At 39.3% G+C, this 72,089-nt stretch overlaps 1 protein-coding gene across 5 annotated transcripts; it reads right to left on the bottom strand.

The window, feature by feature from the left end:
• Positions 1 to 16,953: 16,953 nt before the first annotated feature.
• gabrg2 (gamma-aminobutyric acid type A receptor subunit gamma2) lies at positions 16,954 to 67,334 on the bottom strand. 5 transcript variants are annotated; one of them, XM_069717863.1, is made up of 10 exons: positions 66,806 to 67,332; positions 57,278 to 57,417; positions 52,504 to 52,571; positions 49,279 to 49,499; positions 47,753 to 47,835; positions 45,439 to 45,576; positions 27,848 to 28,000; positions 25,250 to 25,455; positions 23,609 to 23,632; positions 16,954 to 20,989 (listed from the first exon to the last, which is right to left on the bottom strand). In XM_069717863.1, exons 1-10 carry the CDS (start codon positions 66,919 to 66,921, stop codon positions 20,711 to 20,713), a joined length of 1,428 nt encoding a protein of 475 aa, XP_069573964.1. In that variant the 5' UTR covers positions 66,922 to 67,332; the 3' UTR covers positions 16,954 to 20,710. The 5 variants fall into 5 exon arrangements, with proteins under 5 accessions (XP_069573964.1, XP_069573957.1, XP_069573982.1 ...); XM_069717856.1 differs by having other exon boundaries at positions 16,954 to 20,992; positions 66,806 to 67,330; XM_069717881.1 differs by lacking the exon at positions 66,806 to 67,332 and adding an exon at positions 66,056 to 66,285 and having other exon boundaries at positions 16,954 to 20,992.
• Positions 67,335 to 72,089: the final 4,755 nt, after the last annotated feature.

Below are 72,089 nucleotides of genomic sequence, written 5' to 3'. Positions count from 1 at the left end.
TTACCCAGATGTCATTGGATCAGGACAACGTGAGGACAACTTCAAGACAACTGCTGATTTGGGCTAATTATCATGTCTCCAAATGCCTTTGCCTCTAGCAATAACACGGGCAGCAATATGATTCACTTAGCTACCTACCAGCAGCTGTAGAAAAGGTGTCTGAAGAGCCAGGGTAGCAACAGGGATCTAAGATGTGTGTTGGTGTTCATCCACAAGCCATTGCCTGCCTTCTGGATGTGCTGAACGTTGCTCCCAGAGGGGCAGCTGTGAATGCTGGAGGCAAATGCACCTTCACATCTCCAACCTTTGCTGTCGCCAAAGGCATGAAACCATGATAACGTAGGGTTGGTGCCTTTCTAGGGGATTCAATGAAAAACTATAAATCGAGGGGGTAGGGACAACAATATTGCTGTTTGTGATTGCTTGTATTTCAAGGGAACCCGCACAGTTAAATTAAATTATAACCAACTCGAAAAATAGCACGTGACAAGAAAATGAGTGAGATTTAAGAGGTTCGTAGCCAGGATTCAGTTGAATCCAAGTTGTGAGTTTGAAGGTTTTTGAATTATTAACTGCATCAGAATAGTAGAAAATACCTTGGATGAAATAACTTGTTTGTGGTGTTCATTATGAGTGAAGTTGAGAAAGCTCTTTGACAGCTTTTTATAAGTGGATTTTTCTCTTAAAATATTGACGATAGCAAGTACCTGTTTACATAGGAGTTTATTTTCCAGACTCAGAGACTGCTGGCAAGAGGATAAACGGCTATTTCTATAGTTCATAGCAGCAACAAAGCACTGTCCAATCTATTACAACCAGCTATATTAATATTCAGTGTAGGGAGAGACATGTTTCAGGTATAAACAGAGAAATGGAGCCACCCGTAATCATTATTTTTCCCACAAAGGAGAGAAACATTTTCAGCAATCTCCTTCCATTACAGTTTTATTAAATGCTCATTCACTATGGAGAGAGTTTGAAAAAGAAAAACAAACAGCCATGGGATAAATGGATGCACTAGTATTTAATCGCTGGCTGCTTCTTAGAAAGCATCCATCACACTCCCTCCATCTGGAGAGCTAGAATATTTGTGCGAGAAATAAATGTCCATCACCTTCATCCCTCTGCTTGACTGTCCTCCTCCCTCAACATCAGAGATGAATCAGGTAGATAGAGATAGAGGAGTAAAGTGGAACTTGACAACCATCTGGACACCAAACTGCAACGTAATGCACACCAGGATGGAAAGGTGTTTAATCTAATTCAATAGCTGCATGTCAAACCTAATCGGTCAAAAGCGTGTTTTGTATGTCAGCTGCAATGTAGCTTCTTTACATCTGTATACAGACGGTACACAGTTAGTGTCTAATTTTTCTTATGTTTTCATCCCCATAGGTTATTGGCTAACAATTCATCAAATTATTTACCTACAGAACCAGTAAAGGGGCTTTCTTTTGTTTAATTTCATGTGACTGAAACATTTTACTGAAATCAATTCATGATCAGTCTTCATTTTATCAGCTCCATTTAGAAGGCGGTGAAGGTTTTTCATAAAGGTTTGTAAACAGATCTTCTATACTGAAACATTCCATATTTGATATTTGAGCTCAATAAGATGAAGATGCTTGTAATGTGCTGTGATCCAATTGTATTCAGCGTGGATGGAACAGAGGTTGAAAAGGGGTTTACATGTTAAAGATCTCTAAAAAAAGTGACGAGTTAAACAGAGGCAGTTTGCAGTATTTACTTAACAGAAGCAGTTTTGTAGGCCAAAGGGTCACGTTGCAGAGGGAATGACGCACGCTTGGTTGAAATATGAGCATAATGAAAAAAAGAGAAGTGGAAATCTTAAGACTTCCAAAGTGAGGTTAGATGTGACAAAAGAAGAATGCAACTCATGGAATATTAAAATGCGGTGTCTGTCAGGCTGCACCTGAGGGGCCACAGCCCGTCATTACCACAAGGTTTTACTGGGAAGAGAGGGAGAGACCAAGTGATAAAAGGGAGACTAGTGTAACATTTCATTGAGTTTTATATAATTTCCCTCGCTCTGGGTAAGGCAGTAGTTTTAATAAAGAACCAATGCAACTTCACAGATTCTTGTCATCAAGTGTAATTTGCAATCTTCTCAGTAAAATTGTCACACACACCGTGTGTATGAAATAGTAAACACAAGATAATCATATACAGTAATGTATTACGTAACAATTTTTGGTACTTTTAAGCACTAACCATCAAGCAACATGACCAGGCAGGTATATGACTATACCTATGATCGTTCATGTTATTACTTCCTTACTTTACTTTTAGTGCCTAAATCTTTTGCACCAAACAAATGTTTCTGAGTAAAGGATTTAACGGGAAGCTGTACAGCTGCAACAGTAAAGACTTGTGGTTTCTCTTGGCAGGAATAAATGAAAAATTCAAATATGAATGTGAAGCTGTATTACAATATTGCTCGGTGTTCAAAATCCAGCAAACATTCAGTCCTAATATCACCCATACTACTACTACTACCACTAAATTAGTGTGTGAAGTCAAAGAAACATTAATTTTGAATTTGATATAGGACAACTATGGATTGACTGAAAAAAAATAAAATAATAATAATTACCCCCCACCCCCGACCCTCCCTCCACTGGTCTTGCATGAGTCGGGTACTACACCCCTGAATACTCCAGCCGAGGGAAGTGCTCACTTACCAGCAGTAGAAAACTGCAGCTGTTCTGGCAGCTTACAGGTGTGAATGTGGACTTAGATGAATGTAAACAGAGTTGGCAGAAGAGCAAGCATGCTCAGTCAACTGTCTATGACTTTCAACAGAATCATGTTGTCCTCTCTTATATAATGCGGGCTGTAATATTAATTTCAGTTGTTTCAAGCAGTGCAAATATGAGCTGAAATTTAACGCTTGTTGGTTGTGCATGACAAAACATGTTTTAACAGCTGGCTCGTTCAATTTTCGTCAAACTTTTTTGGGGTTTAGTTGTCGGCTCCTTTACGCTTTAATTTTCATACTTGCTTTCGGGCTATATTTTGTCATCACTCAGAAATGTTTTTGTTACGCTCGTTGAGTGCAGGAGAAGAATATGCTTGATAGATGTATATTAAATGTCGGTGCCGTCCCACGCAATGAAAGGTTCATGGTTTAAAATCCCAAACCCTTTTTGTAGTTTCAGTCTCCACTTTATCAGAAACAAACAGCAGATGGGAAAACTGTAGAGCACAAATGTTTTTCCTTTAAACAAAGTCACGTCATTGCTGATTGTTTTTCACGTTATTATTGTCATTGCCATCTTTTAGCCATGGGACTTTAAAGGGTCCACCAGCTGCAAAGCAGCTTAGGTCTACCAATAAAGTGCACCATCAATTTTGTGAAATTTGTCATTGCTGGTCTTTTTTTTTTTTTTTTTTTTTTTTTTTCCACACTTGGGTGTTCAAGACATTTAAGAGAAGGTCACACTTTTTGATACTGTGAGTGGCAGGCATACAATACAACAAGAGCGAAAACAACAACCAAGAAGCAAATTGAAGCAAATCTGATCAAACTCACATTAGCATCTTGGGGAATCTCATCAATCAATGCCGCCTTCCTGAGCATACTCCTAAAGGCCATTTAAAGCCCGAGGACTCTGTGGGTTTATTTTTAGGTTGAGAGTAAATAATGAAATATAAACCTTTTTAAACCCTTGACCTTTTGTCAGTGCCTATGATTTATCCTTTGACTTGACACAGTCATTTGAATTCAATGACTGTGCTCATCCCGACATCTGCTTTGACATTTATATTTATAAATGATTATATCAGACAGCAGACAACATTTTTCACTCATAGCTGTGACAACGGCTTCAGGATAATGCTGTTAGAATTGAGGGGGGAAATCGCAAGTGATTTGTTGACCTTGGTGGTGTTGTCGTCTCATCATTCAGATTTGACTTTGTCTAGACAGACACAAACATCATATGGATGGACAAAAGGAGGTGAAACACAAGAATGTGTGCACTTAAATATACACGTGTTCAGTCGCATCAATAGACAGATATTTGATTTGTATTTATTCCCTTGAGACTCATGCTAATCTTAAGTATAGCTGACACACACTAGCTTAACGTAATGGCAATCACAGCATTCATCTAGCCATGAAACTTTATACATTTATATTTACAGTCTTTGGACTGGAGAAAGAAAGGCTCCCTCTGAACTAATGTTTTACTGCCTCAAGAAGCTAGAAAATCTAAAATTGTTGTTGACCTTAAAACTCTAGAAACACTCAATTTGGTCCAAGGTTAGGAAAGTTGTCTCGAATCAACTAGCTTGAATCCCAAAACTTTCCCGACATGTTGTTCTGAAAAACATACGCATATGCTATTTCTTATATATAAACATTAATACTCACTCTTAAAACAAAAGCAGGCTGGGCAAGTGATAGACTCTCCAGCTGTTATATAAATCACATCCAGATGCCTACCCCCTCACTTCTCTCCCTGCCAGGCCGATTTGCAGGACAAGAAATTCCTGGAAAATGCCTATTTACATTTAAACATCATTTGGATGATACTTCAAGGCATGTATCATTGTTCTGTTTATTGTTTCTGTTTGAGTAAACATGGAGGGGTTTGTGTACTATTATATATATTCATTACCATAATACTGTATGCCCATATTATTTCTGTAGTACAGAAATCACAGAGGAGAAAACATGAAAGGTTGATCATTTTTGATGGTCATCAGCAGATCAATGAATTGACGTGTTAGTGTAAGCATGTTTGCCCAAGGTAATATGCTATTTCATCGAACGTCTGTATGACTGCCTTGAATTACAGCAGAATGTTTAGATATAAGTCGAAAATGGGAAAATTGTTAGCTGCGCTCTCCTTTTAGGCGTTTCCAAATTTGAGATGTAGTGAGAACATCATTACCATCGTCCACCTGAGCAGTGCTCGGATGGTATTTTCTCTGGAGGAGTTTGTGTGCGCGTGTGTGCTTGAACAGCAATTTTCCTGTTTTGGAGGCTCTAAATGGAGTTCTGAAGTGTCACTCTGATGGAGGACTCCTGTGAGAAGTGGTAGGAACGCCTGGAGGGGATGATTAAGGGTGAAGGATTTGTTTGACCTGAACACAGATCGTGTTTTGTTATTGGGTTCATATGCCAGCAAGGCAGTTCATAGTGTACCTGAACTAGTACATTTTCGCCCGGACCGTAAGTGTAGCAGCTGCTTGAAGTTGTGGCAAAAAGGTCATTGGTGCATGCCATGGTGGCAACTCGAGTGTGCTATTGGACATATTTAGACCCAACCTTGAGCGTAAACATTTTGGGGCAGTGGAAGAAACACTTGAGAAAAATCCACCCTAGTCAAGGAAAACAGTGGATCCAGTTTTCATTCTTGCAAGTACATTTGGTTTATATTGTGCCATTAAAGACAGTGAAAGACAGGCTAAAATTTGTTTTCTTCACAAAATAAGAAGCTAAGACATCTGTAAGGACCTTGGAATAGAGCTGCGGCTCTACTAAATTGAAAGGCGGCAGCTAGGATGGTTCACGCATCTGATCAGGCTACCTCCTGGATGGGACCCTGTGGAAGTAGCAAGGGAACATCCAACTGGGAGCATAACATGCCTGCGGGATTATCTCATATGCCCTGGGAATGCCCCAGGAAATGTCTGGGGAAGACATCTTGGCCTGCCATGTTGCCACTATGACCGTATATGGCATTCACTCCAATGGGTATACCTAACAAATGTCCCTATGATCGCTCTGATCTTCATGTACACATTTCTTTCAAAATCCTGTTAAATATTTAAATCACATTTCTGAAGCTATCTTAAATATATATATATATGTACTCCAGAAGATTAGCAGGACTATGGTGCATGTGTCTGGTCTGTGTTGCCCCTATGGGTGTGACTCAGCATGTGCTTGGGTGAGTAACTGAGACCCGGGGCGAGTAGACTGCCAGTGGAGGAGATATCTAAGGCACGCAACAATGGGCCTTCAGCCCCGTGGGGAGAGGCAGAGATCCCGTTTTCTTGACTAGACAGGTCCGACACTGGAGCGACATCACCTAAGGGAGCCCTGGTAGGGTCAGTCACGTGGTGAGAGGTAGTCTCAAGGACAGCGTGGTCGAGAAGAAGTGGGCTCCACCAGCCATCTAAAGCGTGCACGCACACATTTAGAAGTACAGCCAGCTGGACAGGATGTGCAGAAACTCGAACACCGCTCCAAATTCAGCCTCTGTCACACCAATTTCCTTCACATGTAAACAACTAATTTATCTGTTTTAGCTGCTACCCTGCTGCGACAGAGTTTGAGTCTATACCTGGCAGGTGTTCTTTTACGAAGTTTAACTGACTGCCTTTCAGAAGAAATAAAGCGGAGGCCTAATTGGTTGTAATTTTGGTGGATTAAACAACCCTAACAAGCTGTTTCTGACATAGCTTTCACAAAAAAACATTGTTTTTCCTCAGGACTTGACAAATGTGTAATGAAGTGAAACTGTAAACAAGCCAAAACTTAGAACATTGCGGCTGTGCTTCAAAAAAATAGTTAACAGCCCTTTGTGTGACCATCCCCTGAACCATTCCTAGACCTGACAGATTAGTTCATCTACTCAGTTGATAGATTAGAAATGGCAGTTGCTGCAGGTACTGTAAGAAAAGCAGTGTTGTGCGTGCGTGCGTGTTTGGTGGGGTATATATCTTTCATGCCCCTCATATCACAGCATACTTCATCTTCACAAACATGTCTGCATATATGCTCAAAGGCTTATTTTGCATTTGGCATTTTTTTGAAGGTCTCCATATGATTTTGTCACTGTATGTGCAGACGGCATGAGTATGTGCAATATTAATCTGACTCTCTAAATGAGAACCCATGCATATGCCACTGGCGCTTCGGATACCGGCGACTGGAAAAGAAAAATTGACCTGTTGTCAAGATGGCTGAAAACTCACGTGATGAAACGTGAGCCTTCAGGGCGAGCTTGTGTCATGTCAATACAAGTCTTCACTGCTCTTATACAATACTGCTTCTGCAAAGCTTTGGAATAGCCATTAAGTCTTAAGTAGAATTTCATTAGGAAGAGTAGAATTTGTGTTATACTCATCTTTTTGCAGGAATCTACTGCAGGTTCATGTTTACGATCTTAATCAGTTTGTCATCACTCAAAGGAAGAAGCCTGGAATTGCAATGTTTTTATTCAGTTATTTGCTGTCCACTCTAGATGAAACTGAGTTATAGTAAATCAACTTTATGTTAGTTACAGTTGGGTTATGATGAAGTAACTTAAACATGCCAAAATGTTTCAGGAAAGAGGGCGATTTCAGCATTGGCATTGCACAATGTCAGATATGGAATTGCACAGTGTTGATGCCATTTTTAAGTACAATGCCGTGAAAAGGAAAGTGCAAAAGAAACAACTTTCATTGGTCAATTATACTCCCTACACAGAACCCCTGCTTGCTGCGGTTTACGTACTTGTTTCTCAACTCTATTCAGGGATTTAGATTGTTAAAATGGGTGGATTTTATTTTTTTCCCCAAATTTGCAAGCTTTACAGCATCCAAGCATAAAGTTCTATAAACTGGATATAAAGTCACATATTCCAGAGGACAGGTGGATAGAGTCAGTGCATCATATTCAAGATGGTATCTATGAAAACCCCTCTTATTCCTGACCTGTATCTCATTTTTATTTATATATACCGTGTGCGTGTGTGTGTGTGTGTAGTAGTAGTAGGAAATAGAAACAGCTCTCATATGTCTAACTGTCACAGCATGTTTGACTTTCGCCAACAATTTATATCCTACTACAAACGTGATGCGTTTACATTGCGAGGAGGGCGGAGATGTGTATAACATCGAGTCACCCCTGTCTGCGTGCTCCGTCAATCCTGTCAAAGCTCACTGCCACAGTTCATCATGAATCCAAACTGTGAAACAGCGCTGGTAATGGTATTGGCCTGATTTAGCAGGCTTTGATTATTGTCTGATCGTCGCTCAATGCAAACAGTGATGTAAAGGGGACTGGGCTTCATGTTTTCCTCGGTCTTATTTCATTAATCATAAATATCAATGAGACATGCATAATAGCAACACAACATGAGGCTGCTTCACAGGGGCACAAAATGTGAGGATACCTGCAAGACCAGAGAGTGTAGATGAAATGAAACAGCAGAACAGGTGGCTGCCCCACAGGGAGACTGAGAGCTACCGTGTCGACGCTGCAAGCAAAGTGCAGTTAATTTGAAATCACAAGAACAGCCCTTGAATATTTTATCCCAGCTAAAAATCATTTTTATAGGGAATGCAAAGTAGTTTCTAAATAAGGAATGTCTGTAAACTTTTCAAGGCTGTTTTAATCAACAGCAGCCAGACTATACTCTTATCTGCAGAGTAACCCAAAGCAACAAAGTGTTCTAATTTCACAGATTTAGTCACAGTGAAGAAGTCAGTCAGTTTGAGAGATTAGAGATTTAAACATGTCCACACCTGCAGCTTTCTCCCACTCCGGGGCCAGAATGCTAATAAGGAACAGAGTAAATGCACATGGTCCACGAAGTTCTGAGGGTTCATGAGGAAAGTAGGATTATTCACTACAAAGGGAGATGAATGCTTTTTGGTTTCCTGGTACATGCCTGTTAATCTTTTAAAAGTTATGGCAAAGTAAAGCCATAAATGACTTCTGACAGTACTGATGTAGGTCACAGTACCACTTTATAACTTTTTTTTTTAATGCTTAATGCCTTTCTAATAACTCCTGTCTCTCACCATTGCAAATGGTTCTAGTTTTGATGTGCCTGTTTGAACATATATGATTCTGTTCCTCCTTTTAAATGCAAGTCAACTTGCTGGAATAATATCATTTTTTCAGTCATTTTTTTCAAAGTCTTCTACTGTCACAGGTGAGGCTCAAATTCCACGTTAGTTCAAACTCTAATTAAGTCTCACTTCCTGCCAAAGGTCAAGTAATTATTAGGCAGTTGTCTGTTTTACTGGCTATGGCCACAACAGTCGCTAACAAAGTCATTCATAATCTCTTGCCAGAGATGACTGTGTCAAAAGAAACGGTAGCCTTCTATTACCTGCTATTATTATTTTTGAAACTATTGGAGCAGCCTTTAACCAATTAGCATCACTAATAGTGATTAGTAAGAGTAATATCAGACCTTTAATGGAACATATTACTAAATACATTTTTTTGTTGTTTTTTTAATAGAATATTTTACTTTAAGTTTGAAAATAATTTCTGGGCGGTTGACAAGATAAAGTAACTGCATCATTTTGTCTAAAATTCCTTAATGTAAAATACAACAAATAGAAATTTGCTTTCTATTTATGTTCTCTTAGACCTTCTCTTAACCTGCACCTCCCACTGAGCTGACAGTATTGTTGTGATATAAATATGGATGAATACCATTAAATCTCATTTGAAGTTGGTCATAGCCAGACAACCAAAGCAACAATAATATATACCTTGTAATATGAAACAAAAAGCACATATTTCCCACCTCCTGCTCCCCATTGTTTTCTTGTATTGAGAGCAACACTTGAGGCTTGACATACCTGAGATCCCAAAAGACCCCCTCTTATTCTGCACATGGAATGGTTAAGATTTCAGCCCAAGTAACAGCTTAACAACCTCACCTCCACCTCACACTTCAGATATGATGAATCATTAATGATCCCTGAGGGGAAACTAGCTCATATGCCTCAGCAAATAGCAACAGGATACAAAAAATAAAAAGTGAAAAGGAACAGCGGGATGCTTCGTGAAGAGATACATAGATGCTATAAGGAAGACTCTTTGATCTTACTTTGGAGAAGAACACCAGTACTGCATCTACCATACTGTGTGCGAGGAGAACATGTAATGCAAAGTAGTTTGTAAGTGCAGATTGGTTACTGTCGGTCCAGATTTGTTCCCTTAACTCAAGGTGACCGGATGTACCTTTTGTGTACCTTGTTTTTTCTGGGGAATTTTCATTAGTCCTTACTTACCATGAACCTTTAAATCAAACCCAAACTTCAAAACATCCCCAAAGCTTCGGAAAGGTCAGACTAAAAGCAAAGGACAACTTGACCGAAGGACGACTGGAAGACAAGAGTGTGCAGCTCCAAGCATCAAGGATCGTTGAACTTAATCTGCCCATAAAGTCTGTGCTTTATGGTGCTTTCAATTCCTGGTAAATGTACCTTGTCTACAAAAAGACATTGTGCAAGGTTGTTATACTGTTAGATCTCAGCTCTTGCACATACAGAGAAAATCAACTACTCTAATTCTCTAGTCTCACTTGTATTACATTTGTACTTTTGACACGGCATCAAAGGCTCTACACTTCAGATAATTTAAGTGGCATTTTACAGGTACAAGTGTCTACACTACAGTTTGTTTTTCTTCAGTCTGAGCCACTAGAGGCTCAATTAACAGCTGAAAATAAAGGGCTTATCAAACCTGAAAACCCAACAGGGACTCTCTGAACTTGGAACACCTATATTGGTATGTTTTCGGGCATTGTTGCTTGACTGACAGCTTTTTCAGCGTATCGCACTCACCTGCCCCGTGTTTGCAACTCCACATAGTCTCCTCTTTCCCCCATTTTAACATATTTAGATTTCAGTTGTTCACTGATTAGTAAAATCACTGAAGTTAAACTTGCCACTTATAGTAAATGAAGGATTTCAGTTTCTCTCGATTTGTCCTCACTTGCTGCTTTTATTTCGAGGGTCGGAGAACTGAGTTTTATCTGGTGATTCTTGTCGGTCTCTGAAGAGATCCTGGCTGTTATTTGTCATCTGTTTCATTGTGCTCAGTTATGCGGTACAGTCTGCTGCTGTTCTTCCAGGGTCTGCCTGTATGTTCTCAATAATAAGTCCTACATTTTTTTTAACTTTTTTGACAATACATACTTTTGCAGTTGCTTTTATCAAAACGGTTCCAATGTGATTTATAGAAGATGTACAAAGTCGACGATTCTTAAATTCACACAGGTCCCAGTAGAATAAACCTGTCTTGATATTAACGATGAACATGTTCCACCCTTACAGAAAGAAAAAATACAAGTTTCCCTCAATTTACATGTGGAGCACATGTGATCACATGTATGACACACGTTTACCACATGTTGCTATATGATAACATGGTGAAAATATGCAGAAAAGTTTTCACATGGGAATCTACAGCCTTCATACAATACAACATGAAAATACTCCAATAGGCAAAATACATGTTTCACGTGTACAATCACATTATGTCACGTGTGAAATTCATGTGGTTTGTCCATAAGGGCATTAAGTTTGACAATTGGAGTTTGTACAAACATTTTTTTATTGCCTTTCAGAGGGGTGTGTCTACTTTCTCAAATGAAAAGCTGCTTTATTTGTTTTAGAAATACTGTTGTAGTGTTGTGCTATATTTTTCTGTGGATTAAATACCAGTCAGTCTCACATTTAATGTAATAGTTTACTATTATTTTTCATTGTATCACCATGACCTCAGCTTTTTTCTAACCTTAACCACATATCAGTTAAGACTGCAAAATTTGAAATATTTACACATTTTTATTATATTATATAACAATAATAATAAGAATACAAATATTTTAATTTATATCTTAATATACCTGGTTCACAATGCCAGTGCTGCCTAACTTAAGCAACTCACTAAATACTCCATTCACATTAACGCTATTACCTCTTTGGTACATTTTCATCACATACTACCCGCAATGAGGTGAAATAAGTTTTACAACAGTACTGCTTCACTATCCAAGTTTTGGGTTGCTGTTGTCGTATTTTAAATGCAGTATAAATCCACTGCCTGCCATTCTAAAGTAAAATCATAATGTTTGACAAAACGTTGGCAAATCAAAAAAATGATATATTCAACATCATTTTAGGAGACATCATTTGAATTATGACATACCAAAAATAAATCAACAGAGTAACAAAGCCTTTCATTATAGGAGAAGAATACCGTAAACATGCATTTATTTTGGATCTGTAATCACTGTAAAGATTCCCAGCTGATTATGTGCTGTTGTGGAGGAGACAGCAGCAGTTGGAGCTGTAAGGAGTAAAGCCGGGTGGTAATTTAAAAAGCATGAATGTCTGTAGTCTCTACAGGCATTAAAGTCTCTGCTAATTACCAAAGTTAAAAAAAAAAAAAAAAATCCAATCTCTTCTTATTTGTCTTTTACTTACCCTCAATCCCCTAGTTTGTCCTCTTTGGCCTTTTGAAGTTGGAGATATCAAACATCATTAAGAGATGTGGGACGTTACTGTAGGGCTGTGTTTTTGTAGTGTCTTTTTTTTTTATTATTATTATTCAATCATAAGACACTTTCTCATTTGGGATTTCACAAGTAAGAAAATCTGTTTTACATCTTTCATTTGTGTCAGAAATGACAATCATTGATGCTTTTGTGTGTGTGTGTGTGTGTGTGTGTGTGTGTGTGTGTGTGTGTGTGTGTGTGTGTGTGTGTGTGTGTGTGTGTGTGTGTGTGTGTGTGTGTGTGCGCCAGTAGCTCTGGTGCATTTCAGATCCTATTCATCTTCTGCCTGTGACGATTGTGGATTGGAGTATCTTGACAGTCAGGCTTGGTAATTAATCCCAGTTTATACTGAGTGTCTTGGCTAAAGGAAGAAGTTATGCAACCATCCCTCTGTTACACAGCTCACAGTGTTACTGAGCCCAAGCAGATTACATTTGAGCTGTTAATGAGGGGTGCAAAAAAACAAGAAAAACAGAGGAACACGCATGCACAGTTAATACATGCAAATAAATACATGTCATAAACACGGGCAGAGACGCAAAAAAAAAAAAAAAAAAAAAAAATCCCACGTGAAAATGCATGCATAGAAAATGGTGGTCACTGCCACCAACACTCGGTGCTAACACAGGAGGCAAAGTCTAAATTAATGGGAAAGGTCAAATTATTTTATGGCTGACATTTTACATCCCAACGTGCATCATTGATTGAATAGTTCAAAAGTCGTTAAATGTCATCTCTAATGAAGACTGTAGTATATAAATATAAAAGGGTGGTATCTTCAGTATCATGACTTTTCAAACGCTGGTTTTAAAAGAGGTCACTTTCATAGGTGTTCTGGAAATCATATTTCTTTGTGGCTACTCTTTATGTCAGGTGTGAAGGGACCAGTGGGGATAACTGATGAGGTTTTTTAGAAGTGGATTAGTAGCAGAAGTCACGCAGCTAGACCAGCTGGTCGGCTCAAGTGCATTTGTCCCTTTACTTGAACTCCCTTTTTAATTTCCCACGTCTCTAGAGTCACTGTTCCATTCACCCTTCTTTTGTCAAATGACAAATATTTCTGTGATCTCTCCACAGAGCTGACGCTACTGTATATCCACTGCAGATTAATAACATGTCACCTTTACGTATTATTTGTGTGCTTAAACCTACATGTTTTCCTTTGCTATTATCTCTTTGAAGTAGTGTGAGAGAGTGATTCTTTATAATTGAGTACTGGAAGGAAAATTAATCGAGTACAAACAATAATTAGAAATATCGCTGTGTTGCTGAGTTCAAACTGCATGCCGCTGCAAGTTGGAAATTCAAGTTGTAAATCATGAAAATACAGGTTGTCAGTTAATAATTTCTGTGATAACTATATGCCGGTTGATTACATAGTAATACATCTACTGTAGGTCCCATGGGGATTTTGAGGAGAATTTAATTGAATTAATACACGTTTTGTGCGCTCGTGATTATTTATGGAATACAGGATGATATATGTCGGACTGAGTCAAAGAAACCACAGTGGTCCTGTTCGTGGTAATGAGAGAACATGTTACTTTGTGCTACTGTGTGGCTCATTGATGTGGTTTTAACTTGTTTTTGTCAGCAACGGTGATCGATGTCACCGAAGGAAAAGCTATACCGGACTTTGGATACACAGACAATAGAGGAATTGTTTCGTTGTAGCTTTTGGTCTTTCATGGAATTTGTTGAAAATATAATTTCCCCCCCAGAGTATGTTGAACACACTTTAGGTAAAATAACAATAAAAATAAATAGCCACCGTGCACATGGGTCAGTATTTTCAGATGTAATAGTTTTGTAAGCAAACATATGGAGGTTACGGATAATTAGCAATATTACTGTTAAGTTTTATGTTATTTAAAAAAAAAAAATGTTTGTAGTGTGTCAGTATACTCGTATTCTGGATAAGTCACAGTGATGAAAGCAGTGGGGTGAAGTCCTAAAAAGTGAGCCATGTGCAGATTGCATTATTCATGCAGGACTCCCTGCACTCCGAGCTCTGCACTCACTGAGGAGCTTGTACCTCAGCTGATGAAAGGCCTAGCTGCGACGGCACGGTGCTCTGGTACATTGCAGACGGTTGTGTAATAATCAGAGGGATTCACTGGCTGTCCTTTGCAGCTGCCACCCTGCCCAGTGGAGGGAGAGGTGCCAGCACAGGGGTCCATCAGCCAACTGCTGCTCTGTTTCAAGTGCACTTTCCTGGAAGGAAGAGAGTCACTGGACTAAATCAGACAAAAACATGTTCCCTTTATACACACATATGCTTCTGGTAGGTTTATGTAATGCCTAAACTCATGCCCTTAGTGGTTTTCCTAAAAGCAGGTTTGTACTAAAACGGCCTTTATAGAGTTGTATATCTTTAAAAAGCTTCAGAAGTTGTCATGGCAATTTGACACTGTAGGTGATTATGATTTAAAGCCTTTTTTTAATGGAAATTTTTTAGATTTACAGTTGCAATCAAACTTAGTCACCCTCACTGAGTTTGTATTCATTTAAACATGTTTTGTGATGATCTTGCATTTGCATAGATTAAGTGACATCATCAAATTGAAAATTAAAATGTGTTGTAATCTTTCTGAGAGGCAGGCTTGTTTTGTTGAGGCTGTCTTATAACTATTCAACCTCTCTCTAATAATGCTGTTTTCTTAAGCACTTACCAGTATGCAAGGCCACACCATTGTTGCAAAAGAGGATTAATCTTTTGGTAACATAAAGCAACAGATAAAAGTTCTACCTATACATGTTTTAAAGCTGAGTAGCAAATCTGGCAAAGATGAAAGCGGCTGTCTAAAAAGCTAAGAGAAGACTTTTTTTTTTTTTTTTTTTTATCACAACAGTGAATTGAATAGGATTTTTCAAGACACTTCAAGTTGTAAGAGACACTGGCAGCATCACATGCAAGTTTACAGCTCATGGTACAGAAGCAAAGCTTCCTGGGTGTGGAAGAAAGAGCAACATTTCTATGAGGAGAATAAATAAGCTGTCTGTCTGAAAACAGTTGAGAAAAATGAAAGGTATTACTGCCAAAGGCTTGCAAGTGAACCTGATGAAGGCAGAAACACAAGCGTCGGTACAGAAGAACACTGAACGAGGAAGGACTTAATGCTCAGAAACCTCTTTAATCTCCATTCTTTACCAAAAAGCACATCAAAGTTAATATAAGACAAATGTAGAGTTGTGGGACACCATTAAGACTAAACCGATCAATTTTGAGTCATGTGACTCGTATATCAAATGACTGGCGAAAACCAGGCCATTTGAAAGACGAACGTGAGGACTTTAGTTTCTAAGTTGAAACTTAGTAATTGTTGGACTTCCTAGCAAGACAAACGCGCACCCAAGTCAACCAAAGTGTGGTTCACTTGGCGGGTTTTGAAATGTCTGTGCGGGGTTGTTTCAATCCTCTGATTTGAATTCCACTGAAAATCTTTGCTGGGATTTGAAGAAAGCAATGACAGCACAGAAACTAGACACAGGAACGGCAGAACATTTGGCAACAAATGTGTCAGAAACATCAATCGAACATTATAAAGTTCAGATGATAATAATATTAAATGTTGACTTTGAAGATTGAACAGTTTGACTTTCTTTATGACTTTAAATATGTTTAGAAACTTGCATTATGATCACAAAAGTCCCTATGCATTATTAAACTTTCTTTCACTTTTCATAAAATTGTATCCACATCATTAGAATGCCTCGCAGGTTAAGGGGGTTGAATAATTGTGATTGAAACTATAGCTATTAAAATGTCTCAACATCCCAGTTGTAATTTGTAAATTGCGGTTAAAGTGATCCCTTGACATTTGACAAGACAATAAAACTGAGTAGATGAGGTTGATGTTTTCTACCTTTACAGATAAAATTAGAACCACTTTTTGCCAAAGTAAGCTTAAAAACAGCAAGGGTTGCGAGTGGCCATATAATTAGTGCAGGTATAGATTTTCTCTCTGGCTATCTTTATCTTCTCTTGTCAGTATTAGTATACACAACAGGATGTACATGAGGTATATATTGTTTTAACATACTGGATCAAATTAACTGATGTATCTTCACCAACCTATTATTTACCACCTTTTGATCACATCAGAATTTATCTACACGTAGTGTTTAGTCTACCATAAATCTGCATGACCTGAATATAGATAACCAGTGATGACTGAATTTATTACTATATCATGGTGCTTATACAATGGCATCGTTCTACAATTACAGCCTCCGTTGTTTGGATTTCTAAAAGAGTCACATCTTCTGATAGCAGCAGTATCACTTTCAACAGGATGATATGATCAATTTACGGCATGAAATCTGGAAATGCCAATTTTAAGACTCTCTGCCACGTTGTTTTCATTAAATAAAGAAACAGCTGTGACACTGGGAGTTGGAGTTGCAGCAGCAGGATTTCCTTCACAGGCTCTCGTGTTTTAGGTCTAATTGTGCGGGAGATGAGACTACTGCGAGGCAAACTGAGCTATTAAAATGGACATGCTTGACCCAGGCTGCATTATAATATCACCCAAGTCCCTTCCACATTCCAGTTTTCTTTTGCTTTTTTTAAGTGCAAAATGGTGCATATAATAATGCATATATGTAATGAATATAACAATATAGAATGCTGCAATACTAATGCTGCTTATAATAAATAGTAAAAATGAACCTCAACACACTGACAAATGCAACCATTTTATTGTAAAATTCCACAGCTATGTGCAATTCCCTTATGAAAAGGACTTTTTCAATGACATGTATAATATATTATGCAGACCCTTACAGAATTGATCAGCGCCCCATTTATACAATAATCAAATATATGTAGATGTCAAACAACTAACATACTGTATGTATGAGATTCAGATGAATTTTATTTTGTTGTTGGTACCTTTAACTGGGCTCTGTATTTCCAGTGCTTATTATTTTGTTTTCTGCAGTTTGACAAAATACGCAATGATAAAAAATATCTACATGTGCTGTTCACATATATGTCTCATTTGTGGGTCCCAAAATAAGTAAAATCACATTGTCAAAAATAAATACAATATAATAAATGTCCTTGTCAATGCAGGCAAAGGATTAAGACCAGATGAGTCTGAATTCTTCAAAATAGTCCTGTTTGACTGAAAACATATTAGACATGCACGCTACTGAGTATAAACACACTCCAGTACCTCCCATACACCTTTCTATCTCTGCATTTACAGTAGAGTGCACAAAAATAGAGTAAACAAATAATTAACAAGCTTCTACCATCATGAAAAAAAAAAAACATAACGCATGTTTGTTTTCTGCATCACTGTTAAAACACAAGACATGCTGCAGTCATCATCAGTATGATGGGTTTCAAAATAAGGTGAGATATGGTCGGAAATGTCTTCCACTTCACCCTGATATAATACGTTTTTTTTTTTTTTATCAGTTTGGTGTTCATTTTAACAAACAAACAGAAATAAACCAAAAAACAAATACAGCTAAAATACAATTCCAGAGCACCTGCAAACCCACATCGGTATACCTTTAGTTCCTTTAAGCTTCACTTCTAGCAAATGCATTTTCTTCCACAAATGATATTATAGTTTTATATTCTCTATTGCATGTGTGTCAGTTTGGCACTTAATAAGCTGTAATCACTCAGTTACACTTCTTTCAACTACTGAACACTGATGATGACCAGTCTACGTTGCTACTGACACACTAACGTCCCTAAAGATGTGAGAAATAGCATATGTGTACACTGAAGACAGGTTGAGACTACTAAGTGGCAGCTTTGGAACACAACAGGACCACCATTTAATACAAAGGGGAAAGAACTCGAGGAAATATGAGATAATCTGGTAAATGTATACGTTTGGTTCATCACTGATGCTTTATTTATGGCAAATGTCGAGACCAAAGCAAACCCTTGTATTGGTGGGAAAATAGTCGAGTCATCCAGACAAGCAGATGTTCTTCTTCTGGTGGCTTAGGAACTGTTTTATGTTTTTCTTTTTTCAATTTATTTAAATAAAGTCTACAACTGAGAAGCTGCACAATGTTGCAAGTCACTAATTCAACAAATATAACAGTTTGACAGACCTTTGTGAAAGTAGTGTACATTGATCACAACATAGAAAACACAAGATAAATAAGCTCAAGCTCCATCGACACATTGAACAAAAATGTATCTTTGATATAAATGACAGCATTCTGTGTTTCTTTTCAGGGGCTATTAGAGCATAAAATGCATCAGTCTTCAGCAAAATAAATAAATAAATACCATCAATGAATAAATAAATAAATACCCCATTACCCCCAAGTATTTTATATGGTCTGTCCAGCATAATACAATAAGTATAATTATACTGTATGATGATATACGGTAACAATGCTGAAATTACAAAATATAGACCCTTTTTTTCAAATGCCAAGGGCTTGACAAGTGTTTTCTCCCATTTATAATAATTTATGTACATAAACAATATGATTTACACCCATTCCTTATGAGTTTACAAATCATTGTCGCCAATGGTTGCATACTGGTGTCTACCAAAACCGATCTGTAAGGGGGTTCTAATTCAAGTGCCTTATATGTTCTCATATTCAACATTTACAACACAGATCCTTTGTCTGTGTGCTCTGCTCTGCTCTCCTCACACATTCAAGCAAATTTGAAGAGACAAAAGTAAAAACAAATAAAATACCAATGGACTGTTGCACAGCCCTGTGAATCAATTTCCCCACTATGTAATGATGAACAATGCGATTCATCTGAAAGAGACAGGAAGTTGGATGCTTGATAATAAGGCGTACGCATCTGTTCTTGACACAAGCAGATGCTTTTTTTTTTTTTTTTTTTTTTTTTTTTTACTTGAATGAAACGCTTATGTATCATCAATTCATTATTTTTTCTTCTTTTTTCTTTTGTTTGTCATCTCAGAAGAAAGACACGTAGAATGAACTCTGTTCAACTGCAGGGATTTCAAAATACCCCGCAGCTATCCGCGCTGACAGTCGCACTGAAATGTAGATTGGTTTTCAATCCCTCTATTTGAAGGTGAAACTCCACCTCTGGTCATGCAGCTGCAGTTATCACTTTGATAATGTAAAGGACAAAAATCGTTAGTTTTTATGCCTAACTTGTTTTTGTACATTTTGTCTTGTAATAGCTTGCATAACCAAAATACAATAGCAGTGTTTCATTATGTAAATGTTCACTTTTCACAGCAAATGGAGGAGTGGATGAAGGGTCAGTGCTGTCTATGCTGTAAGCTAATGGTTGCAAGTAAAACGATTAAACCAGTTGTCTGGCCTGAAATACAGAGATGATCCTCCCCCCCCCAAAAAAAAAAAATAATAAAAATAATAATAATAATTCATCAACTGAAAAGGACAAACCGCGCCCATTTTTATCATTGCATTTTCCAGTTTTACTAAAAAAGAAATTATAATTAAATCCTGAATGATAACCAACAGTGCTTGTTTTTTTTGTTGTTTTGTTTTAGTTTCCATAGCCAACAGTAGAAGACCATAAAATATGTCGATTTTTGGCCTGAAAGGTGCATGCAATAAATGTAAACCACTATGTAATAGTAAAATATATACAGCGTCTGTACAGCTGAGCATTGTCCATAAACAGCATCTTTGCACTCTGACCACACATGAAAAATGCAATGTCTAATTGTGCTAACACACCTAAAAGAACTGAAAGGAAGCTAATATTATCAAAATGAATTCCAATGTACCTGTCTAGCATAGCGCCATTAAAGTGCTTCAGATTTAGTGTTTTAATAGGTGCAAAAGAAAATGTTAAAATAAAATTAATAAAAAGACAGTTGATATAATTGATTTTTTTTTTTTATTTAGATTTAAGTCATCTTGAAGACATGACTGCTCACTTTGTTTGAATTTTTTTTTTTTCTGCAATGCTGTCCCATGCTTTTATCAAACTATTTATATGCACTTATTTGTCTTTTTACAGAATTTTACTGTAATCATCAATTAAATAGTTTTGGATTCTTTCTGAAAAGCACTTTAATAGGCATTTGTTGTTCTTAAATGTGCTCGATAACTAATTGACGTTAAGTCGATTTTTCTTATGGATGTTTGAAATGATCTGAATTACTGTATATTTTAATTGTGTCTAAAAAAAAAAAAGATCGACAGAACAAAACTTAGAATTTTGTTAATCTCTCACACAATCAATGTTTTCACAACACATCTATGAACCTCTTCACACAAGTTTAATGTAATGCTACAACATTTGCAATGTCTGTCAAAAGGTTTTGGACAAAATAACGCAAATTTAAAGGGTTTAAAACAACGCAAATAAGAAATGCTCTAAATCAAATCTCTGGGTATTTCAGTGGGTCCCCTCCTTCAAAATGTCACTTGCTGGCGCAGAGCATATGTAGAATGTAGTGGACTGTATGATAAGGCTGGATACACACCCGCGCCTAGAGATAGAGATAGGAGACCCAGTAGACGAGGTTGAAGAGACCAAACGCAGTGGGGAAGAAGATGCGTGCATATGAGTCTATCTTGGCGACGCGTATGTGCAACCTGCCGTGCCGCCAGGCTCCGGAGCGGCAGTCTTCGAAACAGCAGAAGAAGCTGGTGCAGTCCTTTCCGTCCAGACACTCATAACCGTACTCCTCGTCTCGCTCCTGCATGTGCGTGGCGTTGTTCATCTGAATGGCTGTGGCCGAGCGTGGACGGATGTCCACCGTGGGTGTCTGCTTTTAACAGGACAAAATGACACAGTTAGCCAACAGAGCCTCAGAGTGCCATAATCAAGACTTCACTGACATAACAGGGGACCTAATTTGAGCTACTATTTTCTGTCACCTACTTCATTTTCAGTCATTAGTCAGCAAAATGTAATTTGCACCTTTTAACTTGCCAATGGACCCTTTTAACGTCAGGAAATACAAATAGACCCATAACCACCACCTGTGGTTATAATTAGTGAGGCTTATAGTGACAAAGGGTCAATCCCTGTGGAACCCATGATGCAAATTACATCTTTGGGCTGGGGTATAGCTGGCGGCCGAGGCAATCATAATATTTTTAGTACAGGAGTCCAAATTGCTTTCTTTAGGAGCTAGTGCTGGGCAATGTACCCTCTTTTTTTTTTTTTTTTTTTTTTTATTCTGATAATGCGACTGATGATGCATGCATTGAAATGCTATGAAAACTCGATAGAAAACACGACTTTGGGTCATTTGTTCCAAGGATAGTTTTGAAACGGCCAGTGACTCAACAAAATGTAATACTTTTGGACCAAAATGGATGTTGTAAGCCATTTTTCTGAAATACATTTGAGATATGTTGTAACTGGCTTATGGCGCATCATATATATCCATATATAATTTAGAGAGGAGCATGTGTTGGCAGATGTGCTGCTCACAGCTGAATATCTTTCCAGCCCACTCTTTCTGTCACGAAATGGGTTAAAATAAACCTCTTTGAAACCTTTTTCAGTCTCTGCTCACCACTGGAGGGCACATGCCTTTCATTTGTAAAGATTCCATAAAATAGGACCAGCGACATCATTGACTCTGGTCCTGTCATTCTTAAGGGAGACAATTAGTATTCAAATAGACCATTTTCATCAGCTTTTATCTTGAAATGCCATGCCACCTTTGCACAAATTGGAATTGGCTGTTTGGCAGATTAAATGCTTCCTACCCCCTTTGGCAGAAATGGAAGGTTCCTTGACCTTGCTGATAAACTAGGGTGTCAAGCTCATCATTTAAATAAAAGACACAGTGAGTTGAGCGTGCTCTCAAGTTCACTTCTAAGAATTTCATATCACTGCTTTTCTCCAAGAAAGTGCCAGTAGTTGTTGTTTACATTGTTGTTGTTTTTTTTGTCACAGGAAACCATAATCTGTCAGTGACTGTACTGGCGCTTCAAATATTATGTACGTATTTATACTTCATTATCACACTAGATTGTGAGAATATGATACTTTGAATTTCTTTTCAGCGAACATCACAAAACAGTTTTTGCTTCTTGTTTTCTTCTGCCTCATGAATGTTTTTGCCCCGTTTTTAATGTGTCAAATGTAAAAAGCATGCTCGCTGCAAATTTTTTCGGGGGTCATTGCAGTTTCAGCTTAAAACATGTCATTATCTGCTGTAAGCATGCGTCCTCAAACAAGCTTAAACTGCTGTTCAAAATAATATTCATTCCCGGAAACTTCTTGCCCAGCACTAGTGCACAAAACCTGCTGTCCCTTTGAAAATGATACATAACCACAACAAAACAACATACGGGTTAGTTTCAGCATTTTTGTCCTTATTACCGGACCGTATGTTAAGTTAATGAGGGGATTAGCAGAGCAGGTTATGGCTCAGTTCTCAAAGGGGATTGGTTGCACGGAAGGAAGCACAGTGGAAGCTCAAGCAGAAGGAGCAATAACAGCATCCTGCCGCGTGGCCTGGTGAAGCTCAGGTATGCTGTGTTAGCAAAAAATAAATAAATAAAAACAAAGAACCAACACAGTGGCATTGGCAGCTTTAACTGGCTGAAAGTAGACAACCGCTCAGAGAAGACAAAATGAGGAAACACTCCCGTGGTTATCTGGCGTAAGCCGAATATTTGATCTTGGTGGAATTTCCAACAGTAAATTTAGACTCATATCAAACCATGAATATAACCTATCTCCTAGTAATATATTGGTGACATGAAATACAGTAGTATATGGAAAAAGCAAACTGTGCTAGGCTAAATTTAGATCTTCAGATGCTTTTTGTCTGTAGATTACTCTGTTAATCCTGTGACTGGACCCCCAATTCCAATCAGACTTATCACAGGGCACAGGTTGTCTGTTTCAGTCTGTTAAGGCTCTGCTGACTCTGTAGGAAGCGTCAGGTTGAGAAGCCCAACAAACACACAGGTATAGATTTACTGGCAGGAGGAGGGAAAGAAGAGGAAGCTATTGTAGCGGCTGGTAGTTCACTGTGGTAACGACAACAAAGAGTGAAACAGGACAGAGGGAGCCAGAATGAGTCCACACTGGGCTCGGACTATTACATTCCTCTGGACACGCGATGTGTGGGATGCTTATTTGAATTTTTAAAACTGCATAAGTATGTCTGGCTGGCTGCCTCCGCACTGTGCACTGCAGAGCGCCCCTTTTTTTTTTTTTTTTTTTTTTTTTTTTAATGTAATCTCTGATACCTATTTAGTAACTGAGGAGAAGTACAGTAATAATGCAGGTACATAAAGAGGGAATAGAGAGAGGCATATCTGCTGTAGAACAGACAGAAAAAGCAGTGAGGTGCTGGGGGGGGGGCTCAAAGAGCCAAAATGCAGTAGACACATGCAGTCAGACACAGGCAATATACCTTTGAGGAAAAGAGCCGGAGGAGCTTTTGTCCAGACAGGAGAAAAAGAATATGTGGAATTGAAAGAGAGCAACAAAACAGGACCAAAAAACAAAAACAAAGAAGACGTGTAAACAGAGAATATATATAAAAACAACAAAAAAAAATCAACAGAAAAACAAAACAACAATAATGTGTGAAACTTACAAGTATTACACTGTCTAACTGAAAATGGAAAGAGAGGAAATATACTGCAGAGAGACACATGTTATGAACATACATGGGGGGGGAATGCATGGTGGGATATATGTATCTCACATGCTTCTTACGCCAGCATCGCCATTGGAAAAATATTACTGCAAAACTCGAGAGATTAAGTATACACGATCCATAATTCAGAATACTCCTTGGGAGTGTGACATTATTACATTTGCACAAAAGTGTTTCTCTCACACAGCATTTCATTAAGCATTTTTTTTTTGTCAGTTCCACTATGCATAGTTGCTATTGTGATCATTCAGAGCAAATAAACGGATAAACTCAACAGAAATCCCTCTACATTTTTTTTTTTTTTTTTTACATCACATGGAATCACAAGAGCTTAAAAGCAGTGACATACATTATTACAATTCTATATTTATATTTCCTTTTTCTTAACTATTCATGAACATTGAAACATTTTCACTCAAAGACCTCCTTTCCTTCAACACTTCCTCCTCCCCACATCTTGGCAAGTCATGCAAAGAACCTAGAAAAGCTCCTTCGAGATGGCAAACTGGCATCACACCTTCCACTTCATTATTCATTCATTCGTCCGCGAGACAGTCAGACCATGTGCAAAACCTTAGTAACAGAGGCTAAAACTGGATCGCCCCACTTCCCCCCCACCCCCCACAAGTTCTAGTTCAATACTCCTCTTCACCCGAGCGCAGAGTACTTAGAAGTTTAAGATTTAATGTCACGCTCAAAAAAAATACAAAGACTTCAAAGATGGATTTCAGTTACCCACAACCCCTTTGAAAAAGTAGTTATCCAAAAATCTATGCAAAACAACATTAACGGTTTCCACTAAGAGGTAGATTTGACCTAACGTTCATGTAAAACCTTGATTTTTGCAATCACAAGCTAACGCTATCTGATTAGCATGCTGGTCTTGCTGTGCAGGGTAAATGTACTGAACTCCATAAGTGCTCCGATATTTGTTGAGAGCTCACGGCCCTTAAACAGAGTTGCCCTGATCTCTTGAGGGATTTAAGGCTAATGTGAGGCCAACTCTGCTGTCATTTGTCCTGGGTCTAAATTACAACTGTTACAGATGTGTAGTGGATTATGAAAAGGTTTGAGCCTCACTCATTGGGTAATTTGAGGTGATGGCCCCGGGATGATGTTCCCTTCGGGATGCTAAACAGCGTGTAGCTTTTTTTTTCTACAGCGAATCCCTGTAGGACAGGGGGGGATAGTGTCTATGGACAACTTTACCTTTCACCTGAATGATGGTTACCGTCAACACTGATGGGATATTACTCGTTCTGATGTGTAGTACAGTTCTTTTCACAAGAATGCTTTGTAGCTAGATTATTGAATTGTGGAAACTTCCCTCGGCAAAACTCGAAACCTCAACTAACAGCTGAAAAAAAAGTAATGTTTTGGAAAGACACTCACCGGGTTTTTCTTCTTCCTGTCCTTTTTGGCACTTGGCCTCCTGTTGCTGACGAAGTAGTGCAGCGTTCCATACTCTATAAGTGCGGCGAAGACGAAGATGAAGCACACGGACACAAACAGGTCCATGGCGGTCACATAGGAAACTTTCGGAAGAGATTTCCTGGCGATAGTACTCAGTGTTGTCATGGTCAGCACAGTGGTGATGCCTGGTATTGAAATAAGAGAAAACAAGGAAATTTAGGTTTTCGCAATGGTATCATTTGCATCATTTGATTTCCTACTACATCTTAAAAAGCTCTCACCATATATTACTGTACCGTATATTGTCTCAGAATAATTTCCTCTTCTTTTTTTGTCTTATTTTGACTGTCTAATATTGTGTCTTCTCCTTTACAGTGTTGTGTAGTCATAGCAATATTTCATTTTGTTGAATTGGTCAAATTCAAATAACCATGTGCTCATTCATTTTTTAACTTGGGAACACATGTGCTCCTACTTGTTTCAGTGTAGGAGGTACATCTTTCAAAGTAGGAACAGATGTATTTCCTGGAGGATTTAAAAAAAAATATATATCCCATGGATTAATTCTACATAGAAATGAATTTAGCTGCAATTAATAATGATTTCATTAATGTATACATGTATTTACTTACTGCAGTGCGGCATGACAAACAAGGAAAGATGAGTTGAAAAAAAAAATCATAGGTAGAACAAAACTCGCAGACATCAGGATGAAACAGAATATAGTATTTACAAAACAACACGATTAAGTGAAGTGATTACAAGAAGTACAGTGAGACTACTTATGTGGTACGTGTCTGTGGGGCTGTGCTGTGGGTGTACGTGGGTCGTCATGGACGTGTGATATGTGTAAATGTGAAATCGAGGCTGTTTCGTTTACGTCAATCAAAAGATGGCAAAAAGAAAATACCCTGACAAAACTATCATGAGTTGCACATACGATGATTTTCTAACTAACAGTGTTGTGTGATGTTGGCTTTTTTATTTGCAAGCTCTTAACAGTCAGCCGGCCATGGGGGAACCGTGAGCAGCTGTTTTACTGTCCCCTTGATCCACATACTTAGTGGTTTATAGTTCAACCACCACTGACCACAACACTGACATTCCTGTACCCACCATCTGGTAACCCTTTCACTCTCTTTGTCTGTCTCCAGTGATGATGCATATGGAGGCGGAAGCGTGGCACATGACGAGCAAATGTGTTTGTAAGTACACAGATGCAGCAGATTACCAACAACAGCATCACAACCCCCAAACAAGCAGCCAACAAGACGGCCTCCTTTGCTTGAAATAGACCGCACGTATAAGAGGACTCGCTTTGTATGTGGAAGATGATTTATGTCTAAATTTAACGTGGACCGAATGACATCAGTCTGCGTCAAGATTAACATTGTAGTATTGAGAGTGAATTGATATATTTCTGGATGGTATTGAAGGATTTAGAATTATGTCATCTGCATTAATCCGCTTCCTCACCACCAGGCTGCGTGTACCTCCTGCATCATCTTTCAAAGACGGAAATTAAGACATCTGACTCTTGGTACAATTTTAGCAGGGAATTCATAGTGTTAATACTGCAACTGCAAATCATGTCTGGAGCTCCAGAAGCAGGAGACAAGAAAACAAGCTATTTTTAGTGAGTTTAATCACAGACAAAGTCGTGATTGTAGTGAGGTAGAATAAGGGTTTCTGCCTTTAGGGATTGTTTTACACTCAGTTCTGCTCACTATTACTCTCTAATAATCACATCGCATGGACTCGAGGTCAGGCCTTCGAGCCTTAAGGGGGTAAAAAGGAAAGCTGACTAAGCAATATGTATTTAATTGCATCACGAGAGAACTCCAGCGGATGTCTACTGGACGCCAAGGGCGAGTTCAAATGCTGACAAATTTCCTTGAAATTCTCACTTTTGCCTTCCTTTTTTTTTTTTTTTTTTTTTTTTAACTCTGCGTCCCTTTTTTGCATTCTGTGAAGAGGCCACCTGCATTAATATTGTGCTGAGGCTGCATCTCTGCATCTTCCCTGCTGTATTGCATAATTAATGCTTCATTAAGGCATGCATGCAAACATATGCGCCAGGATAGGCTCTTCTAATCAAGATGCACTAGATTCCTAAGCAGCTGCCCCATCTCAGAGCGGGAAAAGAAGGAGGAGAAAAGGAGGTAGAAGGAGAAAACAAAAGGAAAGCAGAAAACAGGAAAGAGGAAGCTTCAGCAGACCCCGTACAATTTGAGGTGGTATGTGACAACCACGGGGGTCTTGATGTGTTTGGCAGCAGGGAGTAATTAAGATGAGGATGGCCTTAATAAACCTCACAACTGCAGAGTGTCTGTGTTTGCGTTAGGTGGACTGATTAAAAAAAAAAAGAAAAGAAGAACTAAAGCAAAGAATGGCAGAGATTTATGACTTTTCTCAGAATCGAGAGATACAAAAAAAAAAAAAGTAAAACCAGTTAATTAAAAGACATGCAAATCAAATTGTTTCTGCTTGTGGAGTTTATAGTTTTCAAACTGATATCATTGTAAACAACAAATGATAAAAAGAAGAAATAACGTAATTATTATTTTTTTTTTTTACCTAATGACGTCCTGGCAGGCACTGCGTCCTTGTTGATCCAGAATGAGACCCAGGAGAGGACAACAATAAGTGTGCATGGGATGTAGGTCTGGATGGTAAAGTAGCCCATTCTCCTGCTCAGGTCAAAGAAAACTGTCAGCACCACATAGTCTCCTGGACAGAGATAAAGAAGAGAAGGAAGAAAGAATGAGGGCATTGTATATAATAAAACATCAGAGATATAAAGAACACGAGGCATAACATTCATTTCATTATGTAGTGTAAAAATGGCAGAGGGATTAGTCTTGAGAACTGTTTCACAGTCCTTACTTTAAGAAAATTATTACGAGACGGTATCCCCCCCAGTTTATGGATCTGTTACGGTCAAAGAAGCACCAGGCATAAATTAAAAAAAAAAAAAAACTGTTAAGTCTTCAAAACATAGTGCAGTGTAACCAAAATCTTCACTGCATGTTTGCCCAAGGCAACCTGAGATCCAAAGTGAAACCGAGTGATTCACAGAGCTGGAGCTGCTTGGATGCACACACAAACCCTCGTCTCCCGCCAGTAGTTAGCTGGAACATGAACACCAGCATCCAGCTGATGATGAGCCATCTCTGGGCTAGCTGGCTGACCCAAGCAGATGTTGGGTATTAAGAGGTTGAGGTTAGCTGAGCCCAGATAGACCTGACCCTGACAGTATGGATCATCTGGCCTGCCTGTTTAAAATGTGCGCGCACACGCACACGCACACACACACACACACACACACACACACACACACACACACACACACACACACACACACACGCAATGGCATCCCTGCCAGCTTGACAATGCAGACATGCTTGCCAATAGTTACTGTCCTTCGCTGTCTACCAATGTACCTGTCTGTCCCTGTGAGTTTAGTGACAGTTCACTACTGGCCTCCAGCTCAGTCAGATGTCTGCTAATTGATTAACATCAGACAATTAAAGTGTCGGAAACCTCCCCCCGGCCCTCTCGCTAAGGCTTGTAACCTGCAGGGCACAAACGTACTCTCTTTCAGATATGTCTTTAGGTGTGTGTGTGTGTGTGTGTGTGTGTGTGGTGTGTATGTGTGGGTGGGCGGCTGGGTGGGTGGGTGTGCGTGTTTGTTTAAGCACCCATGTCACGTGAACGAGCCTGTGCAGCTGGGGAACGAACAGCTGGCTAATAATATTCCTCATGAGAAAGGACTCGCAACACACACTGCAGTTTATTGAAAAACCGCCAACATCTGCGTATTTGTGCGTTAATGAGAGACAGAGCGAGGAAGAGAGGAGACTGTCGGTGTTTATTATGTCTACCAACATGTGCGCTCTGTGTACGGGAGTCCTCATCGTGGCTGGACGGAGACCAAGTCTTTGTGATTTATCCCAGCATGCACCTCTTCCATTCATCCGCCCATTGATAGCGTCATTAAATAAACCCAGTGCAATAACCCCAGCAGCACAACCATAACTGTTCATATCAAAACGTGTGCTTTCTGCTGACGCAGGCAGGTGCGCAGGTTATTACAGTGCACTGCCTGGATTTGTAGGAGTACAGGAAACACATGACAGCTGCTCTTTGGGGTCTCACAGCCCACTATTTTGTGTTTATTAACATTACATTAGCAGGGGCCCAAAACTGAGACCCCTGACAGCTGAGAAACTGCCGGTTAATACACCTATTCCAGCTTGGTCAGCAGCACAAAGCCGCCTTCACATTCCTTTAACGATAATGTAGTTTCCGCCACAGGGGTGAGGTAATTGGTGTAAGACCCTCCTCCTACCCTACAATTCTCCTCATCTGTTCACCAGTTTCATTAAGGGGCCAAAGCACTTGCCAGGAAGACACTTTGAGGAGACGTTATCGACCGATGCCCTTCGTCCTGGCAGAATTATGTGTCAGTATCAGAACGCCTGCCATTACAGCCCTTTAGCAATGCATCGGCTTGTTAATGACTTCCTGATTACACTCAAAACAAAATGGTTTCCAGTTCCCCTACTGGCTTAAGTGATTTCACAACATAATGGGGAGCAAACAGTTTAGTGCTTCAGAAAAAACAGCCAACAAAATTGTGAATACTTTACATTACACAGATTTGTTTGACTTTTGTGGACTTTGGAGTGTAAAGTCTTGATGTGATTTTACTAGCTGTCAGAATACATTGAAATCAAATGTTTTGTTTGTAAAAAATGGATATAATAGGCCCACTTGTGCAAAGTGGAGAGTTACTGGGGTGTGTATTAGTGTGCATAACTATCAATAGAGGTCGCTAAAGTCATACATTTCAGAATCATACACATAGGGGATTTAAATGTTAATAATTCTCCACCTCGACACAGTTTATGAAGCTGTCCCTGTGAATTCATTTCTGACACGGATTACGTTCACTTTATCTGCGATTATAACCAAGTGTTGCCCTTGACCCCACGCTCGGCCTTGTTGAAACCCCTAAACATACACTCAAACTAGTTTTGCTCTTGTCTTGTTATTGTTGTTTTACAACACATAAATAAATAAAAACTGAAACCTGATGTTTTATTTTTTTCAAATTCAGCTTCAGGCTTTTTTTTTTTTTTCTACATAAATATTGTACATTTTGTACTTGTTAGGAAGAAAGCTTGAGTTTTACAGGTATTACTGCACACTTCAATGTAATGCACATGCAAGGTAGATGGTTGCACAGATGCACGCCTGTGTGTGTGTGTGTGTGTGTGTGTGTGTGTGTGTGTGTGTGTGTGTGTGTGTGTGTGTGTGTGTGTGTGTCGTATTAAAAGTCAGTCTCATAATACTGCAGCTGGGATATCAAACGTCTGAGCCTTTGTTCCTACATTCCTCCTAATTGGAGCCCTCAATCCAACTGGCTAGAACTCATGGGGTGTGTTCACAACACTGTTCACACTCCACCTTCACAGCATCTATAGAAAGCATTTTTATGATTATTTTTTTATTTACAAGGGTGTTAACACTAAGGTTGAATTTACCCTTGTGGATCAACAGTGAATATATAAAAAAAAAAAAACTGTCACGTGACGCTACGATCTCGTAACCTTTCGCGCGTATCCAACAACACCCACATCTCCAGTGATTCTTCAGGCAGATTTATCCGCTCAACATCGAGTGCTAATTTCTCCAGTGATAAAAAAACACACAAATCTCTGAGGAGAAAGGCATTCATCCTTCACTCTTTTCTTTGCCTCCGTTATTAAAATTCCTCAAAGTTCAAATTTTGCCAATCCTATCTATCTTCTCGCTATAATTACACTGCTATCAATTCAACCCAGTCCCCTCTGTTTATAATTCATTATTGAAGAATGCTGATGACAGCAGTGTGAAAAAAAATCAACTATGCAGACAACAGCTCAAAACTATTGTTGGTATTAAAGATATGTTTTGAAGTATTTTTATTAGGATAACACATTTTCTTTGGCAAAAGCGATTTACTACGAGCTGATGTAATCTACAGAAAGCAATAAAAACTTGGCGGGCATGATCATTCATCAAAAAACAGTGTTGCCTTATTGTCAAAAGCCGCAGAGACAACACACTTAACAAAATTAGACACACACACACACACACACACACACACACACACAGCATAGGGGGGGAAAAATAAAGATCACTCTTCCAGTGTGAGCCGCTATACTGCGGTGAAAATACGAAGATGGATGTTTTATTATTAATAGAATACAGTAATTGCTGTAACATTCTGTGTTTGATAAGAGTGTTAAACCTGCAGGAAGAGATGTTGATCTCTGTGTGGCTGGATCTTAATGCAGAATAGCCACAGGGGAGTTCATGAGATTGAAACATTGTAATTCAGGATTGTGGACCAGATGAAAAAAAAAAAAAAAAAAAAAAACTGTCACATGAGAGTATCATTCTGCTGGCAGCACAGCTGTAAATTGGTGTGGATATGGATGGGTAGGGGAGACCTGAGGCACATGCTGGCCATCCAATGAAGGCAGAACCGCCAGACACATTGCAAAGCTGCTGACAGGCTGTCCTGCTGAGCTCCTCTCCTGTCAGGGGTCATGTATATCAGAGGTGACAGCGGATGCTATTGTGCGTGTGTGTGTGTGTGTGTGTGTGTGTGTGTGTGTGTGTGTGTGTGTGTGTGTGTGTGTGTGTGTGGCTTTGCTAATGACCCGGGTTATGCCGTAGTTGGTTGCCAGGGTCAACAATACTTACAGAGAACGTTAACTCACCACTTTCTGTGACATGACTGCGGGCTATATGTGAGCGATTAACTAGTTACCATGGCTTTGCTTTTTGCCTCCACAGGCCGCTGCAGCTATTCCTACCCGACAGTGGGTGGCAAGATGATGTCACAGCGAGAGAGGGAAAAAAAGAAAGAAAAAGGCACAGCATTGTCATGGTGAGTAACTGCGGCAACACGGAAGCATGATTAAACACCGGGCGGGAGTCTGCAGAGTTTGATTGCCTTGTTGTTAACATTGTGTTTACTGGGACAGGGACAGATGATTATCCCTTCCTCAGACACACTAATAGCTCTCAAATTATTGAGAGCAAGGCTGTTTATGGGATTCGTGACAGGTAGTAAGAAGCTGCCAAAACTGTTTTCCTAGCCATTATTTGATGAGTTTAGTAGAAAGGGGAAAAGTAGAGAAGGATTGTGTTCGATCATGATGTCACATGCTTGTAGTAAACCAGCATTTCTATGATAGAATACTAGATTCGTTGTGTATCAGTTAGTCAGGGATACGCTGTGCAGCCACACTGGTAAAGATTTCACACCAAGTACAATTTTGACAAGGAGCGGTGACCACATCAACTCATTCGCACACAGAAAGAGAGAAACTCAACTCGAGCCGTAAACACGGGCACAACAAACGCCATCGAACTCTGAAAGGCCTCGCTTTCCACAAAACTGATGACAGCCGTGTCTTTTGTTGTTTGCTCTGCACATCAACAATTAACATCAACGTTACTTTGTCTGGTAACAGAACTAGCAAATAACTGTTGATCAGTGCGTGGACTGTCTGCTCAGTGCTTTGTTCTCAAATGACATGTGCCAATGTGCATAACTGTGGTAGTTTTACAATATGCTATCTTTACCTGGCAGAGTTTGCACTGCACCTCATTTTTGTTTTTTAAGCAGTTCCACACAGAACTTTTTTTTGACGTTGGTGTAGTCCTCGAACGTTTCCGCTGTTTGTACTGTAACATCTGATCTCACAGCGACACACGCCTGGTAGTAATGTGTTCTCTTACTCCTTTTGTTGTTTAATGACAGTTTTAACTGCATTACTGTCACCTCCTGAAGGTAGTAACGCACTGCAACCAGGCGCAAGGAAAAAAAATTGGGGAAGGAAAACAAGAGGACAGTCGCATAATCTATTTAATTTGGTATAATTGAATCACTATTCAAAAATAATGAGCCATCTTTATTTTTGACACAAGGACCCTCTAAGAGAGGGCTGTGAGCTAATTAAAAATGCAGTTGCTTCATTATGGTCCTGTTTTAATTGTGTACTAGAGGCCCACATAACATTGTCCAGTCCAGCTTAGGCTACCATCTAAAAAAAGACTGCCCTTTTTTGTTTTTTCTATGAAAACTGTTTAATCTCAGACAAACATCTTGTCTAATTCCTTTCTTCACCTAAATAGTTTGATTTTCAGTATTTTTAAGGCAACCAAAACATCATTAGTAAGTTTTTTTCCATCATATTATATGATTATATATCAAAAACAAGGCCAAGACATTCACCACCTCTCTCCCCGTCTCTCCTCATTTGATCTGCGTTCCAGCTTACCTCGTCTTAAAATGGCTTCATTATTTCTTATTCACACACTGAGAAGAGATGCGATTCACGCTCATTACATAAGCTTGAAGTTCTAAAATTCAACTCTCACGCTCCTTTTTTCCCAGGCTTAAATATGTCACCTATTTTTTTTTCCCCGCTGCTCTTATTTTCCGTTCAAATCATTTTTGGCCTAGTGACAGGATCCTCACTCAACAGTCACGACACTCATGGCTAGACTTATTTGTGCATCTTTAAAAAAAAAAAAAAAGGACAGAAGACCTGCAAAGTAATAAAAAAATATATGAATAACCTGGAAAAAAAAGAGGGATGGATACGTGGCTTTACATTCTAAGACAACTAGTCAGAAGGAGAAAGCTGGACAATAGTCACACTTGTTCTCATTAATATTCAACAACATATCAATATCATTGTCTGTGATATAACGCAAGAATTATGTCTATTTCATGTTTCATGTTTTGTTTGATCTACCTGGTTTCAGAAGAAACATAAAAAGTATGCTACAGTAGAAACAGCAGTTTGTTTGAGATAAATAGAAAAAGGTAGAGTGGTTAGCTAAAGCAGAAAAGCCGCCTGAGCCTCAAACGGAAAATCAGAGGGAAGGACGTCACAGCACTGAACATATTTATTTATAACTGAGAAACGATCAAGTGTTAAAAAAAAAAAAAGGCCACGGCAGAAACTGTTAAAGATTTAGCTTTCAAAAAAGATTTCCCAGAACCCACCTTTAGTCAGACTGTAATTGATGATAAACTTTGCTCTTAAATATCACGTCATGAAATTGAGAATATGAAAACAATATGTTGTAGTGACTCATTGAGCCCCTCGCTGCACTGTCACGGAAGAATTTGAGTTTTGCACTGAAATCACTTCGAGGAAGCAGTCAACATGTGCGATATCTCATCTTACTGTAATGCATGCTTTAATGAATCATAAGCGGTGTCTGAAAAAAAAAAATCAGGCTATTACAGGATATATTCAGGATGATTTTTCACCCATAATGGCACAATGCACTGGTCTTTACAATAGCAATAATGATGTTTAAATCTAAATTGGATGGATAAGCTCAGAAAAAACATTGTTATGAGACAAGACAATCAGGCCCCCTTTTTTTTTGTGCCGATGGCTTTGTGCTTTTATAGATTAGAGTTTTGGATCGCTGGCTTTAAGCTTTGAAATATAATTAATTATATTTGACATACTGACTGCATTGCCCTAAACCACAGCACTGATTTATGTTTTTTTTTTTTTTTAAATACCTTAGTAATCAAAACTCTTTGCCCTGAATACCAAATAATGGAAGCTTAAATAAACTACTTTTAGTGCAGCACACCTCAAGCCAATGTGCTTCTCGTGCTTAGGATCGTACATGACTCCAGTTATCTCGCATGCATATTACCAATTCATCCCCTCAGACAGATTTATGGACAGTTTCATTGAAGGTGGCACATTTGCGTCAAGGCAGGGTAATCCTCTTAGTAAACAGAGTCCACGCTCAGATGACTTGAAATTTAATTTCACTGCAGCCTCGTAAACTTACCTGTAATAGGCCTCTGATACATTAGAATATCTGTGACGTTCATTAGCATAATATGCACAGATAAGATGTGCTGTGCTTTACTCAAGGCTTGGTAGGGTAATATCTTCAGCCACATATGGAAACTAAATATTGATAATGAAGAGTTGTGATACCACAATTACAGAAAAACTAACTTAAGCTGTACAATATGATTATAATTAAGATTCATGGGAGACCGCTCATTTTGTTTTCATGGCACTTCTGAGATTTATCCCCTTGTGCCATGTATTAACCAACCAGCCACAGAATATCCCACAAAAACTCTATCCTCATGGTTAATTACTTTGAAACTCAGGGTTGCAGAATATTACCCGAGTCTAATAAGCTGACTGAAACTTTATAACAGTTTATTGAGCAGCGAGGGCTTGGCTTAGTAAGAATTATTCCACAGAGTAGCATCAACTCTGACCTGCTGTTGGCCTCTAAACTGGCTCCGTCCATCTCAACAGGAACAAGAGCATTGAAGTTAATTTTGTACGTGCCTGCAGATATGAGAATGTCAATGTACAAACTCGATGTGGGCTGCAGTCTCAGATGCTGCACTAGGATTTCAAAATTCCCCTTACTCTGCACATCTCTGAAAAAAGAAGCCCTTTTGTTCAGCTTTACAATAAAACTTGTAGCAGGAATACTGTGTGATATCTAACAGTATACACTTTCCACTCAGGTCTTTGTGTATCGCAGCTTTCTTACTTTGTGATATGGTGCAAGACTTGTATTATGTCTTTTTAGAGGGGAAATGTCACTGCATTAAATCAAATACTGTAGTTTTTAAATAATTGCCCTAACTTCCCCAACACTTCACAAGAAGAGATGTAGGGGAGTTAGTTACTCTACCACATTCATTTGACAGGTCTTACTTGTTACTTTGCTGTGATTTTACTTGGAATTGAGTAATTGAATTGAGCATTTTGTATTCTGGTATTTGTAGTTTACTTAAGTATAAGATCAGATTTTTTTTTTTCCCCTCCTCTATTCTGTTTATAGTACACAGTAGAGCTGTAAAATACAATTATTTGCATCAACTGATTTTATTGATTTGTTTATTTGGTTCATACAATTTTGGGAAACTAGTGGAAAATGCTTAATTATATCATAATGTCCCAGAGCACAGCTGCTGGTCCTATCTGACCAAAAACAAAACAGAAACTGTAAGTTTAAATGTTTTACCAAAAAACACAAAACCTACTCATAGATCCGTTATCAAATATAACACCGAATTACACAGCTAAAGGCATTTAATGGGCATATAACAAAAAGCTAGGGCGTCGCACTAATACCGCACCACAGATGAAGTAGGAGTAGCGGAGGAAAAAAATAGAATCAGAAAGTAGTAAACTATTTACAAGCAGTAGTAACAACAACAACAACAGTAGCAGTACGTTATCATCATAGCAGCAGAAACAATACTATTGTTTCAAACATCCAATAAAACCTTTCATCCTGAATTACAGGACATGTTTGACTATCTCCCTTCTTGCACCTTCAGGTTTATAAAAAAAAAAAAACCTCTCCTTGTCAAAAACTAAAACCTCATACATCAGCTCAGGGCTGACCTTCCAATACTCTGTACTGTTTTAGTAAGAACTCTGTTTCTGAATGATATCTGCACCCACAGAAGTCAAGAAGGACACAATCCTCCAAAAACGGCATCGCTGACAGCTTTGACCTGTTTTGGTATTGGCTGAGCATCCTGTTGTTGTTTTTTTGGGGTTTTTTTCCTCTCTGTCTCTCGCCTTTTTTTTTTTTTTTTTTTTTTTTTTTTGTATCCTCTTTTATCCTTTATGCATCTCTCCGCCTCATGACCTCCATCTTTGCCTGGCAGCATCTCAACCGAAAAACAGGAACTAACAACGTCACTTATTTACATCCACTTGCTTTCCCTCTTTTGCAAACGAGAGGACTTTAATTTGGTAGTCCATGTATTCCAGTGTCCTAGTTTATCGCCCTCAAACTCATGTTGCAACTACGGCTGCGGAAAGGTTTGGCGTCGTCAAAGTGGATTTAAAAATTTTTTTTTTTGAAAACGTGGACAGTTACGTTCACATATTAAGGTAGCAGAGTTCATGACCCTAGTCAGATGCTGAAATGGAGCAAAGGGATAGCTTTGATATTATTATTATTTGTCAGCCTTCAGTCACAGTCTTCAATCCGTATTCCTGTGTGCTTCATGGTCTGTCCACCATGAAAAAAACAAATACCTTTACAGAGCGCTGAGAGGACTAACAATCTAACACGCTACAAAGACCAAAAAAAAAAGAAAAGAAAAAGGAATCCGTTTCTCTAAATCTGTGCTCCTTTGCTGCGCACCCCGGGCGCTCTCATATGCAGGTGGTGGTCGATGACGAGGAAAACAAGAGCCTTATTTTCCTAAAGCAATTTCTTTCTCCTATGACCTATCACCATTCCCTGTTTTCAGGTGTTAATTACTGGCTTATTAGACTGTCAACCGAGGAAAGGCGGAAAGAGGAGAGAGGAAGAGAGCGAAACCAATGGGGGGAGGGGATTGGCGCGTGAAAAGTAGGACAGAGGAATACACGGGGCGCAGAATAAAAATCATCTCTTTGCAAGAGTGAGCAAGGGAGAAAGGAGAAAGGGTGTGTGTGTGTGTGTGTCGTGTGTGATGGAGGCGGGGGGTGGGGGTGGTGGATATAGAGCAAACACTTGTAAATGTGAATACTTTTAGTGCATAGGGGTGGGGTGGGTGTGTGTGGGGGGGGGGGTGCATGGAGCATTGGAAAAGGGATGGGGAGGAGCGTAAATTGGTATTTAACTTCACGAAAGGAGGATTCTGGCTGAGTCAGAGCGTTTTTCCTCCCACTCCTGCCCATCACAACTATCACCCAGAAGCAATGGGAGAACTCACAGGGAGAAAAGATAGGGGGGGGGGGGGAGATTAGAGAGAGCAGCTAGTGTAGCAACAGAGTCACACCATGGCTAAGGGATTGTTTCCGTGCTTCTCAACCTTTAAGAAGAGCTAAACCTCTAAAACGTAGCGATCGTCATTGAATAAAAAAAAACACGCGACATATTATTACTGCGATTAAATGACTGTTTTCATATGCAGCATAAAATCAAGAATAAGTTATTCTGTACATATTGTGTAATAGTTTCACTTCTGTTCTTAGTTAGTAGTAAGATTTTTTTTTTATTTTTTTTTAACTACAAAATAAAGGTGTTATTTACAAACATGCTGTGAGTGAAACCTGTAGTTTCACTTCTACATTGTGTGTGAATTGAATTGAATTTAACTCGAGCATGACAGAAAACCCTTGGAACAAACATAAAATCATATTCTTCCTATTACGTTTGTATCATCTCGTCTCCAGTATCGTGTCTCTTTTTCGATTGTTTTTGTGAATTATTTTGATGATGAAGTGTTACTCATCAAGGTGCAAATTATGCATTGGAAAGTGAAATAATTTCACACAGTATGAATGGGGCGTTTACAGGTGCTTTATTTGATCAGGGATTCAGTGTCTCAGTAACAATTAAAAAAAAAAAAACATGGGCATTTTGGTTTTATTGCTTTTTGTCTCCCTCTATCATTTCTTGATTAAACCAGGCAGGCAGTGACAAGCATTCTTGTCTCGGTGGCATCATTTTTTTGTAATTTTTTTTTTTTTTTTTTTGGTAACATTTTTCCTTTAATTTGCTTAGAATTTCTGCTGTTGAACCCGTGTGTGGCATAACCATTTCCACACCACCACTGGGGGATTTTACACACCTCCTTACGCCAAGACAGAATTGCCACATATTTTTCCTCTCACTCTTTTTTTGCACCACCAAAGAACAGATTTGTTCTTTGGTGGTGCAAAACCAAACACAGCCTTGATTAAACCCTAGCAGATGTTATATATCCCTATATAGTTTATACCTTTTGACCCAAATGTGATAACTGAACGAGGAATGGAGACACATAGCAAAGCACGCATGGTAGCTGGGCATCTATATCACAGGGTATTTTATCATCTGAAGACATCGCATTCAGTAGTGCATTATTTTGTTCCAGCAGAACCGTATTATTATTCACCCTAATCTAGTTGTGGGAGAGAGAGTGTCTTTGTATAGCTGAGAAATTATTGTTTAGGTCCCCTTTCACATCACCAAGGGCCTAAAGATAGAACAATGATGCACTCTGCCACGCTATATGGGGAATCCTCGAGCATCTCAGAGAGTGACTGTGCTTATGCGAGTGTGTTTATACCGACTGCGTGCATGGATGTTCATGTATTTGTTTTTGCTGACTCTCTTCTCGTCGAGCCACTTCCTTTCAACCACAATGCCTCCAGATTTGCCCCATCAAAGAATCATCTGGAAACTGTGGAGCTCCGTAATCGGGAGAAGGCCACTGATGTGTCCCTGGGCTTTCTCCACTCAAACTGAATCACACAGGCGGGCGCACACAGACAACAGGGCTGCGTGGCATGGCTTTTGGAAGGTCACTCTAAGAATAGCTTCAAATACATACAAAAAAAAAAAAAAAAAAGGCTCATATTTAGTGGAGAGCGCACGCTCAAATGTGCATGCAAGCAAATGGACGTAAAAAAAAAAACATGCAATAATTCATGGACACAAGCGCAAACCAGAGCACTCATACCGTCAAGCACACAGATGTGTACCACTGGCTGATGCACACAAGGTACATCTGTGCCGAGCTAAAAGGACAGCAAATGATCCACCTCATGTCCTGCTCAAACCATCTCCTGATTCATCGTTGAGGAAAGCGAGGCTCGTAGCAAGGCAAGAAAGAGAGACGGCAAATGGCATCGATTGCCTTTATGCTTGGAAGGAAAAGCCTCTTGCCCAGCTAAGTAATACTTTTTCATGCTCATTTATTCCACTAATGCGGAAGATGGTTAACGGCTGCAGAGACAGCCCTGTGATTGTATTTAATGCTTAATGTAAATGCACTAATACACTCACTGGAATTGGACCAAAAAAACGACAACACCAACCAAAATAATCACCCGCTTCTTGATGAAATAATTAACTTGTTCCTCCCCTCATAATACATGTTGCTTTACCCATATTCTATCTATGTAACACTTGCACCTCTCTATTAATGCGATCACACCGCTGTTGATGAAAATTGGACACCATCGATGTGTCATGTTCTATAAACGTGACACATTTTAGTTTTGTCAGGCTCTGAGAGTGTGTAAAGTTACTACATACACAAGCCCGCTGCTTTTCATTTCACTTCATACTTTTAATGGTAGTTGAAATCCTTGAGTCAGAGCTAGATAAGCTAATTCGTGTCAAAATTTCAGATCCTTTGCTTGCAAAAAAAAACGACCAATAATCCAATGCTACGGGATGCTTGTAAAGTATTGTTTTTGTTGTTACTGAGACATAAGTCGCGAAATTACAGTAAAATCCACATTTTTATTCACAGCCTCCCCTCCTTATACACTCGACCTTCGTAAATGTGTGTAGCATGGATTCTGTTCTGTAATATTTCTTTGCAGGACCGATAAAATGCCACCATCCTTTTCCATTCCTTTGTTGCCCTATCACTTTTCTGCTCCTCCTCTTTCTGAGCCTTTCACTTCCTTTTCTTTGTCTGCTGATCATACCTGACCTCCAGCCTGGCAGATGGGTGACAACAGAGCTCATAGCATAGCTTAACCTCGTCACCGAAGGGGTTAACTTTGAGGTTAACAACATCAGCTGTGTACCTCGTGTGAAGACTGTCCGACATTTAAATCCTCTATATCGCCTTTACGCGTTCCTCCCTTCTGTCCACTTGTGTCCTTTCAAGGGTCCTTCCACAAGCAGCAGTGTTATTCTATATATATATTTTTTTTAATTTAAGGCCTGCGAGTGTGTGCGTGTATGCAAATGCATGTGCGTCTGTGTTTGTAAATGCAGGTATAGCCTTCCAGGCAGTACAGGCAGCCTTGATGTGAAGTGGCATGTTGAGAGACCAAGCCTTTGGACACTGGCTGAGGGAGGGATGAGAAACCAAATAAAAACAGACACAGCCTTTATAAAAAGCAACAACACAACTGCATCAGAGCAGCAGATGGCGTGCCCCCTTCTCGCCCCCTCTCGTCCCCATCCCCCTTTCATTACTATATCACTCTATTGTTCTGTAATCATGCACCACTTTTTTATCATCTTTTTTTTTTTTTTTTTTTTTTTTCAATAAAATAGCATACTCTGAGAATACGAGCAGATATTAAGTGAGTGGAATAGTGTGACAAGTTGAGCCTGGGAGAGATTGGCTTGTCTCACAAAATGAGAGGTCATCTTTTCCCCTGGCTATTTGCTACAGTCATCATTGTCTGGGTCAGGCCACTTCACCTGCCTGCCTGTCCGCTTAGCTTACCATTATGTGTCCCACTGTTGCCTAACCTGACCTTTTCAAGTCGGTTTAACTGATTCAGCATAGTGCTTGAAATAATGTTTTTTCCCCTCAGTTGACCGTCTTTAACTAAATATATCCCACCAAACAGGGCAAAGACACATCAGTGCCACCTTTTTAGCTGGCACGGATTCGACAGTCACTATGTTCACTGGTCCACAGAGTTCCTAAAGTCCAAATTAGAAAATGCAACAGTGTCATGACACCTGACCCTAAGTCAGTGTCTAAAACAACAACAACAAAAGTAACTAAAGTCAAAACTGCGTGCTGTTTGTAAAGCACCTTTCGTCTAAAGATCCGGTACTAATAGCATCACATTAAAATGAGAATACAAACCTATCATTTTAGCGGACATAATAAATTTAAAAAATATATATATATAAAATGCATATAACAGATAAACTTCATTATACAAATTTGTACGCATATGCAAAAAAAAAAAAAAAAGGATTAAGACAATGTGTTTATAATACCAGAGGCTAAAATCATGAATTGATTTACGTTAAAATACTTACTACTATGCAAACTTTTTAGGCAGTTTATATGTTAAGATTGTTATCCATCAAGTAAAACTGTCAGGGAGGTACGTGATAGGGTCCTAAATTTATTCTGCTGCATGACATGCAGTACATCCAGACATATAAAGAACTATCTTCAGCAACAAGGAGAACAAGAAGTCCTGCAACAGATGGTGAGGCTCCTACCTACCACACATTGAAAAACTGTGCGCAAGAGAGCTGGGGCTATTTTAAAGGCACCAAATCTATTCCAAGGCATTACTTCCGAAAGCCTCCTTACTTTACTTTTAGTATCTTAAACTTTTGCACAGTTCCGGAGGTCAAACAGGATTTATATTGAATTTACTGCACAGAAAGTAAACAGCAACCTTAGCTCAAAATGACTGTCAATGAAGGGGATGTATCACCTCAGTGATCACAGATGTAAAGCAGACACCACAGCATAAGATGTTTCCGTTATTACCGTTATTATGTTTGTGAAACTTAAAATGCACAAAAGGAGCTGACAATGGTACAGCATATTCAAAAATGGTACTACATGTTCAGGAGCTCTATCCGCTGAATGAAGAGTGCTTGAGATGACTGGGTAATTATAATGCCATAACCGACTGCGTTTTGAGACAGATGTTGTGTTCACGAATCTTGAAGCAGGTCAGATACCCAAACTGACTGCAAAATGAGACAAGAGGTCTCTCAGCCACAGTCAAGGTTCTCCACTCTGACAAGAGAGCAGATGGCCGTTTGTGGAAATAACAAACCAGATCAAAGGGAGAGAGAGTCAGAGGACTCTGCAGATTCTCCACCACAGCTCAGCTTCTTACACAGATTGCCTTTTCATGTTGTCACTCGAAAACTGTTTTGATCAAAACAGGAAAAAAAAAAAATGAAAAAAACAACAACGGAAATTTGCGTGCAGTTTTTATTTTTTTTTAATCAACTTGCCCCACGGCGGTTCAAATATTTGGTCCTGCAAAGCAACTGATCTATGCCAAAATACTCTCTCTGCCCCCTTTCTGTGTATATGCGTCTGTATGCTCGTTACACTCCTGTGACACTGTTGAACTGCAGCAAATTATAGACCGCCTCGGTGAATCCAGTTACTCATATGGCTGCTTTGTGCAGGAGTGCATAAAAGCATGTTTTTGTGTATTTCCCAACCTGCGTAGAAAAATGAGCATGTTACCCAGACAGAAATCTGATTCTGTGTATCTGACGTAATTATGTATTTATTCAGAAATATTTAAATAATAACCTACATTGCGGGAGGACAGTCAATTATTTGTATTAAGTGTAACTAAATGTGACAAAAAAACCACACAAAAAACAGCCTGTAAATGCAGATGGTTCACGGGGTTTTGTCACAGCTTTTATCTGTCACATGTATAAAAGAATGGCTTACCTAATAGGAATAACAGCTTTTACACCCCCAGAAAACACTCCAAAACAATACAATATACAGTATGACCTCCAAGTTAACTGTTCATCAGAGGAGAGAGTTCCACCTCCACCATCTGGCATTATAAACTGCTCCAAAGTTGGCTGTATATTCATGTGCATATACATACAGTGCAGCTTTTAAAATGATCACGATAAATGACACCTGCGATGCTAAAAAAAAAAAAAAAAAAAAAACTCAAGCACATGGACACATGTCTCCAAAGTAAATAGAGAATATAAAACCCAGAATTAAATTCAGCCACCTGCATCTCACAACACATCCTGGGCTTTTATCTTGAAAGCAAAGTACCATGCTAAATGACTAGACATACTAATCTGCAAAGGGTGGCAAGAATAATGACCCCACTGAGGTGATAGATAGGCAAATAAACCTGAATGAATTGAATAAGTCACAAAATGGGAGCCGAGTTCGAGCTGAAAAAGAAACGTCCGCTACCTTGATGTTGTTAGGGAAACGAATGACAGTTGTTTTTAAAACAAAATAACTTCTAAAATTGAAGATTTATAAATCCTGAAATTGCTACTTTTCTTTCCAAGCAATTAAACAGTGGGACTTTCACTTGGATGTACATCTTAGAAACTTATTTAAATGTTCAGCCCCTCTGGATAATGCAGCTGATCTAATGAGAGTGAACTCTCCTCTGGGCAAAGTTAATCTCTGCGGCAGGCTTTCTTTGATTCACACAAGAGACAAGTGTAAAAAATGCATACATCTCCATGCAGAGCGTTGCGTACATTAATCGCAGACACCTCATGAATATAAACGTAAACAAATAAGCATATGCATGTAAACACAGTTTTAGTCTTTCTCTGGAACATCAGCAGTGTTCAGGGAAAGCAGCTGTTTTTCCTCCAGCAAACATTCATATTCTCATATCCTGTCTGAATGGAATCCAGTCAGTCCACCATAAAACCACTTGAAGAATGCACATGTTCCTTCTTCATGTTATTTAATCGGCACTACGTTCTCAAAATTCATCCGCCTGTGTTAGTAGACCTTGCAATGAAGGACAGTTGACTCGGTTAAAATAGATGAATGGAGCCAAGAAGTGAGAGAAATGTCGCAAAAAGTCAATATTTTGTAATAATTATACGACAGTATACAGAAAATACTGTATACTAAAACATAATATTATTCCGCTTGTGATTAAAACCACTCTTATAATTCATGCGTACAAGCAAGATGACAAGAGACTGACTTTGCAAATGTTGCATGAGCCAAAATGAAGGGGACTGAAAAAGTCAAGTGAGCAATATCCATTGGCATGAATGGGATTCCATGTTGGAACAGAGTTGTCCACTTCCTACAGTGCCTCCATAGCTCCTTTGAGCGTCCCACTCTGCCAGAAAAATTGTTCTATTGAAAATCTGTCTGTCAGTCCTGCGGGGGAAGTAGGCTGCAGGTAACCCTTATGGATTTTACTTGAAGGCTTTGGGAGCTAAAAGTGGGCAAAAAACATTATGGACCATATCTCTGCTTCTCTAAAAGTTCCTGTTGTAACCCGTAGCAACAAATGAAAGACGAGATCAGTCTACACTGCAGCAGTGGCTAATTATTGATCAGAGTTGGAAGAGGTGTATCATTGTTGAGAGAGATTGAGCATGTATGGTTGAGCCTGATAACAATAGTGATGCATCAAACATTTTAATTTATAAAATTGCACGAAGGATTACCCTGCATGCTTTTGCATGCCAGACGTGAATGTTACGTAGTGTACAGCAGTAATAGGCATCCCTGTTTTTGCAGCACTTGCGTATAAGATAAATCAAGACTGTCACGTGTGAAATTCAGGGTGTCACTGGCAAAGAGAGAATGTATTCATTTAACTTTACTGAATAAATAAGAGTATTTATTTTTTGTGTTAGGAAAAAAGAGCAGATTGTTTTCATACCTGAGACGGTCCTGACAATCTCAGACGTGTTCCTCAGGCCCACAAAGGAGAACTGGTAGAGCCTCCAGGAGCGAATGTCCCCTACTTCCACAGAGCTCCTCTTCCACTTGTACACAATCTCCTCCCTGGGGTAGCCATCTGAAGAAGAGAGCCGGCAGAATGACACTGAGCTCGGTTGAAACTCCGAGAGGAGAGAAGCTTGGTGCAAAAACGACACAATGTTTTTCAAAGAGTATAACATTCATCCCTTTTAGGAAATGTCTTAAGACTCGTCTGCTTAGATATGCCCTCTGTTCCAAAAAAAAACAGTGTGGTGCAACACTGCTCAATATAAAACAAAAACACAGAACAGTCTGTTTTATTTTAGAGTAATCCATACCCACGTCAGCTAGCTTGCAAATACACTGTTTCATGAAAGAACCATTATATAATAGACTTCTGCACAACGTGTTGACAAAATATCCAGTCCATCTGTGGAGAGAAAAGTTTTTTTTTTTTTTTTCCACCGAAACACTGAGCTGACTTAAAAGGAAGAATTACAACATCGATCTATGACCGGCAATGAGAGGGATTTCTGTAATTGTATTATGTCCGTTGCATGCTCTGTGGTTGTGAGAATCACAATAGTAATCTTACTCGTCTAAAGCTGATTTGTATGGATGAGCAGATGCATTATCATAATCAAATTGTGAGGTTTGAGTTTCTGTCTGCCATCCAAGTTTGGTAAAAAAGGACAGAGTTAATCTTCTTTTAAACTAATAGCAAGGACCTGACTAAACGTTCCCCGGTACAGGTGTCAACGTCTGACTGTAATGATCTCCTGCCAATTCTCTTTAGGTTTCAGCCTAGTGCAATCTTCAGTTTAGCGATGAGCGATGAGCTATGTGTGCAGCCGATGAGGGAGTGGCTTGAATAATGCAAGTGGACTTTCCTCAGTGCGAACTTTAAATGATTTTATGACTAAAGTGCTCTCAGACATCCAGTAATGCTAGATCTCAAAGGAGATGGGGATGAAAGGTGCTGTCCATTTGCCACATTATAGCCTGCCAGCACGGCAAGCAGTCTGTTCCTTCATTGGTAATGCATCCAGGACACATTATTCATTCATTGTCCTTTTGGGAAGCTGGAACAACAATGCTCCTGGACCTCAATGTCATGAATTCACTTAAGATCTAGTTGTGATGTTGTCAAAAAAAAAAAAAAAAAAAAAGCTACTGTAATTAAAATACAAACGAAAATAAAATACCGTGCCGTGTGTATCTGTAAGTTCTCAAACAAAATAGTGCGGTTTGATCTTGACTCACTGTAGTCAAAGCAACTGCACAAGCGGTTGCACTGGGAAATTTACCATGCTTTGTTGCTTTCCGTCACGTGTTGAGAAAATATGCCGCATGATAAATTTGCTGCACACTGCTCCGCCTGCTCCTACTGAAATTGAGCTCATGTACTGTACATCAAGCAATTTTCAAAGTTCTGAAAACATCCATGGCTTTCATCAAATTTAAATGAAAGCTTCTGGTCTATTTTTAGGCCTGCTACCCCCTCGGTTTCTCTTTCTTGTGCTCTGGAGCTATTTAGGAAGCATTCTCTCTGGTGAATATCCCATGGTGCATCTCTCTGTAGATCCATAGCGGCCTCATTAGCATAACTTACCCCCCATCCACTCCTCACATGGAGGGACTGACTCATGTGGACTCATGTCACTTTTTGAAACGGCTATTAGAAGAATATTGACAAAGTCCAGGAAAAAAAAATCAATCAGCAGTGCCTTTGGTCGAGTTGGCAATGAGAATCCTATTATTAAATCCCTTTACTGAATGCCAGCACATACTATGAATGAATTAAAAACAGGGGTTTTTTTTGCACTTCTTTCATACTGTAAGACATTCAGATATTTGTATGTATCTATAACAGAGCTCTTTAAAGACTGAAATATAATTTTAGTGATTAAAGAAGGCAGGTGTTGAGAACCAAGTGATATCCATCTACGTACTGGAGTTGCTTTTTACCAATGTTAGTCCTGCTTTCGCTTGGACCACTCACAATTCTGCATACTGTATGTACAGTGCATGCATACCTAATTTCATACATGCATAATTAGGCATATGTATAATCTGACTTTTACATTGATTGGAGCGCTTTGAAAGAAACTGTTGCAGCCTGAATTCTTTAAATTGGCCAGTTGCATAATTGTACCTTAAATTATATCTTCGCTCTTTCTGTATGTCGCTTGTTTATGGCCGCAGTGCAATGTGTGTTGTTTGAGATGAGACAGAGGAAGACAGGTAGGGTATCGGCATATAGCCAAACTTACAGCTTGAAAACTCCAGGGGACATGAGTGCTCATCCATTGGGAAGTTGTTCAATTTAAGCTGGCACTCGGCATCGATCGTCAATCTGCAGAGGCACGAAAATTGGAACCATTGACACAAAAACACAATAAATTGTTTATTTGAATATACTCCACACATAATACTTACCAATCTATGACAAAATAACTGTTTGTATTAAAGACCGTTGAAAACCTGACCTTATCACTTGTGACACTATGAATTATTAATTAGAATTTCACAAATCTAAATTGATGTTTTTCACAGCAACTCACTTGTCTCTTCTTTTCACACTTGAGGGAGTTTGAAGGCAAAGTCATTAAACTTCCTCTTAATGAGTGAATGACCTTAAATGACTTTATCCATCCATGCACTCGCTATTGTCATGTATCATTGTGCTCTGAATCACAGCGGTCATCCTAATTAACCAGTGGTTACGTTCTGAGTTCCTTAACAAATTAATGAAGTGGAGGGGTAGTGTTCTGCATAGGAGAACATCCATCACGGCTTGATTGAGTCCAGAGGACTTCACTTTCTCTCTTATTATCACTGATGATATATTGTGGTGTCAGTGCAAATGTCCGCTGTATTTATGATGGCATGCAAACATGATAATAAGCACAATAAATAATTCCCTTCAATCTACCAATCTGTTTTTTACATGTCACATATTTCTTCTTTAGTTACTCAAGTTTTACACTTAACAACAGTATGTTGTCAGGTTTGGAGTAGTATAATATTTCCAATATTAAACCCATCCTAAGCAATTCAGACACTTAAATTACTAAAAGAAAAAGAAGGAAAATTTGAAATGCTGTCTTTAAAACCACACAGTCCATGCCAGAGCACTCACAAATATGAGTCATTAGTTTGGGGCAATGTAGTTTCCGTGTTCCCTTGTCACCTTACAAACTTCCTGCTTCATGCTGTTAGACAGACTTCCTGCCTGTTAATTAATGTCAAACTTAAAAATGCTTAAAGTTAAAAAAAAAATTCCCAGGGTCTGTTCAGGATAATCAGTTTCATGAATCATTAATGTTGAGAGACCTTTAAATGGTTGGGTACTTAAGAATGCTTTCTATTAGGATGTGATGAACCCAGAGGAGCCAGAAGCACCTTAGTGGCAACAGATTCATCACAAAATAACACAAAAATAAAAGACAAAATGCGACAGTTTTTAGTTCTTAGTCAAACTTTGATGTGAACAGGATTAGTGACCCCATATTGTCAATGGTATTGTCTTCTCCTTTATTCAGCCGAGACTGCTATAACTATTTGTTTATGTAAAAACATTTTGAACTCCCCATTATCTTCTCTGTCATTGTGATTTATGAAAACTTTTTTTTTTTTTTTTTTTACTTTTTTTAAAATCTTTTAATGTGAGAAAATTGTAGCGAGTCAAATGATTCTACAACTTCAATTCTCTTTAGAATCAAACATTCGGTTACAGATGAATAACAAATATCAGAAGATTTATAGTCACTATCTCATCTCATCCCTGATCTTTTACCTGAGGGTGTAGAGTATTCGTCCATCGTTCCAGATCCTAAGCATGCGATTGGGTGTGGTGATCCAGTGGGCGTCGGCTTTCTTGGAGTTGCGGAAGAAAGTGTCTGGGATCCAGATCTTCCCGACCATGTTGCTGTTGAGACGCAGAACCTTCATCGTGCTGTTGAATTTTAACCTTCTGTCGTACCAGGTCTGAGCGAAAAAGATGTCGATGGTGTATTCCTGACGACATAAAACACAGCGTGAGCCGAGCTGTCACGTACAACTGCAGTGGGAAAGCTGGGCATGATTTATGGAGCGCATGAGATAAAAGTCTCTTTTTGTCAACGCAAAAACCTTACAGCAACAGTATTGTTTCCATCTAGCGCTGTCAACAATGCACAGCTTCTTACTGTGAGATGCAATAAGACCAAAATCAAAATGTGGGCTCAAAAGGCGCTCGTCCGTCTCTCTGTCTGAAGGGAACTTTTCTATGCCAGCGGAAACTTAATGCTGGAGCACATTTGTAAGCACTTTCTCCTCAGACAAGACGGTTGTCTATTCAGGCCGAGAAGTCCTTTTGTCCCGCCTAAAGAGCACTGTTGAAAAAGACCATCTTGACGCCTTCAACCTGAAAATGAAATGTTCAACGGGGCAATTAATAATTTCTATTGTTTGACTGAAGTATTACCCACCCTCATAACCTGCTGCTTCGGCAGCACTTTGTCCTGAGCTTTGATAAAACATTCTGTCTCCTATTCAGTCCTTGTGAAAGCCGTGTCAGAGCATATATATATATGGAGGAGGAAAAACAGGCAATATAGAGCTATGGGCAGAGTTGAAGAGCGGAGAGCAAAGGTGAGATGTGGTCTAATGTCAGAGGGAAAGGAGAGGCGGTGAAAGAGAGGGCGCTATCAGTCTTTGTTATTTATTTTTGTTATTTGGATTGGTTGAGCCCTGAGGTTCAAAGGGAAGTGCAGCGGGAGAGAAAAAAAAAATCTGGGGATTTATGTGCAAGAGGGCATAGAGGCATTAACTTCCTGACAAAGCTTAGCTCAACAATAAAGTCTAAATCCATACCAAAGAGTTCTAAACGAGATTTGAAAAACATTTTCACCAGGCAACATCCCCATCCTTTCAGCATCCTTCTTTTTTTTTTTTCACAAGGGACAGGCAGACAGTTGAAATCCAATGATGAGAGAAAAGGTTGAATGCCTTAGGATCTTCATCTGGGCCCCGCTGAGCAGGATAAACATCTACTTTTCTCTTTAACCTATTTATACTGAGATTTTTCAAGAATCGCATTTCTTTCAGTTCAAACAGTTGCAGAAATCTAACAGCAGCTGAGAACTCCTCAGCTCCAGTGGCGACAAAGCAGCATTGATCGTTCTTTTCTTCTTCAAACCTTGACCCTTTTTCTGTCTGTCCCATCCCCTCCCCCTCTCCTACAGTCAAGAGTTGTAGCTTTGACATATTTCAAGGATTCCTAGCACATAATTAAGAAATCTAAATTGTGTTCATGCTTAGATGCACACCCCCGCACCATCAGTCTATTCGTTACTCTTCAGAAAAAGACAAAAAAAAAAATCAACCTCACAACATTTGTCATGTCACAGTGTGTACACGCTGGGCCAACCACAAGTATTACATATGAATGTGAAGCAATCAGTCAACCTTTCATGTCAGCCGAATGCCCTCAGCTCTCTCTCTCTCTCTCTCTCTCTCATGCACACACACACACACACACACACACACACACACACACACACACACACACACACACACACACACACACACACACACACACACACACACACACACACACACACACACACACACACACACACACACACACACACACGCAGACTCCCTGATGTGAGCACAAACACGCTTTCTAACTGATCCTATCAATGCTTCTTTTCCAGCATCACTGTGACTGCAGTTATTGAGAGTGGGTGTTTTAGCCAAGACTAAGTGAAATGGAACGGCATCAACGTGTAGAACAAACTGCTCTGCAGAATTACAATAGACGTGGGTTCCCAGCAAGGACACGCAACAATGACACAAAAAAAAAAAAAAAAAACGATTCGGATTTAAAATTTCCAAGAGACTCGCGATTTCAAATTACTTCAATCCAATTAAATGATTCGTTCATCACTTCTACATTACTGCTAAATATTTTACTGATTAACGTTACCAGTGGTAATCAGAAGGCAGCTTGGATTAAAGTCGTCCCATACGAGTCAGCCAAAATTCAGCATTTCCAATATTTTCAACTGTAGAATCGTGACTTGCTAATAGGAATTCACTGACAATAAATAAGCAGTTCTCCCACACATTGACTGAAAGTAATGTGCAATTGTGGAAGAGTAATAGCGCTGATGTCACACAGACTCAGTTTGTCAAGTAACAAGGATGATCAAAAATAAAATGATTTTATTCTGTATAGCTACTTAAACAGTTGTATAAAAAAATCACAACCTAGAAGAAAGGATTCCAAATGTACTGTCTTACCAATATTTTCAGAAACCTTTTGGTGCTTATAGATTACTGAAATAGTATTAAAAGAAAAAAAATTGCATTAAAGACACATTCATTGAAAATAAAACGGTACTGCAGCTGGTGAACAGAAATAAATTTAGTGAAGCCAGTACCGTGGTTTCACCAGTGCCATGTTTCCCTCCAATCGCAACAACAGACAGATGATCTTAAGCCTAAAATAAATCTTGTATTCAAACCCAAATCCAAGGAAAAACTAAAATGTGTATATTTGTTTGAACAAACCACAAAAAGCTGGTGACACCTCAGATTGTCAGTGATTAAATTCTTGGCGAGCACAAAGCGAGAACATCTTAGGATTCGCCAGTGCACAGCCATTTGCAAATATGCTGTGATGAGAACTGGCCTGTGTCGAGCAACACAGCATGGTTACCTGTGAATTTGTATTTCTTATTCAAATATATGAGGTGTTCCATTGCTATCGGATGAATAAAATAGACCACATTTATTCATTTATCCAGAGGCAGAAGCAGTTTTTAAGAAGCTTATTGACCTGCATTGTGTTGCTACACAGTAAGGCAGCAAACATCTGCCCCAGCTGAAGTGCTCTTAAGCAAGGCATTGAATCCTGGCCGGGCCAAACAGACCAAATTTGGAAAGAAATGTTTTCCTTCTTAGTTATAAATTCAGCTTCCAGCTGATTATTAATAACAATGACACATTAACATAATATTCCAGTATCACTTACCATATTGATGGCATTTACTGGGCCGATGCTGTTGACAAACATGTCTGTGTGGATCACTGTCGGCTTGACTGCAAAGAAGCACAGGAAAACACATTTTAGACTTGAGGAATGACCTTTCTTACAGTTGGATAACAAGTTTTAGTTTTCGTTTATATCATCACCAGTGAGGAAAAAGAAGGAAATTAATCTCCATGTTGTGAATGTAAGTGAACGCGTGGATAGAAAGCTGCTGGAAAACATCGCAGCTCAGTCAGCTTGCAGTGGATAAACATGTTGTCCAATGCACGCCTGGTAAAAAGTCTGATTTTGTATAATTCTTATGCTGAAACAACCAAATAATCTCTCAAACCATCGCTATTTGATAAAATATTAAGATAAACGCTGTTTAAAAGTTTATTTAGGCCAATACAAATGCAAATAAACAAAAACTAAATGTGTGATACAAAGTAGGAGATGTTCCACAAGAGGAGTGATACATGGAGGACAACCTGATAACAAGGAGTCTCGTCCAGTCTCCTTTTCACAGATTTTTTTCAAAACTGTCAAGACAAAAACATTCAGTGTTTCAAAGATCTTCTAACGAAGACAAGTAGAGTCAACCATTGCTAAGGAAAAGTAAATGAAATGAAATATTCCCATTAATACTCAGAACGGCATTCGATCCGCTCCATTCAACCACCAATCAGTAATTTACTTGAATGAAATGATCCCACCTTGCATTTCCCACACTATATTACATTATCAGGTCTTAGATATACAGTATCAGACAGTGTTAATGAAACAAAAACCCCGGTTCAGATTTCCCTTTGTCTGCGAGGAGACTACAGGAGAGCCACGAGAGTATATGCCGGAGAACCACACATTCATTCTGTATTTCCAGCCGAACTGCTGACTATTTACCACAAAACCTTTTTGGCTCTACGCAACATCCCATCCGTCAATGTACTGTGCTTCCATGATCGAGGCCTGTGAGCTCCTCACCAAACAAATATGTCCCATTAGGTTAGAGCAAAAAATGAATATCAGGGTTTTAATAGTATAATTCTTTTTAAGGAAACTTGCACACACAATAATTTGAATGTAGACTGTGCCTTAACGTGTGGAAATGAATTATTTCTGGTTGTACACCTGCGTGTGTACCATCTGTCCACCACTGTGTGTCACACCTCTTGTTGTTTGCTGGCAATGTTGGTTTGGTTAGAGATAGATGGGCAGGCATCAGACAAAGTATGGCTAAGGAAATTGGACAGCTCGGTGTCAAATGGACATCCATGCTCTGTCAGAGCCCCTGAGTTATTATGGATCCGCCAGTCCTCTTTGCTATCTAATGTTTATGGATGACTGGGCGTTACGTCTGAAGGGAGAGTCAGGTTAAGACTCAACCGGCCGCAAGGCTTGATATGGTGAGTGTGAGAGATTGACTGAGGGAGAAAGTGCAGGTTTGCATCCATTTTTTTGTGTCACTTACTGGAAAACATGAATGTGCGTAACACTACCACCCATCAGACTTCAATTACAAATGCGAACTCACGCACAGAGACATACAACCCTACCAAGCCCTTAATGGTTTAAGCTTGGCCTCACATATTGTTCTTAACAAACCAGCCAAGTACATGCCAAAACAGCTGGTACAGGCATCGTGGCAAAAGGCTGACTGAATTAGCTCAAAGATCACCATACAGCACCAATCATTTGGACCTTCTGACTGAAAAACCCACTGTCCAAAACCTTGCCCACCATAATTGTGAATCTACTTATTTTCTGAAATAAGAATGACCTTGATCGATACCATGAATGTGAATTAAGAATCAAGGATTTTCACGTTTCTCTCCGTCTCTCACAGTCCAATTTGCTTCTGCACAGTAGACTCCAGGGCCATTAAAATGGAATGAGCTTCACAATGGACTTCAAAGGGAAGCAGTGGCACAATCAGTGAATAATCTAAATCCACAGCATTTCAGCACTCTGAGGAGTGGAGGAGAGACTTCACTTTGCCTTGGTATGGTTGGTTGGTTGGTGGCTCAGATGACAGTATAACCAGCTAATTATAACGCCTGTGTAGATGTGTAGCATCTGGAAGACCAACGCTGAGAGAGCGAGATCATAGCACATTTGAAGATGATGGTGTCAGCTACGCAGCGGCTCTCTTGGTTGAAGCTGCACCTCAAAGCAGATCTGAGCTGCTCTTCAATTCATAGCACAGATCCACTTCTAAAATCTCCCAAATAAAAATGATGCCCCATTATACGCAGCAGTGTACTTATTGTACAGTGTATATATAGAAAAATGATGAATGTGGACGAGTGTAACAGATTTACCATGTACATCAATGTTACCCAGCTGCTTTCATCTTGTGCCACCATTCCAGTCAATTCATTAGTCATGCTTTAAAGCTTGAGGACTTGCATTCGGTCAAACCATGGCAGTGGTTCCTCCTCATTAGCACAATTGACGATATTTTAAGTTGGGAAGCCAGTGAGGAATTATGTCATTTCCATTACACTAGGGGTAGTATATCTACTTCCTTCTTAGGTCAACAGTGAAGTGAGAAGTCACAAAGACCATAGCACATTTCAAACAAGAAAAAAATTGCAGTCGAAAAGTTCATTATGCAAGATTACATGTTGGTAGCTCGAAGGAGCATGAAAATCTATTTTGAAAACCCTAAATCCAGTTATCTGGTTAACTATACCAAATAAGACATGCAAAACAGGGCGCACTTTATTCCTGCTTTTTATGGTGCAGGTTGTATACTGTATTTCAGATTTTGTTTTCCATTGGGGTATGTCACAAAACGCAAAACTAAGGCCAACACAGGTACATTTCTAAGTCCCTGACATAGGCTCATGCGGGCAGTTTTCCAAATGTTCCATGCCTTTTCCAGCTCGAATACAGCCCCAGCTATTGTCCCTCATCCAGCATGAATACTACTGAGCAAGCAATTCACTCCTGGCATATTGAGTAGTGCAGCTTTATCATTATGTGACAGGTTCTGACTTTAGCAAGTTTTCCCAGGAATACTGACCCATGCATCAAGTATTCAAGGGTGTACTGAGCATCTCTCTTCATTCTGCTCTTGCAGATGGACGTGATAGGCTTATGTAGACAAAGGAGCCCTGCCCAGCTGTCTGTCAAAGTGAAGGGACTGAGCTACTTGTCTACAGGTTTACAGGACCGTGACAGACAGCTTCTCTAACCATAATACATGCATGTACATAAACACAAGTACACATACTCTATAATAAGCCCGGCTGCCTGTCAACACGCATAATACACAGGCACCTTGTACTGCTCAGCATCACGTAATAATGAGCCACATGTTGTGTATTTTACATTTTCTCTATTTAATTTCTACAGCCTGAGCGCAGTGAATATATCCTTGTCATCTGGCTACAGCTGCCCTACTATTATCATTTCATACCACTGAAAAGTCATTATTTTCCTCATTTTGAAATATGCAGCAGAGATATTCAAATATGTATCAGGTGACATGGCTAACATCATTACTAGATACCACCAGAGGTGAGGAGGATCACGTCTTTGCTCTGAAGTCCCAAGTCCAAGAACCAAGAGCTGTTCCATGCCATTTTTTAGAAGGATGAACAGAGAAATAGTAGAGTTGATGTACAGGAATACAAAAAGCTTGAGTCTAAATATGTGTGCCTCGGTATGGAATCCTTTGATTAGGGTTGGGTTGCATTTTTTTCAAATCTGAATCGGAGCACATTAATCACACAAAGTGCAATTTTTATTTAAGTCTTTCAGAAAATAGCATTAGTGCTATTTAGCTAAAAGTGATATGACATACCACTAGCGATGCGCCATTTAAACTGAAAAAAATAAAGTTTTTCCCAGCTAATAGGAAATGAAAAGCCAAACAAACCTACTGTATTGCTTGTGCAATATGATTGGGAGTTGTCGAATTGATTCAAAGACTGTTGTTCGGATTGCATTGATTTTTATGGATTTTCAAGTTTTTTTTACATGGGTACAATGCTAAATAATTCCAAACTACACTACAGTGCAAGTGAAGCCATGAGTCAGTGGTGGTAAATTGTTTAAAGTCATGAGCTGCATGACTAAAACCTGACTTGAATCCAAGTCTAGTGACTCAACTCCCACTTCTGGCGGCCTCAGTATAATACTGTTGTTGTTGTTTGAGAATCTAAAAACTCCAGTAATGGTAATGTGGCTCATTTTCTATAGAACTGAGGTCTTGGATCCATTTAACTGTTGAGGGAAATGTCTGACTTCATTGGTGATTTGTACTTATTGTTTTTTCTGCCTATTTTAGCGAGGACACTCTTGAAAAAGAGATTTTTTTTTTTTTTATCGAGTTTCTCCTGGTAAATACAGGTCAAATTAAAAAAAGTAGGCTACATGAAATCCTTCGAAAGCCCTCAGTATAATGACAAACGAGTAATGTCATCAACGAAACAAAAGGCTGTTTATTATCTCAGCTCTTGAAAAACAGACATTATTTTACCATGCAGATAAAGACAGCCAGAATTTACAGAAAAGAAGTTTTCACTTTATCGAATGTTTTTCTTTTTGGTAATTATCAAAATCACTCGGGTCGTAACACCTGCCCATTTCTCGCGCATCCAACATATTGAGTACAACAGCCAACTGTTCACTTACATATTCCAGAACTTGTTACGAGATAATCAATGGTATTCCCATTCATCTGTGAGCAGTAATGACATTTTGTCTCATAGATTTCTTTGTGATTCTGTGATGAAATGGATCATCTGTGAAAAAAATCAGCGCCCACCTCCGATGTCAGGTCTGAGTTTGTTGTCATATCCATCTAGTAGGCTGTTTAGAATGTGTGTGACGTCACTCTCGTACACTTTGGGAGTCAGCACCCACGTCTTGTTAGCCACCTCATCATCGTCATCAGTCTGGAGGGAGCTGCGGGAAGGAGAGAGAAAAAAAAAATCAACAACAATCAACGATTTCTTATAAAAGGAGATAAAACAATTTCTTCCTGAGTGCACGCTGTTTTTTTGTTAATTTTCTTCATAAAGATTTAGCAAAAGACTTTTCTTTCACTGATGTCAACCCAAGGTCAGGATTGAAATATTCCCTTCAGTTTTGTTTTATTATTTCCTTCTAGAACCAAGTAGTTGCATCACTAAAGAAAGTGCTATTATGAGTTTTAATCAACTGGGGTCACATTCAGTGCAAACATTGTCATCTTGAGTGTAATGTCATGTGTCAAGAATGATGTACGACAGAAGGATACCAGCAAGAGTGAAAGGGAACGTTTACAAGATGGTAGTGAGACCAGTTATAATAGCTTGGAAGTGATGGCATTGGTGAAAAGACAGGAGACAGAGTTGGAGTTGGAGACACAAAGAATTTCGTAGGAAATGATGAGGATAGACATTAGGACATTAGTATATTGGACTATAGCTCAAGTTAAATGGTTTGGAGACAAGGTGAGAGAGGCGAGATTGAGATCGTTTGGACATGTGCAGAGGAGAGATGTTGGGTATATTAAGAAAAAGATGCTGAAGATGGCAATACCAGGCAAGAGGGAAAAGAGGATGACCACAGAAGAGGTTTATAGATGTGATGAAGGAGGACATGCAGGAGGACTCAGGAAAATGCAGAGGACAGGAAGAGATAGAAATGAATGATCTGCTGTGGCCACCCTGAACAGGAACAAGCCGAAAGGAATTGTTTTCATCTTGCAACGCCATATTATATAATTTGCAAAAAAGCAAGCCTTTTTTTAGTTTGATTCAGATTAATATTCTTATCTGATATTTTGAACTTAATCTACATCTTGGGGATTTTAGAGCATGTCTTTTTGATGAAGAACCCATCAGTATTTCAAGACCAATCACATCATGCATTTAGACCACATCAGATAAGAGAGTACATACACACTGTGTTCCTTCTGATGTTTGATGTATAAATTGGATGAAAGGGCTAAACTTATTTGCTTCAGATCTTTGGGTTTCCTGCACAGATGGCATCTTTTCTTTTTTTTTTACACTCATAATTCTATGTGGTTCTCGGTCTTGATGGTGCCACTTGCACAGAATTCACAACTGACAAAAGCACAGTGCAATCACAGCCGCATAATAACACAGATGCATAATTAAGGTAATAGCCTATAGTATACAAGAGCTGCTATTATCTCTGTGACACATGGAAGCCTCCTGAAGGCCAACACACCCTTTCCCCCATCGAGATGTGATACTCATTTTTTACGTAATGTTGTTAGTCATCAACCTTGTTAGCATTAGTAATGAAAACTCACCAATGTTTAGACAGCTGTAAATAAAACGCAACATTAAACTGCCACCTGGGCAGATTAATCATAAAAGCTCATGAATGTCTTCTTCCATTAAGATTGAAACAAGTTCAGTCATGGTCACTTGTTCAAAGTGAGGGGAGATTTAACATTTTGTTTTCTTCCATCCAGATGGCCAGCTTCCCCCTAAAATCTGTGATGTAACTTCTCGAGGCAATTTTAGACAATTTTCACTCAGCTGGAACTTGACAAGAAGCTCAGGCCATCGAGTCAATCAAAGTCAAATCTTTTAAACCTCTTTCATGTGACTGTCTTTCATGTCGTAAGAATTGATACACGGACACCTTTTTGAATTTAATTTCTAATTATAATGTCAAACTTCTCATTCATTTCATATCCCAGAAAGTACTACACACTAAAGCCCCAAACACCACTTTCTTGGAGACTAAGTTTTGATGAACCAAACAGACATTCTTGTGATGATATGTAAGATCCATCCATCCATTATCTATACGCGCTTCATCCTGAACAGGGTCCCGGGGGGGAGGGGGCTGGAGCCTATCCCAGCTCACATTGGGTGAAGGCAGGGTACACCCTGGACAGATCGCCAGCCCATCACAGGGCCAACACATAGACACACACGGAAACAAAGGCCTTTCACGCTCTCATTCACACCTAAGGGCAATTTGTAGAACCACCAATTAACCTGAGACGCATGTCTTTGGACGGTGGGAGGAAGCCGGAGTACCCGGAGAGAACCCACGCAGGCACAGGGAGAACATGCAAACTCCGCACGGAAAGGCCCAGGCCCGGATTCGAACCCGGAACGTTTTTGTATGATGTATAAGATAAATTAAAAAAATGTTATTTAACTACGAGATGGAAAATTCTGTCCCTTCAACATCCTTCACCCCATCCACATAATATTCTAATAAGTTTAAGCAAATGTTAGAATTGCATGCATTCTTACATTCAGGCCCAGAGTTTGAATGACAGCCTCGACAATCATATTCAATACCAGCAGATCTTCTTCAATTTCCAACTCGGTGACTACAACAAAATTATAAAATAATTCCAAGATGAAAAAGTGGAGCAACTTGATGGCAGAAATATTTGTTGTATCGTAAAAGAGGGTTTTAGGACCCCCACGCTTCTGTGAGAGTGGGAGTGGACAAGCCAATTTTCTTGAGTTTACTTCCTCGTCTCAGACATCTCAAACTGAAAGGATAATGATGTCTCAAGAGCCCCCGACCACAAATACCACCACGACGAAGCTGCACAGTAAATGGTGTTCACACTCTCCCACAGAGAAGTATGATTTTGGTAAATTATATAACTGAGATGATGGTTTATTCATTGTCATAATAAAATATTTTTCGGGTTTGAGACCTGGATAGTAGAAGGAAGCATGTGATCCCCAGTAATAATGTGTTAGAGACTAATTAATCTGCTGGCAGCATGTTTCCATGGAGTTGGAATATGTCAAAAGACCTAACACTACATAATACTGTTAAAAAAAAAAAAAAAAGATAAGGTTTGTAGTGCCAGTGGGTAGGGTGGAGGTGTGCACAGAAGAACATTGAGAAAGTTTGTACATGAAGTATGTATGTTCGTGGAAGAGACTGCCGGCCAGATTTATATACATAAAAGCGCAGGCTGAATTTGCACTCCATCTTGTCATTACATTTTTGAAGCACAATCAGTATGCATTTGATTTACAAAGACAGCGGTTTATTATACAATTAGTGTCGAGGACCGTCCTCGTGATGTGCATGGAGAAAGAGTTTAAAAAGTGCAGTTCAGTAGGGGGATTTTCCTGAGATTGGCAAAAGTTAAAAGACGTTTTTTTGGAAGTGCTACCATACAAATTACAAGGGGATTGAAAAAGTTATGCAGTGGCACAAAAATGAGGATATATTGTAAGAATAGAAGAGAAATATCTTTTATACAAGTGTATCTTCACAAAATAACAATGACTTCATGTTTGTAGCCAACCCCAAGAAAAGTTCAAGTCTGCTCCACTTCTTTAAAACTGATCCTTAAAACATTTTTTTTTTTCATTGTCTTAAATTTGGGACTTTTCATTCACGTCTAGTATTAAAAAATGTAACGTCAAAGTACTTTTCTTTATGCTGCTTAATCTATCATAGTTGTAGATATGTGGTTTTTTTTTAGTATTTGCCTTACTGTCTTTATATATTGACTTAACCCATTTTTATGCTTTGTGTAAGGCATTTAACCGGTCCATTACTAATCAATTTGCCTTATCAAGAGTAAAATATCACATTCAAGTTCAACTTTTGTTAATGACAGAGCTACAACCTCTGCTTATTAGTATTAGTGTTAAAAAGGGTAGGTATTGTAATTTAATTCTCTCTTTATTGTCCTGGAATTTCTTGTTTTAAAGATAATTATTAACATTTGTAAAAATACAAATTTGCAGTTGATTTTATATTCCTCCTTCCCATGACAAACAGGGGCACTAACTCTAATTTTCCCTGAGAAACACGTAATAACAGAACCATGGTCATTTCAGTGGACTGTGTAATCAACATGTTTCACGTCTCTGTGTCTTCATGAAGTCTTCCTTGTATGCATATCAATTATCAAAAGCCCTGCTTTACTAATTACATGCAAGTTGTGCCTGAGATGATAGAAAACCTGCACTTTTGGTAGTTTGATTAACAAAATTCAAATTTGTATAAGTACAGAATAATCAAAAACAAGGCAGGGAAGGAAAAAAAAAAAAAGGAAAGTGATAGATGGGAAAGTAGATGGATAGATACAAACAGAGAGAGATTCCCACAAAGAAAGGTGTAGAGAATTTCTGTTGTGTCTAATTCTCAAGCTGTCACAGATCTGGATTACTTGCACACCTCTAGAAACCACTGAATCCAATCACAGGTGTACCAACAGCACAAAAGAGCAACCTTGAAATAGTTGAGAGCTTTCAGCAAAGCTTCAGAGCAAATAAATAAATAAATAAATAAATAAAAGAGACCTCTGAATGAAATAATAAAGAATCATAAATGATGAAAAAAACAAAAAAACACAGTTCTCATGGTAGAACACAAAGATAGAAGCCCTGATAGCTTTCTCATATTCTTATGCTTGGTGTGAAGAATAATGTTTTGACCGTCAGTTTTCCTTGGACTGCATTAAACGCCATTAAGTGCCATCCATCTCCCCCATAAAACTGGTGCCTAAAACATTACAACGTAATTATTTTATTCAGGTGAATCCTCTTCGATGCCGCATGCCCGACTGGATATTTTTAAGAAGACTCATAGACAGACGGAGGACAGACAGGCAGACAGATGCTGTAGATAAATGGGGCTGAGAAGGCTGTGAGGAGCTGAGAAGCTGCAGTTTTCCAGTTTGCCGCAATTTTATCATCTATATTCATCTCGCAGAGTTTCTCTGTGTATATTGGAAACGTTCCAGACGCGAGCAGATCAAAGGAAGAGCCATGTGTTCTTCACTACAGGCAGATCTAAGGATTTGCCTACTAATTCAGTACCTGAAGGTCCACAGAGAGGCTTGCGCCAGCGTGTGCACATGTGCAGTATGTGTGTATTTGTGTTTATATGTATGCATATGTAAGTCCATAGCTGTGTATGTGGTGATAATGATAATGAGAGGAGTTAGATCTCGATTAAATGCTCAGCTCAGGTTTCGTGTAAAGCAGCAGAGAGCTGGCCCGGCCTCTGAAGCTTCACGTATTCATAGCAAGGCCTATGACGGCGATGACAGCGATATCGACTATGGAAACAGCGACTCGCCTACCAAATCTAGTTCCCGTGAGCTGTCACGAGTTTCAAACTGTAGCTAATAAAGGAACCAAATCTAATTACTCAGCATTAAATTGGTCTTGCACCTTTGGCAACATGTCAAACCACTTTTGCCCATCAAATTGTTGCGACAATGCTTCTTCCACAAGCTCTACACTTTACAAAAGAAACAAACATAATACAAATTCTCGTCTTTACAAATGAACACACTAATTATTTGAAGTACATCAAAATGTTGCTGCTTAATCAGTCAGGCTGTCAATTTACAAAAATGAACATCTGCAGTTATGACAACTACATACAGGAATGCTGTCAGGACTTAGTCAGCCTGCTCCACTTAACTGACTTCTGGCACACGAGCACTCAATTTGCAGGCTTAAATCAGTTCAGTGTAGACCAGATCACATAGATTAGCTCATATCAACATGGAGGGTTGACTTGTTTCTGTCGGCGGTCACGGCCAGTCTATAAGGGTGCTAGTACTGCGCATCAAGTCAAAAGCTCAATCAGTAAGTTTTTTTGGACTATCTAAAAGTGGGTTTGTATGATATATCACAACTGAAATGCTTGCCTTAAACAGTATATGATGCAAACAAATCCCTTTCAGGAACATGAATAATCAATGCACTATTAAATTGTCAGAATAGAATTGGTGGTTTCAAATGCAAGTCAATAAATGAGGTCTTGACAGAAGGGTCCAATTCTGTGTTTTAAAGTTTGAGGTTGCGATGAGCTTTTCATTTCAATTCAGCCCGCAGTGTTTGTAACTCTTTGAAGTCGTATATCAACAGGATATTGCAGTCAGTCCAAATCTAATGCAACATTGAATGTTTAGTAATAACTATTGCATGCATGTAAAAGCAGAGCATAAATATCACTACAGAGGGAAACAAAACATGAGCAGACCACTGTTAAAAGTATCCTCATTTTACTGAGGTGTACTTATGTCCTTAAAATAGAAATGCACAAACCCTTTTGGATTAAGGGCAACCAAAAAGATCTATATTTACCCACAGGATCTTTAGAATAAAGAGAACTGTTAGAGCAGCAGGAATGGCCATAATGATAAGACTTTAGACTTTAGCTTAGAAATGACAAGGCATGTTGTGTTCAATTAGAAATGACTGCTTGAGGTTGAATGAATGGGAATAATCACTGCTTTTGTTAGTTCACCCCTCCAACTCTATCTGAAATTGCTGTGACCTTTATACTGGGTGATGAATATGGCAGAGTCTCTTAATTGTAAGCATGAGGGAGCTTTGAGCTTTTGCCTGTCATCCTCCACTGTCTTGTCAAACTGTCTCCACCATAGGCAAAAGAAGGTTGACATCTGTACGCTATCAACTGCAAGTCCAGCAACTCAAAGACACTAATATGATTCCCATCATGGGAAACATGACAGTTTGTCAAAAGTTCCCACCCCTTACTATTGACAAGATGCAGATAGTATATGGCAGCTCGATGGAGCCCAGTCAACTGTAGGTTTCTAATTGAAAGGGATAACATTTTTAAAGGAACTGCACTGGTCGACAATGGCAAATTGGAGAGACCCAATGATGGGTGGGGCGAGTTAGACTCGGGACTAATTCATAAAACTGGCACATTTCATCGTGTCCAGAGCATATTCTCACTATGATACTTTTATTTTGAAAAAAAAAAGAAAAGATCTCTACATATCCAGTAGTTGCAGTTTTACATCAAATTTGCACATGCCAACTGCAGAAAACCGTGTTGGCGTATATGCTGTTATCAAGGTATCTTCCTTGTTTGTTGTCCTTGTGGATTGCTTGTTTAGCAATAGGCTTGTCTGTTGTAACTATTGTAGGGTATTTCTCTTAAGCCGCAGCTACATGTAGCATTGTATTGTTTGTGAGGACTTCCAACAACCCTACTGCACCTACATAAAGCCTTGTATTTTTAATTTGTACAGAACTATGTATGATTATAAGAAATATATGATTATTCAGCAGACATCGCAGGATAAATGATTTATTGTTTGATATAATCAAACATGAAACTTGATGTGCTATCAATTAAATATAGTGTAGGTTACTGGACATTTTAAAACAATCCAGAACATATCCACGTCCATGCTTATCACACCAATATGGCCGAATGCTGAATAATTTGAGGTATTGGAAAAATATGAACATATTCTAGTGCAGTTCAGGTTAGAAAGCTGCAACTAAAAAAATATATATATATATATATTTGTATGCTATGAATTTATTTCGCCACCTGAAATTTTTGGGATGCTAAACTGCAAACATCAAATCTGAGCACCACCGGACCCTGCTCACGCTGACATCACTTCCTCCCATGACCCATGGCTTCACACTCTTCCGGTTAATCCTGGACCCACTCTATATCTAAAGCCGAATGAACAACCAATAGAAGAATAGGCCAAAGTATTTGCAACCTAAATCCCTTCTACCTCTGTGAAGGTGTTGTGCCAAAAACCCGGATGCCATGCTACCTCTGATCTGTACCTACCTGACTGTGCGCTGGGGTTAACGTGACGTGACGCGGCCTGTCATCACTACATACAGTACATGTCAATGAGTCACGAAGTAGCCTAGATCGCTGAGGGCATGCAGAGGTCTTGAGAGATGCCTTACGTAAGTTGTCATACATGAATCATAAATGACTTCCAGTTTAAGTGCTCCCTGATCGATGGCTGCACTCGGCATGCACGGGACCTGCATGTAAACTGTACGTGCTGTAACTTTAAGCCCCAAATACGAACCTCAATGCAGGTGTTTACATAAAGAGCAGTCATTTGGCCTTGTTGTGACTGTTGAAGAGGAACCGCTTCCTTTTGAAACGCCTCTGTCATTATGTTGAAATTAACTGATGCACAACTTATACAATCCATGCATAGATCTCATTTCCGGATGTAGTTCAACGGGGAAAGGTGTAGCGCTCACTCCAAGCATATTGTGAACGCTACTTGGTACCTACAATTAGACGTACACAGGCCCGACGGTGCCGGGCCGGGCTGAGGTTGCGATCAGCATGACGGTGATGATTGAACGTCTTCTGATTTATCTGCCTCCATTTTTTTTCACCCTCCGGCAGCACCGGAGGAAAGCGATGCCGGGAGCCTCACCGTCCGCGACCTCTCGACTGTTCTCGTCTCAACACACGGGAGTGAAGAGTCCTAGCAGGGACTAACCGAACAGCTTCTTTTAAAAAACAAAAAAATCTGCACCTCAGTGAAAGCTGAAATGGCAGCTCTCTCTCTCTCTCTCTCTCTCTGTGTGTGTGTGTGTGTGTGTGTGTGTGTGTGTGTGTGTGTGTGTGTGTGTGTGTGTGTGTGTGTGTGTGTGTGTGTGTGTGTGTGTGTGTGTGCAGGACAAGGATCAGTCCATATATGCTGTCCTTGTCCTTATTGTGCTTTTTACACTTGTATTCTCTGTGTGATTGTCTGCCATTTTGAAAAGCTTTTTTTTTGGGGGGGGGGGGGGGATTATTATTCTTTCAAATAGCTTACGTGGTCGAAACGTTTCCTAAATTCACACCCCGGTTGTCTGTATTATAAACGACTGTTTTCACAAATCCTGTATTCCGGTTCGGTCTCATCTGACACGTCCCTTCGTTCGTTAACGCGGTTTGGACTCTCGGAATAGACTCGATCCTTGAAGACAGCTTAGCAGAGACTATATGTAGCCTTAGCTTCAACTCAATTTAGGCTGCCGCTATGCTATTTGTAACGCGGGGCAGACTGAGGGAGATTTCTGGACCGAATCGTCTCGTCACAGAATCGTTTTATCTGCAAAAAAAATATATATATATATATATTTTTTTTAAATGTCCGTCAATAAATCATCTGCTGTCCACAGACAAACGCTTATGTCAGTCGGTCGCTTATTTTCTGTAAATAAATGAGACGATGCACGTATGACACAATGAATCTCGCGCTGATGCGATGCATGTGTCGCTGTGGCTACCATACAAAAAAAAAAATATATATATATATATCCCACTTTAATATCGAGCCACAATCATGCGTGTGATGTATAAACACTGAACGGTTTTCTACTAAAGCTGCATCTGCCTTTGCTACATAATTGCTTCGGGATCCCACTATGAGCAGGGTGACATTTAGACGGGAAGGCACCGCGACATTATATGTTGCTCTCCCAAGACGAAATGTGCTGCCCACCGGAGCCGCCGTGGCAATCGTGGTTGTTTTTTTTTTGTTTGTTTTTTTTTGGAGAGGAAATATGCATTCATAGCTTACCTTGAAGAAAGGCTAACGACAATAAACACCAAGAGCAGCAGCTTCAGGGGGAGGGAAGGCTTCGCCATCGCCGTCGAGCGGTGGAAGGCTGATTTTGGCGGAGCCATCGTCACCATCTTCCGTTTTCCCCTTCCTTGCAGATGGACGTGTCCCGTCTATTTACTGTGTTTCCTCTCCGCGATACATTACGCGCGTTAGCGGCGGCGGCTCGGCGAATCGAGACCCGAGGCGGACGTGCGGCGCAGTGAAATCGGGCAAAAAACGAAATCGATGCGAGTCGAAAGCTTGATTTCGTATCGCTCGTCTTTTTTTTTTCTTTTCTTTTTTTTTTTTTTTTTGCGTGTCTGCTGCCGATTCGACAGCCTGGCAGGGGGGGCCTACAAAACTGCCACAAAACAGCGAAGCCCCGAGTAATAAACTACCCCAACATCGAGCTGCCGACAAAAGCACCGGAGCCTCAGTCTGAATGCAGATTAACACTGGGGTCAGAGAGGAACTGATGCACGTTGCTGCAGCACGGATCAACACATGCGTGGTTTCACCAAACGGAAGCACCTTGCTGAGGCTCCTTACTCTATTGATATTATAACCTTACAACTATATAATATAGTAATAATATCATATTATGTCATATTATATCATATCTTATTTTATTATATGATATTATATTGTGACTGTGTAAGTATCATTAACCAAATGATGTGACATCCCCTAACAAGATAAGGAGGAGCAAATACACGATTTAATCCTGAGTCTATAGACGTCTGAAAGTCGTCATCCTTCACTGGCTTTCCCCCACCTGCAGTGCAGACAACAAAAGCTCTCTTACAAGTAATCACACAAATCACAAATCATTTTAGGTGGAGCTGTGTGTGTGTGTGTGTGTGTGTGTGTGTGTGTGTGTGTGTGTGTGTGTGTGTGTGTGTGTGTGTGTGTGTGCGTGCGTGCGTGTGTGTGTGTGTTTGTTTGTTCCTTGATGCCATACGGATCTACTTGGAGTCATTTAGATGAGCCCTACAGGCATTAGTCCAGGCCAACCGTTCTTTCAGCACCATGGACAGCCCTATTAGTTTCTGCATTACAACCACCAATCAGCACCAGGGACAGCTCCAGTCAGATGCTTGCTGAGTTACTCACAGGAATCCTGGCCCCCGTGGCTCAGCTGCTTTAACAGAAGTAAATACAAAAAAATAAAAAAAAAATGATACAGTCATTCTCAAAATGCAACTCAGATATCTGATTACTTTACTATGCTGTTTCATTTGTATATGAATTGATTGTTTGACTGAATGAGGTCGAGTAAGAATGCAGCCCATGCCAGAGGATATATTTACATTCAGGCAGCATACGTAGTTCTTCTATGATATATATATATATAGTTTTGCAAGTCTTTTGTCATATTTTGAAACCAGTCCAGGGAGTATCCTGAGGTTTTTATTGCCACTTGTAAGGTGCACTTGTACTCATTTCAATATCCTTATATAAGTATGCTAATCCCCCTGCGTTAGTCAGATGTAACTTCTTTTCAAGGACTCCTTGAAAAGAAGTTTGAGGAAAATAAATTTGTTCATAATCTAAAATACAAAATGGTAGCCTGTCCCAGACTGACTCATAAATTACTTTGACTTCTCTCACATATTGCAATATATCTCGATGTCTTCTCTCTGTGTCACGCTCTCGCCAACTATTTAGACACACAGATACACCTATTGCTTGGATTGCAAGTCTCAATTCTCTTGTTACTTTAGGGGAGCAAAGATATAGAAAGATAAATAAATAAAATACAGAAACACGCACAGAGAGTGAAATTGATGCCTGTTGCGGCTGTGTTTGGGAAGCAAATTACGTGAGCAAAGTAGGTCACGCGTTCTCATTAGCATTGCATTGTCTTGTGTTTTGACAGACACAATATTTTCACCTGCCAAGATTCCATTTTCTTGTGTATATAGACGGAAGATGGCTTTCATATGAGTTGTGTTTTGCTTACTGTACTGTATTTTGGTGTAAGACGGAAAGCAGAAAAGTGGGCTTCAGTATTGCTTAAAACAAGATAATGTAGAATAAATAACTATTTTTCGACTTCCCTAGACCTACAGTGTTTCTCTACACTGTTTTCTATTCAGAAAACAAGTTAATCGATTTAATTTGAAATTTAAACTTTCCAGCATGAAAACTGAAAGGGAAAAAAAAAAATAATAATCCATCGCCAAGGAGAGAGGCAGGTGCAGTTGAAACAAGCAGGTGCTTGCAGAATCATTGTCTTGTCATGGTGCATTAGCCCAAATTCCCCTCTGAACATTTATACCACAGGCATACAGGCAGTGAACATGGTTCACTATTACTTTCAAAGTCCCACGAGGCCATAGCCATGCTAAATTACAGTTCTGCTTTTTCATGTGTTTGTAGCTTTTAAACTCATCTGTTCAGAATGCTAACCACCCATTGTGTGGTTCCAGTTTTTAAACATTAGTTATTAAAATTTGACTGCGGCAATCAACATTGATTGCAGCTGGTACCACCTCACTGTGACACGCATAGAGGATGAGGTGCGTCTGATTTGAAAACACCGTCATGTGTTTATTTGTGGCAAGTGAGGCTGCGTAGGTTAATCATCTTAAGAAAATTGACAGATGCTTCATCAGCCATGCAGCACTTCTCACAGCAGAGAAAACCAGCACCCTCCCCTGACTAAAGTTTAGACAGGAAATCTCTTGTCATATTCAACATAGCCAGTTTGCACGGCACTTCTCCGGCCATATTGTACTGCAAAACCTCTGCCACTGTGGACATTCTCAAAAGCTAAGCAGGGCATTAAAAAAAAAAAAAAAAAAAAAGTATTTGAAGAATATGATTCTAACTTGTATTTTTGTTCTTATCTTATGACTTTAGTTTCATATTACTATTTAAATAGTCTACATATCTACAGCTGTAGTCATGGACATTGAGGCCTGGATCACCATACACTGTAAATTAAACTGGTTAAAACACACAGTACACACACGTGCACATACACAGACATATACAGCCCATACCATTCATTCCCCGGGGACATGTATCGCTCTCTGCCCTGCAGCCATGTCACTGCAGCTGTCAGAGACTCTGGTCATGCAGGTCCTGACCCTAATGCCTGCATCAACGAGACTGGTTCGCTGCAGGATGTATTGATCCAGCTAAGTTGGAAGGGGTAATTTAGATAAATGCTAATATCCTCAATGGCCTCTGAAGTTTACCAGTTAATTGACTCAAAGGCAGGCAGATATACAGTATTTTACTATTGGAAGACATTAACAGTTGCTCATTAATTGGATACATGGATGGAAAGGGTGTAGAAAAAGAGGGGCGGACTGTTATTTTATTTGCTATCACAACATATGACTATGTTTACTCTTAACTTGCATGGCTTATGTTGAACATTTATTATGATGGTGCGAGGCAGCCAGTTAATGTCCCCGCTTCTCTTTTATCACACTGTCTGTCAGTCAGACAGAGATGTCAGGTTAGATGCACTTGGTTCAGTAGTCACAACAGAAATTGGAGCCAAATTGGCACATTCACATAAAATGGATGAACCAGGGCTCTCGTGCAGTAACCTACCTCCAGAAACGTATTCATCTGTGTGTGTTAATGAATATGCATGCAAGTAGTTACTTTTACTGACATCAATGTACAATTAATATAGAGCCCCTGGCTAAAGCATGAACCAAGTGTTATGCAGCTCTATTAAAAAAACGTATCCAAAGATTATAGCAAGCAGAACTGAGCTTCTGACTATAGTTTAATTTCAAAAGTATGAAATATGTTGACTTTTTTTTACAAAAAAGTATGATATAAAAAACAGCAGATAAAAAACAGTTAAAAAAAAGAATGTCCAGGGTTTGTATTTCTGTAATCAAACTGATAGGGTCCATTATGGACAGTGACACTACTGGCAGATGAAGACTTACTTTAGAGACATGGCTGCTTAAAAAATTTCAACGGTGATCTAATCTTTAATGGCACCCATTCTCTTTCCAGACAGAGTGACATTTGTGAGTCTGGCTGTGATAAAATGTTGTGTCATCTTTAGATAAGAGCTGGGGGAGGTATAGTCTTCTATAATGGCAACAGTGAACACACAGATGCCCAGTTCCACTACCATTCCAGTTTTACAACCCACACATATGCTGTCACAGCCCCACTCAGTTAGCATCAAGCTGTGGGAGCAGAATGATCCACTGTAAGCACTATTGGATATGAGAAACAGTCTGGCATTCAGACCCAAGTGATGTAACATCACAAACAAAAATCCAAAAACAGTAGAAGAAAAACATACACAGCAAATTATGAAACTTGTTCATGTGAAGATATCGCTGCCATGACAAAAATGAAGAGAATAAAAATCACTCAATGTGGAAACGATACATCCAGTATTAGGCCAGGTGGTCTTTTTTTTAATTAAACTTAGCAAATGTGCAAACACATCTGTCCTGAGAGCATTCGGACACGAACACGAGAGAGCACTCTGTGGTCTGACATTACTAAACATTTCAAACCCCATTTGAGATGTGGCCAGAATAGAAACCACTCTGTCTCTGAAACTGTGCTCAGTTCAACCATTGTTTGTTTTGTTTTTTTTGCTTATGTACATTCTTCTTTAAAATATGTCTTTTGTCAAGCTTAATAGGAATTTGTTCCTTTATCTAACAACATGTCATGCTGTGTCATTTGGTGCTCTCTGCTGACTTTAATGAGGGTGCCCATTAAGAGTAACATTGCAGCGTCTCTTGATTTGCTGCAGTTTGCTTTTACCTTCATGCTGATGGTGGTCATATTTTATTGATTCTGTTAGCTCAAAACACAACCTGATTATAGGAACAACCTAGTCAACCCGGGTTAGTAACTGTATTTTCTGAATGGGAGGAACATAATGTATGTTGTATTCACTTGTCCGAGTTGAATGTTCCTACCCAAACCTGTCATAGTGTGGTCACTGGGTTGCTTACATAGAGTGAAGTCTTCTGTCTCTCCATCCTTAAGTAAACGTCTGGTCACAGCTCTATTCCTGTCTTAGCTACACTATGGTGATATCATTTGCCTTACTTGACCAATAGAGATACATTTCAAACTCAGGCTACTGCTGCCCCGGTATATATTAATATACAATTTGATAATATACAAATGAATAACACTGTGTTTTCACCATGGCATGCAGTACCACAGCAACAGGTTTGATATGAGGTGCCAACAACCCCCTCAGTGTGATCAGGCAGATGCACAGGGTGTGAACTGTTTCAGATTTGTGGGC

Source organism: Brachyistius frenatus, unplaced genomic scaffold (genome assembly GCF_029030835.1).
Source record: "Brachyistius frenatus isolate BFR_SWC_R1_liver_20210118 unplaced genomic scaffold, ASM2903083v1 Contig_5, whole genome shotgun sequence".
In the NCBI taxonomy this organism is placed as follows: domain Eukaryota; kingdom Metazoa; phylum Chordata; class Actinopteri; family Embiotocidae; genus Brachyistius; species Brachyistius frenatus.
This window is presented reverse-complemented; position numbering and strand designations above follow the sequence as displayed.

Excerpts from the sequence above, each read along its gene's own strand:
- gabrg2 (XM_069717856.1), bottom strand. The coding sequence starts at position 66,921 with ATGGTGACGATGGCTCCGCCAAAATCAGCCTTCCACCGCTCGACGGCG. Across the intron at positions 28,001-45,438 it reads GATTGTCAGGACCGTCTCAG|GAGACTATGTGGTGCTGACA; the intron begins GTATGAAAACAA and ends ATCTCTGTCCAG. Across the intron at positions 23,633-25,249 it reads ACAGGAAGAAGAAAAACCCG|CTCCTCCGGCTCTTTTCCTC; the intron begins GTGAGTGTCTTT and ends TCTGGACAAAAG.